The sequence below is a fragment of the Larimichthys crocea genome, chromosome XXI (assembly GCF_000972845.2).
Source record: "Larimichthys crocea isolate SSNF chromosome XXI, L_crocea_2.0, whole genome shotgun sequence".
NCBI lineage: Eukaryota > Metazoa > Chordata > Actinopteri > Sciaenidae > Larimichthys > Larimichthys crocea.
Genome location: NC_040031.1, coordinates 11,890,447 through 11,959,815, shown reverse-complemented (window position 1 = coordinate 11,959,815; position 69,369 = coordinate 11,890,447). Strand labels below are relative to the sequence as shown.

Here is a 69,369-nt window from a genome sequence, read left to right as displayed (position 1 = left end):
CACTCAGAGCATGCATTTAGCTCTATTAATTGGTGTTTTACCTTGTGCAGCTGCAGCCTTGTTAATCTGACTGCATTCATTCAGACTTGTAACGTGTTAAAGTGAAATGGAATGTTGCTCAGCCCCATCCAAGAAAGACCACGTTGTGACTGCACGTCCACAAGGGTTTAATATGTTTTTATTCAACAAAAAGGAGACTATCAAGACAGAGACCAACAAATAAATATTACTTTTATTGTCAATAAATAATTACAGAATAAATACCCTTATTGCTGCCACTCACAACTGAATTTGGCAGTGTACCGTTGGTGTCTGCTCCAGAATGCTCAAAAATCTGATAAAGGTGGTCAATTCATCATCAACTGTTAGATCTGTTTTTCCTCTATGATAGCACGCGGGGTCGACAAGTGAGAAAGTCGTGAATCAGCGTCTGAGAAGCGAGGAGCCAAGCTTCCAGGTGTATTAGATTTGACTCAGGCAGACATAACAAAAGCCTGTTGCCACAGAGATTTGCGGCTTAATGTTGCTGTTATACATTTTTTGCGTTAATGCCAGAATGAGTTGTATTTCAGCATATCGTCTTGGATGGTCTCTCGTCATGCTGCTTCTCTGGTTTGATTTGTAGCACCACGTTGCTGAAGCTATCGGTAGGGTTGGCATGGTACAGAAGCCTGAGCTGTAAAAGGCTTATTAGAGGTGAAGCAATGTTTTTGAAGTGCTTCCTGCGGAAAAAGACGGCACCTGAATGATTATAGCGGCGTTATTCCCATCACTGCAAATTACCATGTAGCCCTATAGTTTCGCGCATGTTCCTGTCTCTGTACAGGTTGTTGAGTTGTAAAGCTGTACGTTCCCACAGAGGACAACATGAGTTCGTCCTTCATTTCTGATTCGAGGTGAAGTCAGGAGAATCTCAGTGCTGTTAAGATTTCGTGACGAGGCATCATGTCTAAAGATTTTCAAACCATGCAGCCACAGATTTCCATCTATTTACCTCTTTGCTTTGACTTTGTAAGTAATTAGACCTCCATTCTCCTATAAAGCCCCTCTCAGACATTGCAAACGTTGCATGACTTGATCTTTTAAAGTAACGGCGTCGCCTAAATGCCTTAACATTGGCTCTTTCACGGTTTTTAAATCGTTTCTGTGCATAAGAGACAATGAGTGAAATGACACTACAAGACATGCATTTAAGCTCTATTTAAATTTGTGTTTTACCTTGTGCAGCTGCAGCCTTTTTGATAATCTGACTGCATTCAGTTCAGACTTGTAACGTGTTTCAAGTGAAATGGAAATGTTGCTCAGCCCATCCAAGAAAGACCACCGTTGTAACTTGCACGTCTACAAAGGGTTTAATATGTTTTTATTCAACAAAAGACAGACTATCAAGACAGAGACCAAGAAATAAATATTACTTTTATTGTCAATAAATAATTACGAGACATAAATACCCTTATTTCTGCCACTCACAACTGAATTTGGCAGTGTACCGTTGGTGTCTGCTCCAGAATGCTTCAAAAATCTGATAAAGGTGGTCAATTCATCAAATGTTAGATCTGTTTTTCCTCTATGATAGCACACGGGGTCGACAAGTGAGAAAGTCGTGAATCAGCGTCTGAGAAGCGAGGAGCCAGACTTCCAGGTGTATTAGATTTGATTCAGGCAGACATAACAAAAGCCTGTTGCCACAGAGATTTGCGGCTTAATGTTGCTGTTATACATTTTTGCGTTAATGCCAGAATGAGTTGTATTTCAGCATATCGTCTTGGATGGTCTCTCGTCATGCTGCTTCTCTGGTTTTGATTTGTAGCACCACGTTGCTGAAGCTATCGGTAGGGTTGGCATGGTACAGAAGCCTGAGCTGTAAAAGGCTTATTAGAGGTGAAGCAGAATGTTTTTGAAGTGCTTCTCTGCGGAAAAAGACGGCACCTGAATGAGCTTCAGTTATGCAACCAGTTATTAAAAGCTTTGAAGGCAGCACATGATTGCTTTTCTTTTCTTTTATGAGTGTCCATTCATGTACCTTTTTTTTCTTTATCTTTTATGTTTCTCTAACTTTATTCATGGCAGCATAAGATACCATCAGTTACTGGTGACATCTTTGAACTTCAAACACTACGTTTTATGTTCAGTTCCCATTAATCTCTTTTTGTCTCATTATTATATTTGTTACAGCATGGCTTTGTCAATGGCTAAGTTAAAAACCCGTCACAGGAACCTTAAAAGCTGCTAATTTACATCCCTGCTGCTCATAAGTCATTCTGCAGTCATTGCCATTTTTACTGCCTGTCCTGAAGCACAGTTTTATTTTATCATCGATGCAGTAAAGAAAAAAGAAAAAAAAAGACCACAGAAAAATCCTTTGCAGCCAGTCGGTCTGGCAGAGAGTGGAATTGATCTCAGCGCTGAGAATCCCTGCATTGTTTTCTCACTAATTATCATGCACTAAATCAACAGTGAAGGCATCAATCTCCGCGAAAGTCATGGTTCCTCTTGAGGTGAAAAGCTATTAAACTTTGCACAAAAAAACAGCTCCATCTCCGGGGAAAGCTTCATTGTAATCATGCATCATCTTTATTCACCAAACACAAGAGTTATTCCAGAGCTTTATGACAGCAATAATGACTCGGCCGTGACGGTGACCATGACCATAGCCGGAGAGACATTTAAATTTAGCCAAAAGTGAGTTTTCACATCAGGGGTGTTGGAGATATTCACGTTAATTCATTTTGAAAGCTTTCCCCCAAAAACCTCATACAAGATTTAGTTTCATCAGTCCCCATCAGTTTGACTGACAGCTGCTCTCCCTGCCGAGGCTTCAGAGTGAAGTATCATGATAGGTGACGGCGCTCTGAAGCGTTCTTGTTTACACACAGGCAAGGATGAAAGGAGCAGAGATGCTATCGACAGCTAGTAAATATTTTATGGCGCTGCTCTCTGTCTTCTGAATTTTCTCTCGGCCTCTTCATCTTTTGAATATGTCGAACAAAAAAAAAGATTTGAAGAGCTGTTGTTCCAAAATGATTCAAAGACTGACCACAATTGGCTGCTGGCACAGCTGGAGGGCGCGTTATGATTTAAGAGGGATCATTTGCACATAAAAGTGGTTGTTTTTTTAGGACAAAGTCATTTGGCTTATGCTGGCTTAAGTTTTGTGGCATTATAACAACACAATTTCCAAATCTGTGTCAGTTTCAAAACTTTTCCTGAATATTTAAGATCCATCCAAAGTTCTACTGCATGTAAAGAAAGAGAAAGCTGAACTTGAAACTTATATTATTTAAACCAGTATCTAGTCTGTAAATGTGTATTTAGTGTAATATTCATTACACAAATATATATTTTTGTAATTTCCAGAAGCTGCCTTTCAAATATTTTGGGCTGCAATTATTTTCATGATTCAATCATTTTTGCATTCGATTGATTAATCATTCTAAAATTAGACAATCCCTGTTGCAATTCCCCTGAGCCAAAAGTGACACATTTTAATTGCTTTGTTTTCCCTATAATCAAAAAGATTATCATTTACAGTGATAAAAAAAGAAAAGAAAAGTAGCACATCTTCACATTTGAGATATTGGAACTAGTGAATAGTTTCTACCAGTCACAGTATAAAGAATGGTAAGAGCATGAGTGACGTCCAAAGCACTGTTTTAAAACTGAAAATATGCAGCACAGGCTGCAGAAGTGAGATTGACTCACTTCATTTTCCAGAACCAGAGGTTGGCACTTAATCTTTACGTATAAAAAAATGCAGATATTTTTCTAATCTTTTCTGTCCTATCATGTATCCTTCTTTTCCTAATGGACATAATAATCCTAAATGGCACTCACCTTGGAACAATGCAGACACATGGCTCAGATGGAAGAACAACCGGTGTTCTTGTCGTATTATATGATGATGGCGAAACAGAAAAAGTAACACCAGAGCTGACCCGAGTCTTTGGCAACATGATGACATTTGAAAAAGTGTGACGTTTGGGCAGAGTGGCTCTGAGAGAGCGAGAGTTATTTCAGTGTGATGCCAGGACTGATTTGTCACTTCACATCGATTAGACGTACGACTGTTTCACAGAAAACAGAACACAGTGGAGGTATGACTCAAAAATCCTGTCAGACAGACTTTCCACTTCTTCTTCTTCTGCAGTACTAAGTAAAAAAAAACAAAAAACCCTCAAAGTAGGAAAAGTTGACTTAGAGGTTTTACTCCAGACTCCAACTGAGTCTCATAAAAATCCATCCACCAAACAATTTGTTCTAAAAATGCTATTTAAAGTTATATTCTGCAACAATGAAAGTTAATTTCTGTTTGTGTAAATATGTATATAATCTCTCTTTGTAATTCCCTCCAGACGTTAATTTCGGTGAGAAATGAAGCTGCTCGGCTCGGAACAAGTATTCAAAGAGAAGAAAAGCCGTAAAAAACGCCTGTTCAGCAGCATATTAATGTGTTCGCTAGGTTTGTTTGTTTTTGGAGGAGGGAGGAAAAAAAAAATGATTACCCTAATATTTTTCAGATGGCTGAGCAGTTTATGATTGAATCTTGTAATTGCTGATGTTAAGTGACACCCCATTGCTTTCAAGATGGGTTTCACAGCTTTTCAACAAGCAACACTACCTTCGAGGCAATTAGGAGCAAACACTTCCACGAATGAGGAAGGAACGCATGTGAACAGCCAGCCGTCAGGTGATTGGCTAATTCGTCAGCATGTGACGGGGGGCATGAAAAAGCGGCGGCGGGGCATCCTCAACGGCCTCCCCCTCGCGGAGGGCCCACTCGTCACGCTACCAACTGTAGCAACTCGTATAGTAACTGCTCGTTTAGGGAATTAAATGGTCAAATTCACTTCTTCCTTTCTGACCTTTTGAGTTTAACCAAAGCAAAAGAACTGCTGCCCAGAAGTGCCACTTGGTGATTGGTCGAGTCATTAGAAAGCAGCAGGATGCAAGTTTCTATTAGCAGAATCCATCTAAAGACCAGAGGACATGTAATGACTTGCAGGGATTTGCACAATTCCCCGTGCCTCCCTCTGACCTCTATCTGGTGCGCTTAAGCGGGGGCCCCTGAGAAAAGCTTGACAACAACATTCACTCACTTTATTGCCATGGGACTGTACAGCATCAGCTGCAGGACACTAATTCATAGCTGGACTACATTTTGCATAAGAGCCGAAATTCATTTTCAAACCATCACACACTAACCAGAAGGTAACCCAGCTCCAGAGAGAGATGAGCTGTAGCGAGGTGGGAGGAAGGAAGAAGGCTCCGAAAAATAGAAACCTTTTCAAAAAGTAATTTCCTTACACTAAAGCTATAATACAAAGCTAAGCCCAAATCTCATTTTTTTTTAACACTGAAAGTCACATCTGTATCAAATACCCCCACAGGTTTAATGACGAACTGTGTAAGCTGATCCCCTACATTTATGGAGCCTCCTAAAAAAGATTCAAAGAAAATCTCCCAGAGCTTGGTGAAAAGGAGGAAAGGCCACGTTAGACAGAATAACTCCTATCATCTGAATCTCTCAGAGGAGGAGGAGGGAGGAACTTTTAACAGAGACAGTGGAGAAGATAATTCCATCTGAACGAAGGTACGGGTATGACAGAGGTGATGAACACCACCATGCTCATAGCTGTTTGTATTATTAATGAGCCCAGCTGTGGGGAAGAAAACTCAAGCAAGGAGTTTGTCATGAATACAGCCCTGCACCTCACAAACTTTCCGATCCACACCTGGAGATAAAGCCCTTACCTTTGAGCAGCTGCTGCTGCTGCTGCCGCAAAAAGCGATGTATTTACAGTGTGAAAGACATCAGTATACTCTGCATCTGATATTCAGTCATCAGAGGCGTTATCTTGTGACTAAGTGCCGCCAGTAAACAATCCGTGCAGCTTCTCCCGGTTTGCATTCATTTATGATGACCTCATTTTCAGAGTACATTTCAAGCCACTCAATATTTTATAAGAGTTGTAAGGAAAATGTGTAATATTTACTATCTGGCACTACGGGTGAGCGATCCATATTAAAAAAACAACAAAAGATCCTGGCAAGAGTTTCATCGCAGCTCGATTCTGTGACAAATAAAATGATCTTTTATGGTTTTCTGATGGTTTCATGTTCATAGTTCTCAGCTCGCATGCAATGCAAATTGTAATATGATTCAGGCCAACTATCACACTAACTTAACTTACCCCTGAATGTGGGTCACAAAAAAAAAAAGGCATTTGCTGGATCGGGGCTATGAGGGGTTTTGGTTATTTCCTCTAAAGTCCATTGCAGACACACAAACACACAGGAGAGAAGATGTTATATCGCACCTGTGCATACTTCCTCCTGGCTGAACATCACACAGCCCAATCCTTACACAACCAGCCCGAGGCCTCCCTGTCAGTCAGTCCTCCCTTTCATAGGAACTGGCCCTTAACAGAGCTCCTTCGTCTTGCTGCATGTGGCCTCGAGTCCTGGAGCAACGCCGAATCGAGGCGGCACAACACCCACAGTGCTCCACGGGAGCACCCCTCTCTCGCCTGGCCGGCGGGCGGGCGTGCAGTGTCAAGATGACACGGCCATATGTCCATGCCCTTCATTTCCCCGCCATCCAGAGAGATTCTGTATCGCTTCATCTGCGGCGCGACCGAGGATTTCTGTCACTTTGCCCACGGTGTGCGTGTCTCTCTGCATGTTTCGTGACATTTTGACACTTTATCAACATAATTGAGGAAGCTGTCAGCTTGGCCTCTGAATCACCTTTCACTAATGTGCGTCATCTGATTGACCCGCCACTTTACGTGCACACTGACCGCACTCAGGGGAGACACTTTGGCTCTCTGGCTGCCATGTCACATCAGGAAACAAAGGCGGAGTATCACAGATACACTGTGTTCCACTGTGGAAATATACATTCAATGCTTATATGAATTTTAAAGTATGTGCAGTTTGATTACAGATGCTTAAAGCTTGCTTAGAATACTGTTGAGACTAAATGTGTTATTTTGAACTGCGCTTTGTAATGATGATAGGATGTGGCGACCCCCCTTCTGTTAGATAAGCTTTGTGCAGACTAGTCGTTATTGCACCACAGTTTGAAGCAAACAGGATGTGTAACTAGGCCTGTCTCTGAGAAAGGAAACAGGTGGGTCTGCTAGCCTGTTTTCTGAGAACAGCAAAATACAAAAGTGTGACTTGGTCTTGACGACAAAGTAATTATGTGCTATGTAACCATTGGGTAAAGAATGGGGATGTGTGATGCTTACATGTAAGACTGCCCATTTGTGTGTGTTAATAAAAACAGCCTAAGAGCTGCGGGGGGGCAGAACTCAGCAGACCGGAGTAGAGGCAGACTGCGGAGTCTGTATATGCTGGGTTCTCCCTTTGCAAAGGTGAAACTGAATTGTGTGAGAACAGTGAAACTGAATTGTGTCTTCTTTAAACTGAATATCTCTCTGTAGTCCACTAGGTCAGCAGAACTCGGGGTGGTTAACATACCACAACACCACACACACAATCTGTGCCGACACAAGACAAAGCCACCAGTGTCATTGCTGGTTTGTCTTTTCCGCCTGTACATGCTGCAATCAACAGTTCCCTCTATGTCACTTCAGTGGCATAAATCCGGTTTATTTTTAACAATAAATTGGATGGCTTTAATTTAATTCTGACCTACTAGAACTGAAAGTATTAATGAGCACAGCTGGGAGGTGGCCATAAAGTGCCACAACAATTCCCACTGTGCACTTAAGCAAGCCAGTCCCCTCTTAGCTGGCACACTTAACCAGCACCTGTGCTGTCAACAAGAGGTTTAGAGGCGAATTTAATAGAGCTGCACATAATGGTGCTTTTCTTTATCAGTTAATTAGGGCTAGAAATTGTCTTAAAAATGCTTTGGGCAGCTCAAAATGACGTCTTTGGATATCTCGTGTTGTCCAATAAGCAACAAGAGCTGAAAGATATGAAATTTTCAGTGATGTTCAATAGAAAAGCAGCAAATCTTTTCACATTTGAGAAGCTCAGAGCTTCAAAATCAATTATTGAATCAATTGAATCGATTAATTTTCTGGCCATCGGCTAAACAATTAAATTTTAAATTGTTCCAGTTTGAAGTCAGTCTGCATTGAAATCAGACTTATCAATTAATCAAGTGATTACTTTCTCATTTTTCCATTGAGTACTCTCAGAGCAGAGCAGAGCAGCATCAGATGCCGCATGAATGCAGGATTCATTTTTTTCTTTTTTCCCAGTGTATCCGGATTACTGTGCCGTTTGTATTCCTCATACATGCAAATTACAGCTGTCACTCCACCTCTAGTTGTTTGTTTGTTTGTTTGCATGATTGTTCCGTCTTTTACCCCCGAAAAAGAAATGACGGCACATTTCCTTCCCTGTGGATCTACCTTCTGGACAGGCAGGGTTGGGGGAGAGAGAGAGGAGATTAGATAAGTGTCACCGGGATGTTAATAAATGAAGAGATGGGGGATAGAGAGTGAGATTGTGTTCGGAGGAGAGAGAGAGAGGGAGAGGATTTTAACAAAGCACAAAAGGATGATTTCACTCATGAGGGAAGTTGAGCGGAGAACGAACAGGAAGTCTTTCCCCTCAAGAGGAAACTAAGTGTAGTTACTGTAACAGCAAACTGACCTTGTGGCTTCTCTTGGAAAGGGAAGACAGACAGAGAGATAAACAGGAGCTCATACAGTATAGAGGATCACCCTCCAGTGCATACACACAAGCTCTCTCTCCCTCCCTTTCTCACTTTCTCTCTCACTCGCCCACTTACTCAGTATCGTTTCATCTCTCTCCCTCCCTCCCTCACACTCTCTCTCTCTCTCTCCCTCTCTCTCACACTCAGTCGCTGTGCTCTGACGGATGGGGATACACTGCCAAGGAGGACTTAGGGGCGAGAAGAGTGTGTTTCTTTTCTTCTCTGGTGTGTGTTTTCTTTCTCTTCCGCCTGGCTTCCCTCATGAGCTGTTAATTTCCAAAACCCCCGGTCCTGAGGATGAGGAGAATCTATTTGTGAAGAAGAAGAAGACGCAACAAAGGAAGAGGAAACAAGGAGCAACAGGGTGGTAAATTCTGCGAGCCGGGAGTCAGCGAAAAAGAGCTTTTCTTTTTCTACATGCTCGAACAAGGTTAGTGAGTAAAGCAGCTTATCTTTCAAAGAAACACTCTCTGTTTTGCACTCTTGTTCTTTGACTTTGTTGTCTTTAACAAGGCATTTCATATTCATGTGCTTTCCATCCCTGAGTGTCAGTTTAAGGCTTAAATGAAATGTCCTCACAGAGCAGTTTTCCAAATTGAGCAAAGTCCCCTGGTTGCATTTTTTTTACAGACATTACAGTAAAGCCTCCAGGTTTGTTACTGAAGTTTCACTCTAGGTCAACGCAAGCTGTGTAATTTCCCAAAGGTGTACAGTACGCTTCTCAGGTGGAGTCTCCTTCTTTGGCGAGGCAGCAGTGTGACAGAGAGAGAGAGAGAGTGCGCTGCAGGAAAAGGCGAGGACAGCTCGCTCTCATCCGCCGTCACTTTACACAGGAGGCAATTAAGCGAGATTGGCACCCGACTCTGCCGGTAACTTGGAAACAGGCGTGTGGGAGACGGATGGTGGCACTTGATAGAATTTAGAGGAGAGGGGAGCAGAGGAGGAAGGAGATTCCCTTTGTTCACTGACACAAAAGCCCTGCTCCTCTGTTGGAAATTTAGAAAAAAAAAAAAAAAACCCTCTCTCTCTCTCTCTCTGTGGAAACTGGCCCAGGGACAGCAGCTGTGAGGTGTGATGATTTTGCATGACAGTGAACATCGTTTTGAGTGTGTGTGTGTGTGTGTATTGCCAAGAACATGTGCATAAAAAGTCTGTTTGTGTGCTATGTGTGTGTCCATGCAAGCCACGAGGATAATACATCTCTAATGTATATTGGAGGTGGTGAGTCCTTATGTTTGGTTACCACAAGTGGAAGAAATTATTCACACTTTATGCCAGTTCAGACAACGGGAGAGGAGGAAAAAATGAATAAAAAACAGCATGCGCACCCACCCCTCTTTTGAAATATCGTGATACCTGGATGAACTATTGTGCAATTTCTGGAATGAATGGATGAGCGGTTGTGTAATTTATGCAATAAACGAGCTCCCCGAGGACTCCTTTGTTCGAGGCTGTATTTATTTAGAGTGTGTGATCGAAAAAAATTCAGCTTGAAACCAATAAAGACAAATTTTTGCTCACCATTAGTCACAAAGCCTTCCCGCTGCCATTTTTCAGCGTGGATAAGATAAGTGATAAGTGTGTCTGGGGACGCTGAGGTCGGCCTTTGCCTCCTGGTAACAAAGGCCTCTGAGGAAGCCTGCTGAGCGGGGAAGTATTTTAAAGATCGGCTGTGGAATTGGATTAAAAATGTATTGAAGTTAAAAAAAAAAGGATGCAGAACAGAGAGTCTCGTGCTCTCTGTGTAAACACAGATGGAGGCACACGGCGCAATTACTCTGAACTGTGTGTGTTTTGACACAAAAGGAGACGTATGGCGTGAGCCTAAGCCTTTGCATCCATTCATTTTGGTGACAGCAGAGTGTTGGTCTGCATTCAGCGGGACGTGTTTATACGAAAACCTCCGAAGTGAAGAATTAGCTGTAGAAAAAAAGGTCATCCAGCATCAGATTAGTGCAGTGACCGTCCTCGAATTGTGTTTAGTCTGGACTGTTCTTGTTTGTTCTCACCTCCACGGGATGTAAGTGAGGTCAGGACAGCAGAGTCTGACCATCAGTCATCAGTAGAAGACTGTTACCTGTGTCACCTTGTCTCATGCACTCAAAGTACTGCCTCACAGGGACAGTTATAGACTTTCCCTACTAGAGTCATTGACATTGAGAGGGTGTTGATGTCTGCTTGGTGCACACATTAACCTCGCACGTACGGTATTCACATTCACCCGAGGCGTATGCACACGCCAAACACACACACACTCTCACACTCCCACCAGGGGAGTGGAAGAAGAGAGAGGCGTTGTGACCGGTGGCTTGGCAGAAGCCCTCAAGGTGAACATTTTTGAGCAAAGGAGCATTTCCAATTCAGAACAGATGATCAAACCGGTGTTGAAAACCGCAGAGTAGCTGCCGGCACCAGATGCAGACAATCTTTTGGCAGAGGAAGAGTTTTTGGTTTCCCTGAGTCTCAAGCATAAAAGTCGGAAGGCGCAAAGCCGTGGTATCGTTATCGCACGGATGCCGCTTCTTATCACGGTCCAGATGAAGCAACAACACTGTCGGCTATACCGAGCAGCATTTTCTGTCATCACAAGCGCACCTAATCTAGCCTATTATCTAGACGTATCAAGAGTGCAGACAACATCGGTTATTTAGGACCGAGCGCAAACTGAAAGCGTGTTTCATGGTGAGACTGGAGTGTGTCCGCAGGTTATCACACACAAACAGAAGACCAAGAGCTGAACACTTTGTCAGCCAAGTAACTGCATGTTCCCCCAATGCAAAAACAGAGTTATACACACAGACAGAAAGCTAAACACCTACCACTTGTCACTTACGTACAGCTACACAACAGTGTCACTAAGCATCTATTAGAGTAATAGCTCTTACATAAACCTTTCTTTGCCTCCCACCCACTGGAATCTAAATAAATACATATAGACTGAATTTGGCCAGAAAAACATGACACCCATCCTCGAGTGTGCCACCACTGCTATACTTTTTTTGTCCACAAGGGGCAGACAGGCTAACCATAATCAAACTAACTGGATTTATTTGAGCTATACCACCTGAAGTTTGATTGCCTGCTGCACCCCCCTCCTTCCCTCTAACCCTCTGCTAAGCTTGTTTGCTTTAAACTTTTACTGCTGTTCTGACCCGCAGTCCGTTTACATAATGCTTTTCTTATCAAAGTGCAGCTGCAAACCTACGGCATACTGCCTGTTTGACCTTCATAAATAAATGGAGAACAATCGACGGGCGGTTTAGTGTGCCACATGAGCCCGGCCGGTGGAGAGCGCGGCCACTTGTCCAAACCACAAAGATTTACACATAGAAACAAGATACTGAAATTTAGCACTTTTTATTTGCTGTTTGATGCTTTATGTGCTAGTGAAAGCTGAAGAGATAGACACTAAACTGAGAGAGAGATGCATGGGGCGCCAGCTCTACCAGGTCAGCTACCAAGGTGCCCAAATTTTTCACTTTTTTATGAAACAATCAGCTACCAAGGTGCCCAAATTTTTCACTTTTTTATGAAACAATCCAGTTATTAAGGCTGCAATGACTTAATTTTCATTACTGATGACCTGGTTTAGTCCAAAAATGTCAGGAAATAGTGACAAATGTCTCACAATTTTCTAGATTGCTTGTTTAGTCTAGCCAACAGCCATAAACCTATAGATAGATATTCACTTAACCGTCACATAAGATAGAGCGGAGAAAACAAGTTTAGAAGCTGGAACAAGTGAGTCTATGATATTTTTTGCTTTGATAAATACTAATTAATCAATCGCTAAATTGGGGCAGATTTATTTTTGGACAAGCGATTAATCAAAATTCAAGGCTAATTATCATATGGCAGTTTGAATGTTGTTTTGAATGTGACTAATGATGTTACCATAACTCAGAGACAGGAATTTTCTGACATTAGGAGCCGGACTGGAGGCCAACCATAACATAGTTTGACTCAAACTGACCTCAGACCAGCTACAGTAGTTCAGGTGGACTCGAGTACAGTGAGTTCAGATGGAAGTGCCGACGTGAAGGCCACAGGAAGTGGAATATTTCTTATGTTTATTAGGGTTGGATGATCTTTTGGAGATGGAGTCCAACAAGGAGATACCACATCTATACAGAACAAAGGTTTTTATCTGACCTTCTGAGTGCTCATCCCACCAAAAACCATATTGAACAGTTTCTAACTGAGAGCATAACTCATTAATAACACCAGCAGCAGCCATGGCAGCTAAATAATTACATTACCCAAAATAAATAGCAGCGTGTAGTCGCTCTGTGCACACAGAACAGTCTTGTTTTCTGATCTGCGGTGCAGAAAACTCGGCGATTATAACAATGGCGTGTCTGTTGTCGTGACATCTCTCTCTTGGGGGTTCACACCGAGTTCCCCTGCCCTGGGCTTGGCTGTGTGTGTGTGTGTGTGTGTGTGTGTGTTTTTGTTTTGTGTGCGCTTTAATTTACAATGCACATGTGCTTGTGTGCTGTGTGAGTTAGAATATCAGTGTGTGTGTGTGTGTGTGTGTGTGTGTGTGTGCGCACATGTCCATAGTTACGTCTATGTGTGTGAGCGGGGAATAGAAAGAGAGAGAGAGAGAGAGAGAGAGACAGGCTGACAGAAGCGGGTTCCTTGATGAAGCGTTGACGTTGCCTTTGATGCAGGCTTCCCTCTCTATATCAGATCCCACTGAACAGATGATAATCTAGCAGAGGCCTGTAGAGTGAATCACACACACACATACTGTACACACACACACGCACACACACTGTCTCTATTCATCAGCTGTATACATCCGCTCTCGCTCCATGTGGGCCCTGTGTACTTCAATGCTGCTGTAACCATTAGATGCCAGAGGCAGAAAGCAAGCTAGCACTTTGTCCCATTATACTGTCAATGGTAATATCTGTATCCTGCGCCACGTGGTAACTTTATGCATCCTGACCCCCTTTGGGCGTACTGTAACACGTCTGTTCTCAGCAGCCGCAAGAGTCAAAACAAGAACACAGCGGCATTTTTTACTCTTGCTTGTTTTCAGCTGATAAAACAGCCCGTTAAACCTTTTCATTATATCCAAAAGTCAAAATGTCGGGGCGCCTTTATTTGTGCTCTCCTCTTTCAGGTGTATATGTACATTGCTTTGAACCTTGTTGCTCTGTTTTTTTTTATTTTTTATTATTGGCATCAGAAAAGTATTTCCACCTCATGTGCAGCGACTGAAATGTGAAGCTGACGGAATAATCAAATAACGAACAAGCTGTTGAAATTCAGGCACAGGTTCACCCGGTGGCTGTTGAATATTAATTCGCTGTTTGCTTTGTGCCTTCGTGTGTGTGTGTGTGTGTGTGTGTCTGGTCAACAGAAACACAAAGAGAAAATGCATTGATTCAAACTCCTTTGAGGCTCTTGTAGTATTGACCCAGCTGAAACTGTTAAATCACAGATGACTGATCATTCATGAGTGGGGAAAAAAAAAATGAATACTTGAGGGATGGGCAAATATTTACTGGTGTGGGCTCATTATGCAAATTAGTATGTATCTGTATTGTTCATTCCCAAGCGTAAATAACAAGCTCCATCCGTGTTGTACTTGTCAATATAATCAGCTCCTCAACACTTCTCAAAAACCTTAATTGAGGGAAGGAAGGTCAGGGGTCTCATCTCGAGGGTTTTTTTTTTAAAAAAAAAAAGAGAAAACACTCTACGCATAACCGTAATATCGACATATTGATGTTTTAATCTTTATGCATGACTCTGTTTTCTCACTGACCACCACTCAATTCTCATTATTTGGCGTACCAGTGCCTGACCTGTGACCAGAGCAGCTATTCCACACGGCCTCCTCTTTGACTTGTGTTTAACCTTTAGTTAACATGTTCCACTACATCACCTCATAGATCAGTGTGACTAGTGATGAGTGGAAACTTGTAATGATCAGCATCAGGTTTTGTTTTTATGGCTGATAGAGGAGTAAAATGTCGGGTACATCCTTACTTTATACAAGTTTTGCAACTTGCAGCAACTGAAGTTACTGGTGTCACATTTTTCAGCTGTTTTGCAGGCCAAAACACAGATTTAGCTTTAATTGGTGGTATAACTCCTCGTTTAGAGAGAGAGCAACTGACAAGTATGTTTGTGCAGTGCAGTACTGCATGTGAGGACATAAAAAGAAATATCTGGTGTATATAATGTAAAGCACTGCACATAAAAAAAGCAGGACAACATCAGTAAATAAGCTTTACACCTCCAAATCCAAAGCAGACTAACTTCCATATAAAGACATACGTCTCACTGACCTTACCCTATTGAGGTGTGCTACGGAGAAAACAGATGTGAGTGACGGAGGAGATGCGCGGGGGGTGGACGAGAAGATAAATGTCAATGTCAGACACTGGACGTTGATTACAGAGCTGGAGGTGCAGCAGAGACTCTGTCACTTTGGCTCAGCCTTGCAATGCAGTGCAAAAAGCTTTTATCGCCAGATAAAAGGAACGTGTCGAGGTAACGGTTTAAATGCATTAACGGTGTCAACGAGAAGCGAGAGGACTGAAGGAGCAGCTGGGCACCTACCACTCTCTTAGCATTTAAGATACTTGCTTTATTGTTGTGCGAACTTCATTGAAGTGCTTCTAGTTTGTGTCAAATTTAGAAATTGTGTCATCGGATTTTGTGTGTTCGGCAGTTTTCCTGGATGAATCACCAATGAAAAATGCTTTCTGGGCATGAGAGTTTATACTTGATCCTCATGAACAGTATGTATGTAAAAAAATAGTAACTCTATTTCAATACTGGCTTTTTACCTGCTTAATGCACCACTAGGTAATGTACGGTGAGTTTTCACTAAAAAACAGCTGGCTGCTGCAGAAAGAAAGCAACGTTAAAAGTGGTGAAAGTGAACCAAAACAGTAAAGTTGCGGGCTGGACAACTAAACAAAGAGCTGAAACTCATTATGAAGTCCTGTAAAGCCAAGGGGGAGCTGGGAATTTGGGTGATAATGTAATTTGATATACATCGTTGTTATATAAAGCCGACTCCGACTGTGAGATACAGCTGAAAGCTCAGAAAACTGGTTAGTGGACATTTGAGGGAATATTATCTTGTTATACTAATCCTATTTTAGACATATTTACATTATTTTTGACATAAAGATGGAAACGGGTTATTAAAATGCAACGTTTACTATCAACAAAAACCACATAAAACCTCTGCCTTCATTACTGGACACGGCCTCTGAGCCAGTAGTAGTCGGGGGTAAATCTGTGGGGGTTGTTGTCCTTGCTCAAAACAATGTATTATTTCTATTTTCTCTTTTCTTTGCTGGTGTCGGACCTCATCATTAAAACAGAATTCACAGCGCCATTGTTATTAGGCATGAAAAGCATGAATGTGGATAAAAGCTGTGTGTGTCTGTGGGAGATTGCCTCTTAAGTCAGCTGCTATGTATGTGTGCGTGAACATTTGCCTACATAGTGAAGCCCTAAACACATGTGCTCACTATGCTGAGAGAAAAACATGTTATATAAAGACACACAATAATCCATGAGTCATTACGGGTTCAAATGACAGTAATTTTTGATTCACCGTGCAATATAATGGCTCACTTATTATCCCTCTTTCCAATAACGACTAATGATTTAAATAGACGTGATAATCACGTCCACATTTTATCAGTGAATAACAGCAGGTAACTCTGCTATTGTTCATTTCGATAATGACGAAAAATCAATCCGCAATCGCAGAAATCAGCTCAAAAGAACCTTTTGAAGTTGAGCCTTCAGAGCTTTTAGCACAATGTTGTAATATTAGAGCTTAAGAGTTGAACTCAGTGGCATTCAGGGAGCATTTCAGGACATAATAGGAAGTTATTATTCACAGAAGACCCGCCAAACTTATGCAAACCGAGGTGAGTTCACTCGCCGTGGGTCAAATCCAGGACAGCCTCGTTAATGAGGTGCAATCCCACTATGATGGCCAGTCAACCAACACTTCCAATAATGATTGCTGGAGCAGCCCACAAACGGTTCCTTGCATTTTAAGGTTTTTTCCTAACAGGCCATATAAACCGGCTGCCAAAAGACCATTAGTGTTTGGATGTGGAGCAGTGTGGAGTATTATCCGTTCTCATCTGAGGTATTATTGGCAGTATGACGTGAGGGTGTCTTGTGACCCTTGTTGCCCTCGGTGACCTCTAAGACCTCAAGGTGTGTGAGAGCTCTCCAGGTCGCTGCAGTGTATCTGTCTTTGCTATTTCGGGGGGGGGGTTAGTTGCGTGCGGTTTGGTGTTAAACATGTTAAAACAGACTCTTGCTCAGGAAGGTTATCTGAGGGTAAGCTCACACCCTCCTCTGTGTTCAATGTGCTACTTTTGGATCGGACACTCTCGTAAAAGCGGAGTTGGATTTTTTTCCCTCCAACTTTATTTCTATTGATGTTTTCAGACAGTGCAAGTAGCACGATGCATGTAAAGGAATAGGGTCTTCCAATGGCACGTGTATAGGTTGGATACATCTTCAAGTGGTTTACATATGATCAGACTGTAGTCTTTATACAGTCTTTTGTTGCTGCAGTCATTCCTGCATGATAGCTTTTTAGTGTTAGCAGCCAAAAGTCTTTTAAAAGTAATATTCATCCTGTGCCATGAGTTCATTCAGGTTTATTCAGGTAAAATGTGGCCAAATATGTCCACTATATCTTTATCAATCTCATGCCAGTATGAAAAATACAATGTAATACATTTCTGTGCAAGGCAAAGAGCGTAACCATACACCAAAGCGATCAAACTACACCTCAGATTACTTTTTAATAATTCAGGCTTCTTTGCTGTTGGCTTAATTGAAATTAAATACAGTGAGATAACTGTTGGATCACTCCGAATATTATATTTTTAAGCGCCAACTTTTAGTCTAGTGTTGCCTAACAACCATGGTGGTCTCTGGAAAACCATTAATGCATGCCAAAGGGGGAGACAACAAAGCTTTTAGCTGCAGTTATGTCATGCATTACTGTCCCATGTCATGATTTTCTCTTTCTTCATTTTTGAAATTCCCATCGGGCTATTTGTCTGCTGATGGAAGCTATTTTAAATCCAGGGTCAGGAGGATGATGATGGGGAACATTTCCAAGAGAAACCAACTGAGCCCAGGGTGGGGTGTTAAAGCAAATCCAAACAAACAACGCTGGCCTGTGTCTGGGAGATACTGTCATGTCTGTCTGCATCACAGACAACGAATAGACCCAAGGATATGTCTTGCAAACCCAGGAGCCAAAACAAGTCCAGTTATTCTGCATGAGTCACAGTCCCACTACCAAAGAAAACTGAATTTGAGTGCCAAAGCGCTGATGTGATGACAGATGAGGCCTCTGCGTAGCCTACAGGCACCTCAAACCTCGATGGAACTGCGAGTGTTGGGAGCTGCTGTGGAACAATTCCTGAAAGGCTTTCTGTGGCCTTCAAAGTGATTTAACAGCTAATGTATCTCTGTGACATTTAGCAGCCAAACTCAACAACACCCAATCCTCCGAGTCGCTTGATCAAAGCGAAACTCCGGGAACACCTAAAGCTTATTTTCATAAGTTAATCTTTGTATGAACTGATGAATTGTATTGTCAATAGTTGCCCAGAGTGACAATTTAAATAACTTATCATGTCAAGCCAGCAGTCAATAGCTAAAGATATTTAAAAACATATTCAGAAAAGCTACTGTGGACCTTGTGACGAGATCAGTTTCAGTCAAGAACGAAATTTCAGTGAAGTGCTGAGAAAAATGAATATTTGATCATCTGTAACTGTGATTCTCGTCCTTTTTTTGCTTGTGAACCCTTATTTGAAGTAATGTATACTTGTGACCCCTTGTCAGAGCATTTCTATTCAAGGTTCACGTTGTCTAAGGATTTATCAATAACCCTAAAGTCCCTTGCAAAGGCTCATCAATAGAGCTGGATTCATTAATGCTGCATCACATGGAAGAAGGATCTGTGTAGATGCGTCCATTATAATACGACTGGGCTCCAAAAATCTCCATCCTCCAACTGAGATCTTGATTACATAATGAATTCAACCTATTAGACTCCAGTAGCTGTCTCATTATACAGTAAGTCTCTCTCTCTCTGTCTCTCTCTCTCTCCACATGCATATATTTACTGCCGAGCAAAAAAATGACTGAAGAAAGATTTGCCCTGTTAAATTCTCGTTTGGTCAAGAATAGACTTTCATCCTGTCAGCTACTGGATATTAATCACTGCAGAGTTTGGATGTTATAATTACCTGCTGCTGTGTGGTTAAAAAAAACAAAAAAACCCTGTAAGAACATGTATCAGATTATTTTCCCATCACCTCTATACTTGTGATATTAGGTGTTCACTGAAGTTGAAATGAGGCTGGAGCGGTGTAGCACGGGTGAAATGAGCTGAGAAAGCTGAGATCTGTTAGGAAGCACTGCTGGGGGAGGTTTATTTCCCCCTCAGATGGATGCTGATATCCTCTGTGGAAATATCAACTCACAGAGAGTTTCTCCACAGTGGATTGCTTTTAACAACGTGATGCTGCGCTGCCAGTTCTACAAGGTATTACCAAAACTATCAATATATATATATATGTGTGTGTAAGCAGACAAATACCTCTAATGTTTTCCTGTCTGCCGTTGAATAATGGGTGTGAGACAAAGTGAAGAAGGAGGCAGAATGGTTTCCATCAACACGACATCTCTCAGCAGGTAGAAACACAGCAAGCCAGCAGCAGATGCACGTTTGATTGCAGCCTTTTCTCTCCTCTTCCGCTTGTGTTAGGCTAACAAACCATTACCAAGTCAAAAACAGAAACAGACCACCCATGCAGCAAGGTGGCTTGCGCTGCACAATGGCTGAGTTTCCATACTGGCCAAACTCTCCATGACAAGCTCTATGGCAACCCCGCTGTGTTATTCTCCCTTTTTTTTACTACACTGTGGGTGTTAATTATTAAATGTTACATTGTTTCCCATATCTTCAGTGACGTAAACATCTCCCAAGTAACATCACGCCACCAGACCAAAACATGTTGCTGCCTCTGGGCTTTATTTAGAATATTTGATCTGGAAAATGTCTGATCATATAAACCCAAGGAGAGCCTATGCCCATCAGTCAAATTTATGTTGAGTTCTGCAGCTCTGAGCTTGTAGACATTACTCTGACAGTGCTTCATCAGTGTGTAATGAAAAGATGCCTCATCTGTTTTATTGTAGATAACAGTACAATAATAATAGAGACATTTAGTCATGAGTTTTTCTCAGTATTTCTTGTGTAATATGTTTCCTGAATGATCAATTTAAATTCTACCTGTTGCTACATTAACTGCAAAGATCAATCAACAGGTTTTGTTCTTAAAAATCAGAGTCGTGAGGGAGCATTTGTTAAAGCTTTGAGGGCAATAAAAAAATAAAAAATTGACATTCACAGAATTGCATTTCCGTGTTGTCTGTCAGTATTAAACAGAACAAATTTTAATCAGCATCATGCAGCCTAGCGTTAAATCTGGTGAGAGTCTGGCTGGCACAGAAGGCTTGTAAAGGGTCTCCACATAATGCATAATACAAAAACAAAAACAGCTGTGAAAAGTTAACTCTTAACAGTAAATCATGTTCCAGTGATGTTTACAGTAAGTTTAACTGCTCTTGACCTGAAGTAAACTTCTTTGGTGAATTCCAGCTGTAAGAAAACATGATCCTCTCAAGTGTTGGTCCCTGGTAGTGTTGCTCTTCTGTCTTAATTGTGTGTGTGCATGGTTTATGTTTCTCTGTATGTTTTATCCCTTGGGCAGATTGGCAACTGGTCAAGCATGTCTCTGGATCGTCATATGTAAAGCCTGTTAAGTAGATCGGGTCAAAATTAGATAGCGTTTCTTGGTCAGTGTGATAAATTCTGATTTTTCAGCTATAAATAACTGTCTCCAGCCCTTTGTTATCATACATGACATTGATCCCGTATGTAAACAATCTTTTTAAATTGTGAAAATAGATCTCTGTAATCAAATCACTGCTCTGTTTGGGCAGATAAGTATCATAAATGCATTGTGGAGAAAATTTGATTTCTGGCTTTCACCCAGTGTTTGCTGGAAAACGTTCACAGATCCAGCTGTGCTGTACAGGAAAGATATAGAGAGATATGAATATTTATATATTTTCATTTCAAACAGTTCAACGTTGTGTTTATGTTGCAATGAAATCCATTGGCGGTGCTTTAAGACTGTCTTAAAGTTACAGTGTTTTGGGTATTTCGGGCTTCTATTTTCAGAATAAGACAGGCATGGAATATAATATTCAAAACTATGTTTTCATGCATGTATAATCCAGAATCCAGAAACCAGAAAATAATAATCTTTTTGGTTTTGTTACTTAAAAATAGCAGGGGCGGGTCCTCTTTCATGGAGGCCGCCATGTTCTACAGTAGCCCAGAACGGACAAACTAAATACTGAGTCTAAACACACGCCTTTGTTGTAGTGTTGTTTTTCCTTTACACTAGGAAGGCAAAGGTTATGTGAGGAGATTGCAATGCAGCGATAACACCATTAGATACAACAAAATCCTGGACACTGGACCTTTAAAGCAACATTGCATAGAAATTAGTGATTTAGTGCAATACCACTGTCATAAATTTGGACAGTTATGGACAACAAAAGACAGCAACCAGCTAATATTACTTACTAGTCTAATGACATGAAGCCCAGCTCCGCGTCTGTCTTTAAACCTTTTATAATACGAAGCTCTCACCACCAACTAAAGTTAGTCCCAGATTATTTATCTTCTTAGCTTCCTCCGTCTACATCCCCTTTGGTGTTTTTACCTCTGCCATTACGTCAATAGACGTGCTGCTGCCCACTCACCCAGCTCCACTCCCCCCGTCTGCACTCCCAAAAGCCCTGCGGGTGTGAAAACCTCCTCTGCAAAGTGGTCTGAAACGCCTGTGGTACAAACATGAACCCTCCCCAGTGCTCTGACCTCTCAGGCCAGCTAACGAACTGAACTAACACCAGCTGACATTAGCATTAAAGCATTAAATAACAGAAACTATAGTCCAAAGAAAACTGTGAATCACAGAGAGTTGATGCGATATGGAGCAGCCAGAAGCCATCAGAGAGAAAACTAGAAACATTTTCTTGATTAAATATTATCCAGTTTCAGCAAAACAATTGAAATAGTTGGTGGTGTGCGACTTAGTGCCGTAAAGCATTACGTACTTCCAAAAAAAGGTGTTCAGGTTCAGAGTGAGAACGACAGAGACACCATTCACCCGATTATATGCAAAAGCAGCATCAAATGATTTAAAATTCATTATTTTATGATAGAAAAGTACAAAATTACACAGTGTTGCTTTAATATGGATTTGATCTTGTGATGTCCATACCTCCACACATTTACCAGCAGTCACCGCCTCAGGCTGCTTCTCTCTCAACTCACTGACAGCTGTGCTGCACACAATCCAGTCCTCTGTCCCGGTAATGATCATCAGATCACAGCTCTGAGTCTGCCGTCATGGGCCCACCCACTAATGGTTCGCTGAAGGGCTTCCGAGTGAAGCTCTAATATCATCAAAAGTGAATGAATCCCAATTTATTAGGATGACAGTCAAAGGGAGCATCAAGTTTGGGCAGCAGAATACTGATCAGTACTTGGATGCGACCCCATCGGCAGATACAAGATGCAGTCACTTTGTTAGTGCACACTAGTCTCTTGTTGTTAAACTGTACTTAAATCCCAATGCTCACAAACTTATGTGTTTTATGGTGATTGATAATGCACATTAACACGGATTCAGACCAGCGTAGCGACAGAGAGCGCAGCGAGGAAAACACAAACCTAATAAGGTGCATAAATATCCAACCGCTATCATCCGCAGGATAAAAAGGTTATGTGAATACTCAACATGACAGGCCTAAATATAAAGTTAAGCTTTAGAGACGGAGAATTGCATGTCGGGTTCATGCCTTTACAAACTTGAAAGCTTCGCACATAAAAGACATTTCAATCCAGAATAAATAAATAATGATTTTGAGAAAGCATAATAATAACGTGTCACAGACTTTGAAGTTAATGTTTGGACAAAAATCAAACTTGGACAAAAATGTCCATGAGATCGCATATCACTGTGTGTAATCTCCAAATAGCCCAGAATCTTCTTCCGCTGCTCTTTCCCTCATCAAACCACTGACAGATTCGGGTCTCCTGCTGTGTTGTGATGAAAAGTCTACTGTTAGGATTCACAGTGGCTGCTGCAGTAATTGGTCACTTAATATTTCCTTCTTCATTCAGGCAACAATACTGAGTAACGTGTATACATATAAACGAGCTCTGTGCTTTTGCTTAACCCACAAGTCTGTAAATTTTTCAGATATTCTCTCCCGTAACAGCCTTTACATTCACTCTGAGAGTGGCAACCCTTGGTTGTCATGGATCTTTATATATATTTTAGTTTGATCTCAGACATAAGTAAGTAGCGAGACCCTCCATCTGTGGTGCATGTCTGTTCAGCAGGGCGTCATGTTCTATTTTCAGTCCCGGGGAAGCTATGCACTGCGTACTATGCTGTGTGTGTGCCTGTCTGCATGCATGGCTGTGTATTTACAGTACACGTTCTGCTTCACTACCAACAGGCTCATTACACAAACCCTTCACATTCTCTTCTTCCTTGCAAACAAACCCAGTGCTGCGATGAAGTGAACCTTGCCCTTTTGTTGCCCGTGCAACACGGGGAGTAATGTGACAATGATGTGACTAACACGTGCAAAACAACCGAGGGAAGAAAGAATCGTGTATACACAGCAAAGCCCTTGTAAAAGACCGCTGCAGTAGGACGGAAGGACTCTGTTTGAAGGGGGATTTGAGAGGATGGGAATCCCTCATCGTGCTGCACATGTTGTCATCTGGCAGTACACTGAAGATCTCACCAGGAATAAAAAAGATTGGGGGGAAAAACCATATGAAATGCCACTCTAACAAGCCTCCTGGGACCTCAGCTGCCTGGCTTTTCTGAGGAGGGAACAGCTTGTCTGATCTAAAATGCTTTAAACACTCCAACAGAAACAGCCTGCTGTGTTCCACATACATATTCTGTGCATTAGATCCATAGTAGGAGCTTTGTATTTCGGTTCCGATCGTGTGCAGCCAAACATGGTAACATGCAGAAAAACTGACAGGGATGAGAATTCTCAGAAGTGTTTAGTTCCCTCCAATATATTTGTTTATACACAGAGGCACATATTTTTTTTCAGTAATGACTTGACTTCACATTCATGTGGTTACAACCCATATTTAGAAGCAGTTAGAGGCTACAGCTCACATAGAGTAAATACAAATAAGTTTTCTCTTAGGGGTGTTGTCAGGAAGAAAGGGAAAGGAAGTATGGGTCTTCAAGGGTCGCCTCACATTGCATCGCTGCAGATTTCAGGTTTAAACAAGACAGATCACTGTGATCTGTTGAGAAACATATTCATATTCAACATTTTTCAGATCAATCATCAGGTTCAGACTGCTTATCTTTTTAGGATAAGGTAGGATGGGTTTAGTCAGGATTCCCATGAGTGCATTTTGGGTTCAGATCCTGAATTTTGGACCCTCGAATTTGGACCTCTGCATTTGTGACTTTGTAAATATAACAAGCAATCAACCATGTTTGCTTTCTGCGTGGATTAGCCAGGTGAGCACACACGTGAAAGCTGTGAAAATGTCAAGGACGCCTGTCTCCACATTCTTCACGCCCTACCTCAACCAGTTCTCTTCTCGACAGAGGAGTCAGATGTCTGTTTATTTGCTTTCGCGACTTCATTCGCTGCGGTTGAAAAAGGCGGCCATAGGCCAGCTAATGTAAACCCTGATGGGTGCTTTGTGTGCAGCCTGTAAATCCAATATTTTTTTCATGATGTAGCTCATTGCTGATCTCTTTATCATCTCCTCGTCACTATGACAACCACATTACCACTTCAAAGGTTTCTCTATTTTTCTTTTGCATGTCTGACCTGACGAACAATGTATTATCTTGAGAAAGTGTATAGCTTTAGGCTTTCTTTTTTTTTTTTGGTAGAATCTTTGTTGTACACATAAATAAAGTGATGCCAAAACAGCGTGAAAATAGTACAAACAGTAGACAGTGGTGATGCACCATTAAACTGGATGCGATCGATCATTCTTTTCCATCAAAAGAAAGGGTAGACCATTGATGGCCTCCTATACATCCCTGTTGTTGCTCTTTACATGTAGTTTCTATCCTGCTGTCAGCTGCTGTCGACCTTTCAATAATTCAGGACTCGTGCTTTGGAATATCTTCCACGCTGCTTCTGCAGTGAGGATGCTTAGCTTTCTTTGCACAAACTTGCAGCTAAATCCCTCCGCGGGTTGGGAGGGTCAAAGGCAGATGCTGGTACTTTAGTTTAAAATGAATTCATGTCATAAATATAGAAGGGGTAGATTTTATGGTTTCGAGGAGCAAAATACATTTTCCAGACCGTTTGATATCCTCTTTAAGACTTGTGCAGACATCTAGCTTTGGTGTCTTCCATTTCAGTCTCTCCTAAAAATTTTGCCGTTATCATCCACGTTTTTCGTCCCACGCTTGTTTCAATTTTGCCGTTATCATCCACGTTTTTCGTCCCACGCTTGTTTCATCTGTCACATGTGGCTGACACTGATAAGAGCTTCAAAGTCACATTCAACTGCAAGGTGTTTCTCACATTAACTTTGTGACACCGCCGCCAAATGTGAATGGCTCACTGACAGAGTTTATAAGAAATTACCATAAACATCACCTTCTCAAGGGACGGGAACCGTTTATGTGTCATTTCTTCTGGTACCAGAATAGAAATCAAGAACAGAAGCAAGCCGAATGTGCAGCCACTCCATTAATCTCACTTAGCATCACTGGACGCACAGCTTTGAATAAATGTACAGTCGGAGGAGAACTCCCACGATGCATCATTTACGAGCGAACTGCTCTTCAGCAGTTCTGCATTCAAAACTCTGTAGACTGACTGTTCTGAAGAAGAAGACATCTGCGTAATACATGAAATATTTGGTGAAAACAACATTTCTCTGAGAACACCAGACTTTTACTGCCCCTGTAGTATTTTTCTTTGGATATATATATATTTTATATATTTACCGACTCTTAGATCTTAGTTCTCAATGGGACAAACTGATTTCAGCTCAAAACATTCATCAGAAAAAGATATTTCTTTTCTGTTCTTAGTTCTGTCTTTAATGTTTTGCCAATGTGTTAAACTTGTGGGAAGTGTAGTCAATAGGCTGAATTTACGCATAATTAGCGCCGCAGCTAAGGTAATGCTTTATTTCATGGGTCTAAATACTGAGGATTTATTATTAGAGACTTTGTCTCATGATCATACTGTGGATGAGCGTGACATTATGCAAAAACTACAAACCTGTTAATTGAAATGATTATTGTTGAAGTCATGATGATCTTCTCATCTAAGTACATGTAACACATGGATACGAGTAGTTCCAAACTCTTGAAATGACAGAATCAGGGCGCAAACATTTCTCCTGTCAAAAGCAGAAAAAACTGTTGCGCTATCAGGATTTCAGGAATGTCAAGAATGGAACAAATTTGAGCCCCAGTCACCCCGGCGGGTGCCAATTTCAATATATATTAATGTCCAAGCCATCCTATCACGTAAACCTAAGGGCCAATTTCGAATGTCATCATAGGTGCTCGTTGCCAGACAAGCTGTCCACACAGTAGGGTGTAACTTCCAGAAATCCAAATCAAATATCTTAATCTTTGTCCGCTTTCTCTCTCTGCTTGTCTTGTTCCCGTCAGGGGTCCTGACTCCCAGCAGCAGCAGCAGCCATGTGAGAGGAGCTCCCAACATGCACAGGATGCCAAAGTCCAGCTAAAGCAGAGCAGCCCCCCTCCCATTCCCTCCCTCCCTTCCTCCCTCCTGCTCCCTCCCTTCTTCCCACATGAGGACGAGAAGATGACTATCACCAGCCGGCAGTCCTTCAATGTCCTGACGGTCATCTTCCTCCTGCTGTCCACTGCAGGTCTGTAAATTTTGCCGTGTGCTTATCATGGAGTCTATCTGTCTGGTCTTCAAAGGTTCATATTTTATTCATAACCAAAGCCACCAGAAGAGTTTCATGGTGTGCTCATATTTGGTATTCTAGGAGTGGTTTCTACTAACTCTGGATGTGAGCCACCATGAACTACATACAGGAAAACAACCCCAAAAGACACAATTTTACGGATAAAAGTTGACATCTGATGGCCGGAAGTTAAATCAGAGACATTCAACATCAAGGGAGTGTTGCTCTGAACCTTAGGGCGCTCTCCAATTGAGGTCATGTAGCATAAAACTGTGAAGAGACCACATTACAACGCCCGAAAGGTACAAAGATAAGAATCCAGCTGACACGTATCTCTGAGATATGGAATATACATTATGCACAAGGGAAAAGATGATGAGTTTAAAAATGATAAAATAGGGCAAGAGGAGGATGGAACGTTGGAGGGAGGAAGAATCGGCACAACAGTTAACAGGAACAGTTTGAAATAAATTGCAAACTCATCACCAAGGGGGGTGTGTGGATGCTGTGAATTTGTAGCTCCAGTACATGCACAAGAAATGGATTCAACACTCAACAGGGACAGGGTGTAATACCTGGATTTCCTCCATCTTTGGTGGATTAATTTCAGTTTTTCTGTGTCTTGATAGGGGGCATTTCCCATTTTCCATTTCATTTCGATGTAAAGAACTGCCATAGCGATGAACACCATGGACTATAAACCAGAATCAATTCATTTGTAATAATAAAAATGACCATACATCTGGCTACCAACCTTAAAAGAAGATAAAAATATATTATATTCTCAATAATTGATTTTTGGACAGTGAGCTACCGGAGCGGCCCTCAGTAATAGATTTGTAACTTATTTTTAAATTAGTTTAATCCTCTGGGGTCCGAGCAATCGCCCACAACTGCAAAAGCACCATTGAGAGCACCCCAGAGGGTTAAATAATACATTTAATTAGCATATCACAGTCAGATGATATACACAGTAGAATAGCCAGCAGCTAACCAACTACCAACTTTGTTTTGTTTGACTAACAATCAATCAAACAAATCCCAATAATAATCAATTCATAGTTTAGAATTTGTATCATTTTTGCTTGATGATTGATGACTTGATTGCCAAATTTGTTCAAAGTTCATGGCTGCAGTATGATTTTCCTTTCCCTCATGCTTGCATAACAAAAAGAACATAGTTTGGACTTATGCTCGGGTATTGATAACAGCAAGATCATACATATCTTGGAAGTGCATTTTAGAGCTTATGTAAGTCCACTCGTGAGTCAATATCACTGAATGAAATACAGTTACAACAAAGCCAGCATTTCTTCAATCCTTCAGGAAAAAGTCAACAAAGCGTGGGTGTCATTATATAAATAAATATGATGTGCCAGCAACGACCGATGTTCAGATGTTGCTTGTTGTTGTCAGGGAGGAGAGGGGGGGTACTGGGAGAGCAATTTTCAGATCACAGGTTGTAAACATACTTTAATTCGAGAGCCAAGCTGTTAACTGTATCCCAAATTTCAAGAGGTGTTAATGAAATTAAGCAGGTGGGTGTGTTTACAAGTGTAGGGGTTTCCAGAACCAGCTGCTGTTCATTTGAGAAGCCAGAGACTTTCCCCTGAACTCTTCTCTTTCCAAACCTTTAAGTCTTGCATCGTTAGAGGACTTTATGGTCCACTTCCAGTGTCGAGGGCGTCTGTTTCCTTATTGCCAGGGTCGTGTATCTACAACTGCAGGATTTATGGGATATAAATAGTCAAAAGTCAAATGCAGAGCTATTTCACCTATTCCTCAAATGACAGTCCACGCAAAGGTCAAACGAACAGCTTTCTCTCACTATATTAACCACCCTTGACTTCTAATCTTCTCCGTCCTCCGGTGCTGCTTCATTTTAGCCCGCCTTCTGCTAAATTTAGGATCGTCAAAGGGAAGACGGCTGGCCACACCAAGCTCATTATAACCTGAAAAGAGATCTCCGCTTTCAAATGCTGATCCGTCCCTGCCTGAGATTACTGAAAGACTTCTATCGCCCCGCAGCATAAGTGGACCTTGTGAACTAAATCACAGCAACACTTTTACTGACAGCGGCCCATGATTTTAAGGCTCCGCTGATTAAAGGAAACGCGCAAGACAAAGACAAATCAGTTACAATAAAGCGAATCTGGGTGTACTTCAAATGACGGGGGGGGTAATTTCATTTATGCTTGGACTGAGAATGAGCAAAAACATAAATCAAAGGAGTTTCAGTTATTACAGAATCAGCGTGTGACACATGAAGTAAATAAAGCCAGACTGATTGATCAGCATGGCTGATATCATCGTCCGATTTTAGCTTTTGGCACCGAAAATCGCATCAGCGTATCTGCAAATCCGTAACAAGACACTGCAGTAAAGAAATGCCAAAGATATATTTATGGTAATTTAGAAACAGTCTTGATATTACACAGCCCGTCCGTCAGGGAGAGCGGTATAGTTTATTTTTTAACTGTAAAATGCCTCTAGAAATGTATTGGTCACAATTCTGGCTGCCAGTATTTCTGGGTATTTTAAGATCACAATGTGTTAATCTCATTATGTTCTTGTTTAGATAGTTATTTTTATGGTTTGAGATAAACGCTTGGGTTGTTTGATTGTGCTATTTAGGTTGTTCCTCGGTTGCAATATTAATAATCACATTTGCTGCTGCCTATCGTGGACGGGACACTCGTGAAAAATCTGATACAGTTTAGTTATGACGGTGTTGAACAGGTGGATATCATCTCATCTGGTTCATTTCTTTGACAAATTTTTCATTATCAGGCGTCTCAACTGCTGCTTATTTCATTTTCATTTCACAGGTTTATTGTTCTCCAGATTCTACAACGAAAACAATAATGTTTTTTTCCCTTCGTGACAGCCACGATTCACAGATTCATCTTCTCCTAAAGCTGCAGGGACTTGCACGCACAGCTGAATGCGAATAAGTCAGACTACAGTTTGTACCGTATATTTTTGAATTCTCCATAATAAACTCAGAGCTCTGTCATGCTCCCCCCAAAAAAAGACTTTTTAGAATTCAGTACATGTTGTAATGAGGAGAAAGAAACACTCCAACCAAAACTCTAACCAAAAACACCATCTAAGGATCTGTAATATAATAAAATATGTAACTGGTCTGAGGAGCATCATTGGTGCTTACATGGAGAAGCAGTGACGGTTTTATGTTTGCATAATGACCTGAATGAATGAGATGTTTTTTGGGTTGTTGGGTTTTCAGAAATGAAAAGGTGACCCTTGGCCTCGGGGTCTGCATGCTTAATGTGATGTCTCATATCTGACAACTTTTTGTTAGCACGCCGTTTGTTTTCTGTTCCTTATCCTACGCCATTTATTAGACTATAGCATGCACTCTCTCCAGTCGTGTCCTTTGTGAGGCTTTTCTAAAGAAAACAAAAAGGCATTCAGTGCTTCCTTTTGTCCGTAGGCTGCTGCAGATTTAAGATGTTTCCTTGAGAGCTGTTCCATCAATAATTCTAATAAGGGCTTACACTAACTCTCCCTCAAAGGTCTTGAGTCACATTTCAGCTATGTTGAGTGTTTGTGTATTTGTCTCCCGTGGTACTAAAATAGCCTACTTCCTTCCTTCCTGGCACTCTCAAATCTTTTGTCTTTGTCCAAAACTGCAGCCCTTTCAGCTCATTACCGAGTGTGTGAACCCTACTCTGACCACAAGGGGCGCTACCACTTCGGCTTTCACTGCCCGCGCCTCTCGGACAACAAGACCTACATGTTCTGCTGCTACCACAACAACACGGCCTTCAAGTACTGCTGCAACGAGACTGAGTTCCAGATGGTCACGCAGATCAACCTCACCACCACCTCAGATGGTTATGCACACAAGTGAGTAAGGAAAGGAAGAAAAATATCACACTGCTATTTGAACCTATTTGAACCCTTTAAACCAGGGGTCTCCAAACTACGGCCCGCGGGCCACATCCGGCCCGCCTAAACAATTGGAGTGGCCCACTTAACAATCCCAAACAATCCCTCTAAACATGGCCTATTTTTAAAAATTGCATTTTCCTATTATAAAATATCCACACTTAATGATTAAGCTTGGCATTCTCATTCAAATCGACCTTATTTACGAACTATTTACAGTACTAGCTAATTTTCTCATTTCTTACACAGCGGTGCACCGTGACCGGTTCTGGGTTGGCTTGTAAAGGCTCGGGGGCGAAGGTGGCTCACGGGGCCGTGGATTTAGTGCTCGCTACGCCCTCTCCGCGACTGTCAAATCGCAACTTATCGCAACTTTCACTTCCTCCTGCAACAAAATCGCAACAAAAATGTAAAAAGCACCGCAACTTTCACCGTCATTCTTTTGAAAACCTCATGCAACATCAGGCATTTTAGGCCGCAACTATTTCAAAAAAGGCCCGCGAAATCCTGTTGGGACTGATATAATTTCAGTTATAGACTGACCCCCCATCACAGAAAGGCAAGTTGATGTGGCCCGCACCGAAAAAAGTTTGGGGACCCCTGCTTTAAACTGTGCCAGGAGCCTGACAACCATCACAGAGCACATACAAGATTTATATGAAAGGTTATGCGCTCCATTGACACCGTTTCAACAGAAGGTTCTCGGGTTAATAAGAGAAGTGAAGCCTCGATATAAAAGTATCAAAAAGTTTGGATTTGCCCTTGCATGTACTGTATGCACTCCTCTGTTATTTCATTATGACCTAGAAAATCCTCCAAGAGCGCATACCTCCACCACGGCTGCCAGTTCTAAATTTGTTACCATAATAACGCACAAAATGTTTCAAGATTTTTTAGTCTTCATCTGGATCTGGACCAAATGCACATGATCTACAGTCAGTCGTGTTGATTTTGGAGAATAACTAAATCCGCTAAATCCACGACGCCTACTAGTCACTAGCCCATGGGATCAATGGGGTTTTAAATTATTGGGCCCAGTTGGGATGTTCCTGACCAAAATCCTTTAATAATGACTACCATGGTTTACAAAGTCCAATCCATTTATTTGTATTATATTTATGTTTATTTTTTCCCACATCACCCAGCTGCCAGCAGCATACTTAGGGGACAGTATGTCTACATTAAAAACTAAACCCTGTCAACTAGTGGTGACTACATACTTTTCTTTTCCTCTTCAAGCTCCTGTCGAGCGCTTTGAAGCCAATTTTATATAATGGCCAAATGGTGTAATGACAGCAATGGTGTCTGTCACGTGAAGCACACTGGCCCAAATAGATTTTAATCAATAGCTTTTCTCAGCTCATACTGTTGAACTGTTGTATTTCACAAAACCCGTGAAATGACTTCTCGCACTCTCAGATTTTGATCAATTTGGTCCGATAACATTGGTAAAGTCTGGAAGAGACGCACAATTTAACATTTTTAGCAATTCTTTTATCACCTGGTATAGCATGTGCCTTTTGCTGCACGTCACACCTACCTTCCTGTCACCCCAAAGTAATCTTTAAAACATAAATAAATCATTTTTATTTATCAGAAGGCTAAACAGGAAAGTTACAACTTGGTCACTCTATTTTTTTTATCAAGAAGAGCAAGAAATCCCTCACATCTAAGTGTTTTCCCAAAATATCTGCTTGAAAAATGACTCATTCATTATCAGAATAGCTAGCTTTATAAGCAGCAGAGACAAGATATGATATTTGCCTCTATGTTTTATTAATGAACACACTGTTGCTCCATCTACATCAAAAACTACATCAGTTCCTCTTCGAGCCTTGATGGAACTTTCCACCGAATTACAGTGAAGTCTGAGGGTTTTGGGATATCCTGCCAAACATAAACAAAAGGGACCAAAACAAACCTCCTGGGCTTGGTGGAGGTAATTAGAAAAAAAAAAAATCTTGAGTACAGCGGGGGGAATAGCTATGGTGGAACAAACAGTCCCACAGATGACATTTCCTCAGATCACATAAAAACAGACGGTTGCAGTCTGCTTGCTCACAAACGTTTTGCTCCCTCAACAGTACAGCACTCATTGACACCGCTTGCCTCTTACTCTGGAGGTTCGCCCGACATCGATCCACACCTACAGAGGCGTTCGATACCACCGCAGAGAAGAGAAGATGCTGAAAGCAGTTGTTGCGAGTGGTACGCCTCCACAAAGTCGTTCAAAAAGCTTTTGTTAAGTGTTGGCTTTTGCTGTGGTATCCTGTCATAATACGTAACTCTATGTAAAACTTCTTGTATTTTGTCGATAGTAAACATCACAACACATGCCGTGATATGATGCGACGGTATATCTTCACAGAGGACACGTACATCTGAAGACATTGCAGGAAAAACAGATTTGAGCTGAGTTGAAGGACACAGGGAAAAGGAGGCTCTCAGTGGGAGGTTCGGGTGACAAAACCACAGCTCTCTCGCCTAACGCCCTCCCAGCATGCCTCTGTCTAAGATGGTTCACACTGCCCTGCAGCAGGTCATGATATTTCATTTTAGTGTCAGATGGCCTGTTGGGCCGCTCTTTCATCCTGACTCGCTGGGCAATGAGACCACGAGTTTGATATTTACCACTGGCCAAGCGAGTTAAAATGGCCATAATTCTGCTCTCTACTCACACTGCACAGCGAAAATGGTATTATAGTTTGAGATTTACTGCAGTTCAAGGTAACACTAAAGGCGTTTTACTCCTCTGAGGGTTTCAGAGTAGCTGAAATGCTGCAGAATCTTAACGGATTCTGTGTGAAAGAGTCATCTGGGAATTAAGTTTTTAAAAAAGCAACGCGAAAAAGCTGCACACCCTTTTGACGGATAATCAATTGCATCTGCTTTCCTTCTCCGAGGAAGCTGTGTTAAATATTGAATAACATTTGTTTTAGCTGTGTGGTCATGATCGATCCCTCCGAGGACTGTTCACATACTCTAGTTTGCTTAACTCCAGGTTGACTCAAATGCGGTGCTACATGGAAAGCCTGTTGCCCCCTCAAATTAACTCATGTAGACCTATTATAATTAAATGTCTAGGATGCAGTGATGAGGGAAGGTAAATGTAGTTGAGGATACGTTTAGATTTGAGTGCAGTGTGCTGGCATTTGCCTGCCCTAGTGTTCACTTAAGCAGCTCTGATGTTCGTTTTAAAGCCATTTATTCAGATAAATATCCCCAAGGACACATCAGTTTCAGACAGAGGTGGGCTCACTTGATTAACTGAACTAAAAGTACTTGGCCATCACTTCACAAGGTCTTCAATCAATGCAGTCAAACAACTTGCAAAGTGTGCCAAAATGACATAAAAGATGGGTTTCCCCTCCAAATAAATCTCCGTTTTGAAGTAATATCCTGTGTTGGCTCTGAGTCTCTCTGAGTTCTAATCAAAGCATCATAATAGGACTGAATCACTTTCAATTTGTGTGCTATTCCTCAACTAAATGTCTGTGGGACATCCTCGGCCACAGAAACCGAGACATCACATCGCTAAGATGTTTAGTATCCTCGTTTTGGCTTCTCAAAATTCTCAGGAAGCTATTTCTGCCCATTTACCTTGTTTTGTTTTATGGGCGTGGGTGGACGAAAAGAAAGTTCCAATGCTCCCCACATAAATCCAGCTGGATCATGTAATACACGAAGATTTATGAGAGGTGAAAACTTAAGAGCGCAGATTTTCAGGGGAACTTCGGAGGAGCCGTTATGAGATTGATTAAAAAGTCTCTCGTGCTAATGAAATTCTTTCTCCAATTTAAGAAGCTGTATTTAAAAAAGCAGCAAATGAAACAGATGGAGTTTTTATATATATTTATTTATACATTTAACTTTTTATCAAGGGAGGATTTGATGAACGTCTTGCCACACAAACAGAAAATGTTCACACCTGGCAGCTCTATCGTAACTATTGGGATTTAAGATTTAAGGGCCCAGCTTAAGGGTAACTGGATGGTGGCTCTGAGCATGTGACTGTTTATCATCATCTTTCCCAGATTACTCTGTGCTAATACTGCCAGTCTGTCTCTCCCACAGTAATTATACAGCCCTGGTTGGCGTGTGGATCTACGGCTTCTTCGTCATGGTGCTGCTGGCGCTGGACTTTCTCTACTACTCAGCCATAAACTATGAGCTGTGCCGGGTCTACTTGGAGAAATGGGGCCTCGGAGGACGCTGGCTGAAGAAAGCTCGGAGTCAGTGGCACAGATCCATGCCAGAGGAGAGCGACGTCCAGGCTCAAGCCCAGCCCATGGTGCCCAGCCACTATCAGCCCAGACACAGCCTCAGAGGAGAGAGCCACAGCCCCACACTCCTGCCCTACAACACATCCACTGCATGGTGAGTCACTGTCTGTCACATTATGACTGGCAACCTGGAGTTTTGCAGCAAAAAAACTAATAGTCAACTAAGATTTGCGTCACGAACCTCGTGGGTAACCACAGCTGGTGTCTTCATGGGAGAGCTGGCAGTGCACAAATAACAATTTATACATAACAGACAGGTAAAAAAAGATTTTGATGTAGACTATCTGTGTTTTAAATGATTTTTAAGTCCGTCTGAACAACAAACACAACCCCTTGGTTAAAGGGTTCAAAACCTTCACAAGAAACCTCAGGAGGAGTAACAGAAAAGGAAACCCCTCTTTCAGGACTGGCATACACACAGATGTAAGATTGTAATTCTGCTTATATTAGCATGTCACACAAGTCTTATTTGGACTTAATTTAGCAAAGAAGCCTGAGGTCTGTTTAATATTTATTGAATGTTAAAAAACCTGCCTCCAAACTGAACCCTGTACAGCAGGATTAATGACAGGACATGACTTGTTCTACCGTGATAAGCATATTACAGGTCAGAAACTCTTGGTCTGGTTTGGAAAAGCAGTGAGTGTAACAGATGCCTAGAAATAAATTTAAAGATCCCTTTCTTTAGTTCTTTTTTTTTCACAGTTTCTCTCTCTGTGTCTCGTTTTCTTGTCTGTCTGTTTTTCTTTGTACTCAAGTGTTTTGTTACGTAGACAGCAACATGGCAGGGAAACAGGGAAACTGCGTGTCTAGCAGGACAAATTGCAGCATTTCGAGCATACTTTCCCCAAGCCAACAGGGAGGAAGCTCAACCCCGAGTACTGGAATTACTTGTGAAGAGTGCAGCTCAAACACAAGGATACAAAAACCAATGATACCGCCAGTATTCCTTTTTTCAAAATCAACTCATTGGTAAAGAATTCACTCATTTCGGTTTGCATGGCTTCCCTCTGACTGAGGAGGAATACAGACTTAATCAATATTTTAAGAATTCTGCCCTTCCCACTAATGGATAATTTTCTGCAAAGCATCTGATCTGTATTTGTCTTTCATCTCAAAATAGCTGCACTCTTTCTCAACATCAAACTCTTTTAAGGGAGAAATTTTCTTGGTTTTAAGTCTGACCAACTCATTAAGGAGCTGTCATTATTAATGAACATAAAAGAACTGAATAATGTGGCAGCCAGAGGCTCCTAACTCATATTTAACCTGAATGATTCGACTCTGAGTCACATTAGGAACCTTTCATGGACTTTCTGTGGCAAAACACCATCTCTTGTCCCATTAGTTTATCTTTTTATTACCTTTGAGCACAGGAGTCTCGAGGTGTGCTGGGCAACCTACAGGATGATTTACAATGCCAGGAGTGAACTATAACACACAGCAGCCTCAGGGAACTTTTCTTCTTTGGGCAGACAGTGTTCAGACTTTCATAATATAGCTGCACAATCGTAGAGTACAATCTAAACAAACCTAGATTTTTGCGCAGTCAATTTTTCATTCAGTTCTTTCGTCTCAGACACCGTACACCCATCTCTGTCTGACTGGGCCTCAGAGTCTCTTCCTAGAGGTAGACATCTCTCTTGGGTCATGATAATTTAATGTAGGCAGAGGTTTGACAAATGGCTTTTAGAAGCAGTGTGGACCGCGCAAGCCATAGATAGTAAGAGCTGGGATGCTGCAGAGGGATTGTGGGGCTGATCTGCTGGTGGAAACATGGTTAACTACTGTAAGTCTTGACAAATCCGCGGAGCCTCCTCATTAGACATAAAGTCAGTTCGGTATGATAGGACTCATCAATCCTAGACTTATGAGGCTGACCTGTTCTGGCAGCTCTCCAGCTTTGAACCAGAGGATGTCTATAAAAAGGCGTTTGAAACGGCAGCAAAATGCTCATTGATAAAGTGGTCTTCGAGAAACGAGAGCATGCTAAGTTCACGGCAATTCATGCTGATGATGACTGATGGGAGCTGCTTCGGGATGCATAGTGGTGTGTGATAATCTTGTGCATCTTTTTTCTATATATAAACAAATTTATATATAAATAAACAGACTTCTAATAAACAGGACGGCATTTACAATACTAAGAATAGTCTTACATAATCACTCACATCAGTAAAACAAAGTGACAGATTCTGGGAGCTAAATTCGGTCACAAGCCGTTTCTGGGGCAAGATTAGAATAGCCTGTTTGCAGTTTCACACAATGAAACACTTCTCACAGACTCCAGATCATACTTACACTTTTCCCTAAATGTGTTAAGTAACCAGGATGGCCGATACTGATACTGGTACTGATATCAGGGATAATGTTGCCCACACCGTGCGTCATCAGATGGCCTGAGGTTTATTTGCAGGGGTACAGATCTTTATTCCCCGAGAGAGGATGCATGGTAAATGGCTCAGAAAACTGGGTCCACTTAGTTGAACATCTGCTGGCCAAATGTAAACAAATAGAGATGGGGTCAAGTCCCACAACTGGCGCAGAAGCGTCTATAAACAACCCAGTCGCACAGTAACTCAGGAATCTAGCACAAATAGTTGCCAGTGCAGCGGGAGCAATCCTGACAGCAAGTCAGAGTATTTAATAATCTCCCCTGCATGCACAGATCTCTCTTACTTCAGAGAAAAGTGCGGCTCGACGTTCAGTGTGTGGGAATACTGTTTACCATATCGCTACGTGAGCGGGCTGGTATATGCTGCTGCAGATCTGCTGGGGGTTTCAGTGTAGGCGGCCTGGGAAACTGTTATTACTTTCTCTCTGTGGATATCCTTTATTAAAATCTTCTATTCATGTATTCAGACCAGTTTGAACGAATAAAAAAAAACATAACTGGTGTCATTCTTTATAGAATGATGTGTGATCCAGGTTAGAGGAAAAATCAAGATATTATGGTTTATCTTCACGAGCTGGGAACAGACAGCACATGGGAGTTTACTCACAGGGTAATGTGGCGCTTAATGGCAGCAACACTCTCGTTTCATCTGAAGCTGAAGGTCAGTCTTTTTCTGTAATAGCACATGGCATGGGTGCTGGGAACGCTTAATCCCTGCAGTGCTACTAGTTTGATTGATCTACACGGGTCCATAAATCAGGTATCAAGACCTTAGCACTGAACTATCACATTGCCACAGGAAAACAAATATTTTGGCATCGCAAAATCCGAACCCAAACCCTTAAATGGCAATAAACTCAGCTGTTCCTGAAAGCTCCAGCTCTATTGCCATAAAGTGCTCAGCAGCATTAAAGTCCTGATTGGTTGTCCGCTCGTGGCCATTAGGACATTAAAAATTTGGCCTGGATCCCAGTTTGTGCCCAATATTCCATCACTGACAATTACTGGTACTAGGAAGCAGCAGCAGTATCATCTGGATATCTTGAAACCAGAGTTGGCAGTGAGAATCTTCTACATTATGACTCATTTTACATTCCTTTTGTAGTGTAGCTCGTTCTGATACTTTTTCCCTCTCAGAACTGCAAGAAATATCTGATCTGGTTCTGTCATTTCAGTCTGGCTTTACAGCATATTTTAAATAAATTTAGTTTGTCTTTAGTCAGCACTGATCAAAACTTGCTGTGCAGTTTAAGATAAAAAATTTTAAAAAGCTGCTCTTTTGCTCATGTTTGGTGGGAGAGAAATTAGATGGTTGGGCAACATCAAATGGCACGACCGCACATCAACCCGAACATGTCAAAGAGTCTCTTGGTGATTCAGAAATCACTTGGCACCAAGTTACAGCAGCACCTTGTGCCAGTAACCACCCACTCGCTCAAGGTTTGTAGCTTATTGGCCCAGTTGAGCTATCAGCCATGGATAGAGCAATCCATGTGAGGCGGCATCTGTCACCACATTCAGCATATACTACCTGACTCACCAGCTATCGTAACACTGCCTCTTACAGCCAGACCTCAGTGACTCAGCGTTATCGCACAAGTCTAGTAAATGGACTCTCCATCACTCACTCACTCTCAAACTATTACATCGCTTTGGTCATAGGTTACTAATGTCTAACAGCAACATCTCCTGGAGATCTGACACTCAGCTACACTCTGCTCTACTCCGGAAACTTTTTTTTTTGCCTGAGTGTGATCAAAGACTAGCCATGTCTCCTCCATATTCACATCCATCTTTGAACTCGCTGGTTGGCTTTCTGTGGTAATAATAGAATTGTACATTATGAAATTATTCCTGGCCTGTCTGTCCACAGAGCGGCATGCCAAGACCTTGTCCAATTAGAGCAACACTCTCCATGTGGTGCGAGTTAATTAACATCATAGATGCTACAAAGGAAACCAGGCACAGAGTTCTGCTGTGGGCTAAAAGGGAAAGAGCAGGAGAATAGGTTTAGCTCTTTGCGAAATGCAGAATGACTTTTGGCGTTGCCACAGGGTAGTTGCATGTTTATTTTTTCGGGTGTGTTTGTGACCTTAATTCAGATGCGCTGTCACACATTTACTTTGCATTTTACTCATTTTCTCTAGATTGCATTAGAATAACCTTCAACTCCTCAAAGCAGCCAGTGTTAATAAGCACAAGCACCAATTTCCCATCACCCTGCTGATAACAAATATCCATATGTCCATACAATACAAGGGAAGAGGTAAATCAATAAGGTGAGGAGGTGGAAACTTTTTATTTTCCCATTAAAAATGTAGTTACATTATTTTGGACAGCAGGAACGGGTGCGGTGGATGTGATTCATAGAGGTGGGCCAGGCTGGAAGTTTTTACAAGAATTATAGACTTGTAAATTATTCCTTTAAATCTGATCGCTTTCTGAAAAACAATGCTGCCCCGTTTTATTAGTCTTTGTGTTTTCAGGCCATGAGCTGATTTTCGAAGCCAATACGTTGTTATATAAAGATCAATGTGGACCATTAAGCACAAACGTTGTGATCTGAGACCATTTCAGCCTTGCAAACTAAAAAGCAACGTCCGTGTTGTTCGATTGGATCCAGGAGGATTTTTTTTTCCAAACAACTCATGTGGAATTCGATGACTCAGACATGCAGACCGGGGCTTTAGAAAAGCAGCTTTGAGAGGACGAAGAAGTGACATGCCCTCCATTACTTTTCTTTTTATGTTTTTAAACCAAATCTAACACTGAGCTGCCCGAGGTCCTCAGCAATACACTCACACAGTTTGAAGTTGATCAAATGAATGGTCAGAGATTTTTCCCTTAATAGTTCGATCTATAAAATATCCGTGTGTGTGTGATCCTAAAATGTTTGTTCTTCACTTGCTTGGTTTTCAAAAGCGCCATCTCGTGACCTTCATCAGTAGACGGAGTATGTCAGTTGTCATGGAGATGGTTTGGTTATTACAGTAAGAGATTAAAGATGCTCCCTGAAGGTCAGATGTGAATGGCTGCCGTCACCTTTCTCCAGACATCCATTGACTCTCTTTGACCCCTTCCCATCCAGCGCTGTGTCTGGTTTTTGTCTGGTTTATGTGCACTTGGACAAAACTTGGACCAGCTCCAAATTATACTCAATGTAATCGGGTTGTGTAGAGTCTTATTTTACTGGCATGGGTGTCTCTGGGTCTGAGCCTACTCAGCAGTGATCACGTGGGAAGTAGTATTTGAAATCAGTCACCTGTGTAAGAGATTTGTGATATTAAATGACAGTTACAACTATCTTCTATCTATTGTGCAGATGGTTTATTGGTGGAAACAGTCAATCATCAGCACATTATTATGATAACGCTGCTGCTTCACAAGTCCAGCATTTTGGATTGGAGAGTATCTGTAGTTCACGGGCAGATGATGTTGTATGTCTCTTGTCCTTGATGAAATCAATAAAAAATGGAAACCAAAACGGGTACAAAGAGAGTACAACTACCTGTTATTGTGAGAAATCCCAAACTAATTTCACATGAACATGTCCAAACCATGACAACGGGGCAAAACTAATTTCACATGAACATGTCCAAACCATGACAACGGGGCAAGTCCATATTCTGGGGGATATACCTACGAGATGTGGTTGAAAGCTTTGTTTAAAAAAAACAAACAAGTGGACCTTGTGATAAGTATGTTTTGTCAAGAATGTACATTCATTCAATTTCTGTATTTCTCTCCGAGCAGAATGATGCAGCACATGGACAAACTGAAGAGTAGCAACGCCTTGTTTCCTTACGTGGTACAGAGGAGATCCCCCACAGATGCCCCTCTCTGGACCAGACACAAACACCAGTGGTGGGTTAGCCATACTGTAGTAGTTAGAAATGACTACCGCCCCTTTCTAATGAGCACAAAACACCCATGGACTGATAAAAGCAGACGGATACACCGTTTAGATACCCGGCTGAACAAAGACTGCCAGGAAACGCTGAGGACCTTACCGCTGCTGTCACAACAGACACATTCATCAGCCGCTCACAGGTGTTCAGTGACCCCCCTTTCTTGAAATGGCTGCCAAAGGCCTGGACTGTCCCAAACAAATCCGAGCTGAACTGGATAAACTGTACTCGCAAGCGAGGAGGCTTGTCTGTTTTTAAAAAAAAAGAAAAAAAAAGAAGCTCATCTTTCTAGATATAAAATGTTTATTACGCTGCTGTGTCAGAGTTTGTGTTCAGTAGCAGTTAGACACAGTTGTGGGTTATCTATTTGGTGATTTATTTATGTGAACTAGTCAAAGAAATATATGAGTGGTTAACATTCGGAACATGTAACAGCGTAGGTTGATGCTGTGCATCTCACTTTAGAGTAGAATGTTTTTTTGTTACTTACCGAAAAACCAGAAACAAAATGTCTCAATATCTTGTATGAAATGTTTTAGGTCTCCTTTCTGAAAAACACGTGATTTCTCTATATTGTAATGTGTCTCTTACAAGGACACACCACCGCCATGCAGTTCAATAGCTGTAGATCTAAAAGGTTTTACATGAGGTCGTCAAGATTTTTTTTTTTTTGGGTGGTGTTGAGGAGAAGGATCTTGACTTAATAAGTTAATCACCCAAAACTTTAATGAGGATCAGGGATGCTTTCACAACAGCAAAAGAGTTTTTTTGCTAAGTTAAGTTACCTTAACCCTTGGCTATGAGCCTATAAGTCCATTTGAGACCATTATTTTTAAGGTTAGCATGAGACATTTGCCTGGGTAACCTCATCCAATGACTTGTTTGTCCTTCCTCATTACTGGAGATGTCTTAAAACCATCTTTATTAGCAATATGATGCAAATGAATATCCATTTGGTTCCTTTATAAGGAGCACTCTACATCCCACATTGGTAATAGACAATTGTAAGTGATCAGCCATATTTAAAAAAAACACAAACATTAAAAGCCCCTTTACTGTCAGCAATAATGTACAGTAGCTTCATCTAACGGATGACATGGTATGTAAAAGTCAGTCATTGAGGTGTATCACAGCTTGTTTTTAGATTTAATAAGAAGTGAAATGGACAAACAGTGTTTCTGGTTACCAAAAAAAGCTTTTTACTTTAGAGCTGCAGCTAATAGTTTCTTTCACTCCAAATTAGTCTTCAGAATTATTTCTCAGTTAAATTAATGAATAATTTGGCACACAAAACGAAAACTGCCTGTTGTAAATTCCAACAGCCCCGAGGTCAGGTATTCAAATAGCTTATTTTGTTTTTAGAACCCAAGGATTTTTCAGTCTACTGTGAGAAAGAAAAAGCAGAAAATCCTTAAATTTGGAACCAGTCAAACAGTTCGATTATCAAATTATTAAATATTTAGGGCTGCAACGTAAGATTAATCTTATTACCTACCCATTATTTTCTCAATTCATCAATGGAAAATGCCTTTTTTCACAATTTGTTGATGTCTTGATATTACGTGTTTTTGTCAAATGTGTTCTTGTTAAAAACATTTGAGAAGCCGAAAGCAGGGAAATGTTTGAGCTCAGATCTTAATTAACTATTGAGATAAATTTAAAAAATGCTCCTTCATGTCCGAGGATAAACAAAGCAGCTGCTGGTGCCAGACTACATAGGAGCGACAGAGTGGGAAGACCAGGTGGACAGATGGTAGGTACACTAGAAGAGGGGTATATGTCCCAATCTTGCATCTGCAACTGGTAATCTGGCAGCTGTCAAGCCTGCGTGTGCATCTTTGGTTCGTGCACACATTGCAATGAAAGCTAACACGACATGGCGAAACGAGTCAGCCACGAGACTTAGCTCCAGCAGTCATGTTTATCCTCGCTCTCTCTTCAAAGGACCCACCGAAACAGAACTCTGGTCAAGTGCTGTAAACGGGAGCTGCCAGTGACATACTCAGTTATCAGTAATAATGTTCACATTTGCTGAGTTGTTAGAGCAAGTTAATTCCCATTTCACTGGCTAAAGTTTAATTGCATGTGCGCTCCAGAAGGCTCATGCCTTTGTCTTTGAGGGGGCAGAGGAACAGGATGTGTCCAAGTAAAATAATTGGCCCGGAGACCAGTGGTTCGAAATTACACTCTCTTGCTCTCTTTCTCTCTCTCTGTAGCTGCCTCCTGATTCAGAGTGCGAACAGCAGCAGCAAATATCGAGGAGAGTTTTTTTTTACCAGGTGCAGCAGCATCACAAAGGGGATTTAATTAGTCCCCAGTGCTGGATAAGTGGGAAAAGATCTGATATGTTAGAGAACATGCCTCTTTTCAGGGCTCTCAGCTGACCTGTAATAAGGCAAAGGTGGTCTATTCTTATCACCAATAATGTAATAGTCTACCCAGGGAAAAAAAAAAAGAAAAGAAAAAACAACATGAAAATCAGTAGCAGGGTCGTAAATGGATTCCCTCGAGGCCGTTTCTTAAAATGTTACAACTTTGTGATGTTTTCTGTTTTGTTAAAAAAAACAGTCTTGACTCTGGCCTGATGTGATGTGGTACTGTAAATCAGCTCGACTCTCTTCCCAAATAAAAAAAAATAATTAAAAAAGAAGAAGATGGGAAGAAGGGAGCACACATCTGTTTCAGTCTCTCCAGGTTGTCATGGTAACAGTTGCCTTACAGTTGAATACCCACCTGTACACAGAAGCTTTGTAGTGGTTGATACCTCACTTTTTTGGGTGTGGTGGTGATGATAATGTGCACCACGTTCTGTCTATGTATTTACTACTAGATAGAATGTACAGTACCGTTTTCAGTTGGATTGTTATTGCACTTGTTGACTTTGTATTGTCACGACAGGGAGAAATAAAGTTTTATCTTTTCCAGTGTGTTTAAATCCCTCTGTGTCTAGTGCTCTTTGGCAAAAAAACAAACACATTTATAAAAGCGAAGCCTCTACGGAGGCCCTGAAACAGACAAAGTTGGTAAAACGTTGTATTATAACTGAATTATGTCATTAAATAATACTGTTAGTTAGGGTTTATAATTAAAACATAATGTAAAAGGTTTGTTAGATAGAGGTAACCAGTTTAATTTTCTCTTTATCTTTCGAATAATTCAGTTTTTTTGCTTCCTAGTTTCATTTTATGCGGGTGTTGGCACACATTTAATCTATTTAATCATTTCCTATTACCATATGCACAAATGTACATATTGGCTACATGCGTGATATCATGCTTTAAGCCTGAGGCTTGTTGAGGCTTGTGGTCCCTGCATGTTTTTTCATGTAGAAGAAATGTCGTGCAGAGAAAAGCAATTTAACCCTATAGCATTAATCAAACTACAGCATGTAACAAAACCTTGCTGGATGCTTGGATTACATTAGCTTAGGTTAGATTTGGAGTTTTCCAAATCCAATAAAGAGCACTATGAAGCTCTATAAATCACCTCCTTTATGATATATAATGCACAGAGCCTAGGTGACGTCACCCGTATACTTCTGATGCGCAGCTTTGAAGCCAAAAATATGCGACACTGGCTGCCACCATGTTGGATGTACTGCTTCTTTCGCCTCCCGGCTAATCTAAATATCGGCAAAGACGTGGATCATCGGCGGACCTGAGGCGGGCTGTATGACGCCTGGGTGCTCTGCAATGGCAGTTACCTGTCAATCAAGCAGTCACACTGTTAGATATGTGCAACTTTAAGCTTCTGAACTAGATGATATTAAGACTGACATTCAAACTCAACTCTTCATATTATGTTTACTGCAGGCCCATGCACAACACGTCAGCATGGAGATAAATTCAGAGCTAAATAGGTGTAAAGGGAAAATCTTTCATGTTATTGATATATTCAGAAGTGTTTCTAATACAACCTTTTACTGACTTTTGTAGATGTGGTGGCTCCACGGGCCTCTGAATGAACTGTGTTTGATTTTCTCCTTTTCTTTTCTTCTTAAAAAAAAATGTCAATCAATACACCATCAGGTGATTCATCCAGCCTCGAAGCAGTGACCCTCTCAATCTGACAGAGACAGACAAAGCCCTAAACCTGGCCAACATGTAAACATCATTAAAGTAAAGAGGTGATGGTTAAAAACAGACAGTGACAGGCCGTGTCAGAGCTCAACACCTCGCTTCAAATTAAGCACCGGCTGCTGCTCACTTGCGTCAAAGGCTCCCAGCAACCGAGAAGTTTGTTACCACGTTGTCATGGTCCCCTTTGAGCTTTCCTAATAAAGCTCTGCCTTCTACTTTTAGCCATCCTGCCCAGGTTCAGGTCCTTCTCTACCCTCTCGCTTCGATTCACTCGATCTGAGCACTCCTTCTTCAAGTGCGCCTGTAACCAACGCTCTTTCCATCGGCGCATATGAAACCGATTGCCATCCATCACCATTTAAAAACCATCGCCTGGATTTCCACATCCTGCTGTTATTGAGGAGCCCGAGATACATCCTGCCAACATTTATCTATTAAAACTCCATTAGGCCTAGTCTCTCCAGTGCCCTGTCTGCTCAGGCCGGATCTTCTGTGGCACTGATAATGCATTAAGAGCCATCTGAAGTAGATATTAATGTTGCTGTTTCACGATGTCCATTTGAACTAGCCATCCTGAGTGTTTGCTAATGCTGCCGTGGTGGACCACACCTAACGGATGCCCAGATACACGAGAACAAAACAGGATAATACTAAGACTGATGTATGGTTTTGCCAAGTTTGTTGGATGATATAAAAGTGACGTTATTGTCAAACACAGAGGAACTATGAATGATGTTAACCTCTGACCTCTCTACTATATCCCACACATTGTCTTCAGTGAATCACTTTTGTCTTATTCTCATTTTTCACACTAGTCGTGACATTTACACGTTACTTGATTATCTGACATTTGATCTTGCGTGCCTCCCAGCCTTTTTTGGCTTGTGGCCCTTTTAAGTCAAACAGTGTCTACTCATAGTTTAACCAGAGTGATCTGCCCTTTTCAGATTTATTAATTTGAACCATTTTTGGAGGTCTGAAGGTCAGAAAAAAAAACATATTTTGTGTAGCAGACATGTTAATCAACTCTCAGCCCCTCAGACTCAGAATATTTTTATTTCTATTACATTACTTAACATTTCAACAAGGTGAAGTCATTGAGGTTTTCTTGGTTAGCAAAATGGGTTTTGTAGTAATTATCTATAAATCTGTTACGTGGCATCGGTGTTCTCGTCACTTATCAGAACACAAAGCTCAACACACATCAAGTGTGACTATATCAAACTTTATTGTCCAAAAACTGCAAGGGATCGACCATCCAGTAAACTGAGAGAGACTAAATCTAAGCACCACAAGATGTCCATATGATGTGCAGCAGCAAACTGAGACACGTCATCTGTGCAGCAGATGTTTATTAATCTTATTAAACTTACAGTCCTTTAAAAAGGTCCAGTGTGAGATTTAATAGTGCGTATTTACAGAATATGGCTGAAATGGTATATAGTATACATAACTAGAGTGTATATCACCTGAAAAAATGTATGTTAAACATATAAATGTTATGTTTTTATTGCCTTAGAATGAGCCTTTTATATTTACAAACACCTTTTTCACAGAGTACAACATGCAGCATGTTTCAACATGAGAACCAAACAGCGGCTTTAGATACAGTGCACATTTTCTGTGGCCACCAAGCAACAACCTCCCAGTCAATGACAGCAGTACAGAAGCTGAATTTCATGAATTATATTATAATATTAAAGCATAATTAACAGTGTGGCCTTTTTGATTGACAGACAGATTGTTTGACCACCCGCACCTGCCAATGATCCACGTCTTCGCTGATGTTTAGATAAGATAGAAGGCAGCAGAGGCCAGAGCCATCACACCGTGAGCATCAGCTCTGCAGAAACCTGTGGGTCACGTCACAGATGTCCATTCATTATACTGTCTATGGTGGCCACCGTAGCTTCTTCTTCACACTTAGAAAAGGATGTGCGACCCACAGAATATACAGCTATACTATGCAGCGATGGCACAAGGAAACAGAAACTAAGCACTCGAGATGAGATTGATATGTTGATATGAAGAAGCAAGCTGTCACACAAACCCACTGTGTTGAGTCGCAATATGTCTCTAACTGAACTGAATATAAAATGTGACAAAAGCTATACGCTCCCCATGAAGGCAATATAACAGGGATACAATCACAAGACCGGGCTGTGTGCAGTCATATTCACGGCCCTACAGCCAATATACAATATTATTTTCTACAGACATGGTTTGAAAAGAGCCCTCGAAACAATGGTAATAAGCAAAGGGAGAAAATATGCAGGTCCTAAGATTCATCGCACTCAAACATGGGTTTTATATTTCCCCACTATGTAAATGAACAACATGAAAGCATCACAATGAAAGTGCCAAACATCAAGTGCCAAAGAAAAATGTCACTGTGAGACACTTCAAGAAGTTAATTTGCATTTAATACCAATGCCAACCCCTGGGTAAATAAATTTACAGCGGCATGAAAACAGCAAGAAAAAGCAAAGACATCAGGCAGATCTGAGAGAAAAATAAAAGAGCCCAGCCTCATAGCTTATTGATAAGCGCACAAACACCAACTCAACAGAGCCATCACATCATCTGACACTGTTTGTGTGAGCACAAGCAGCTAGTGCTGATAAATAAAACCTACCTGTAAGGAGTGAAGCAAGGGTCCTGGTGGGAAGTGGGAAGGACTGGCACAAGTTGACGGACTTCCGGCGTTTAGAAGATGATGTGCAGGTGACCTTAAACATTTGGGAGCCCTGAAACCTCCGTTAAAGAGCAGTGAACAGTCATTTTCTTGGAGGTACCGACATATGAAATAAATATTCGTATCCATCCATGTCAAATTATTTAATATAACCATTATGACACATTGTAATACAAGTCATGCCATGTAATGTCACAATCATTTCATGAGAAGAGGTAAAAATATGTTTCACAATAGTGTTTGGCAAATTTCCATTTTCTTCCATAATTTCACCACAAAGTCTTTGTCAGTCGAGTTAAAGAAAACATGGCTAGTTAAGTGTATTTACATCACACCTCTCGGGTCAGATGTCACACAGAGCTTCACAATAAAAGACAAAACACGATCATACAGAGCTGTTCACTCATTTAGACCAACAGCTTACCACATAGTTTGCTTGGGCCTGTAAAGTTTACTTTTAAAAACTAAACTCAGTTTGTGAGTTACATCACATATTGAAACTTGATGATGATGTTAACTGCTGCAACAGCTCCTGTGTTTGGATCGATGTTTGTCTCCCGCTCTACAGTTTGATCAGAAGCTCAATACTGCACCTTGCAGGTGGTGGAGCTTTAATCTTTTGGAGACTGTTGCCTTTACTTTCTACGTCCAAGCACAGCATGTGAGGGCAGAGATAAGGAGCATGTAAAAATTGTAGAAAGAAATGATTATGTTCAAAGTGGTGTTTCAGTGCTTTGGCACAGTATGACATGTGAGAAGGTCCTGGGTTTGGATTTTGTATGATCTGCCCCTGTGTCTCTGCAAAGACGGCCATGTTTGGTATCAGCCGCTAAAGGCCAGGCTCTCTATAAATACTGATGGGTCAAATACGGGGGACAAGTTTCCCCCAGGAGGATCACTAGTTTGTAGCAGAGCAAACAGAACTTAGTTTAAATCACTAGTCATTATGTCTTCCTAGGTCACAGCACCAAAGAGGAAGTGTGGAGGTTCAGTATAATTTATTTTTAGCAAAATAACAAGCTCACTCTTGGGAGGAAATAATAGGCTGTGTTTTTTTTTTTTTCTTTTTTTTCTGTTTTTGTTTTGCCAAATGCCACCAACATATTCAACTTTTAATGGTAGAAACTAGATCATGTATAAAATGGCATTAATGACTCGCTTTACATTCAGGAATCCTCGGAGGAAATTAAGGACTTGGTTTACTTTCTGTCCTCAAATGTTGATTTCAGATACGATTTCGCAGTGAGTAACTCAAGTATAATTTAATTGTAAATATACTTACAAAGCCACACGAGATCTTGTACGTATTTATTGAAATGACTGAATCCTGATTCCCCTCCTGCGGTTTTCATACACACCACTTCCCTTGTCTCCCGCTCTACAATGAGTGCGTCTGAAACATAATTATAACCTCCATAATAACACTTGCGTGTAGCAGCACACACTTAATTTCTGTTATTCTTTAAAACGGATGCAAGACCCATTATAAACAAAGAAACTGTGAAATGGTCTGATTTTGTCTTTGCGGGTCTCTAAAGGGTTTACTGGTTCTCTCAAAGCAACACAGCAACCTTTAAACTCTTATCAGGCACTGACCCTGGACTGAACTCCACCTCATCACATTTTCATCCTGAAGACTAACAGTGTTCAATATAAAGGAGTTTTTATTCTTACGATACAAGGACAAAACCTACAACTTAAACCACCAATTAAAAACCTTCACTTGATTCATATTTTCCATTCCACTTCATCATATTACACTTTAGTGCTGTTGTTTAACTCTAATGGAAATGTAGGATTATTGCTACAGTTCGCTGAAAAACTCAAATTAGCATTTTGTCCGAATCAACAAACAGCTCCATCTCTAAACAGAAAGAGAGAAAAATATATACATTTAAAAAAAAATAAAACCTCCTCTTTAGTCTTTGATACCAAATATATGGCTGAGTTTGAGTCAATGAAAATATCAAGAAGTTGTAAACAGCTGTACTTTCTTTATATTATATAATATTAATATTTCCTTTATAGGCACACACAACAGTGCAGCTACATCCATCCGTTACCTGTAACTTGCTTATCCTCGTCAGGGTCATGTTGGGGCTGGAGCCTATCCCAGATAACTCTGGACGAGATGCGGGATACACCCCGGACAAGTCGCCGGATCATCAAGGTACATAGAGACAAACAATCGTTCACACTTACGTTCAAACCTACGGCCAATTTAGAGTCACCAATGAACCTGTTAGGTGCATGTCTTTGGACTGTGGGAGGAAGCCGGTGAGAACCCACACAGACACAGGGAGAACATGCAAACTGGCCCCAGCCGAGGTTCAAACCAGGAACCTTCTTGCTGTGAGGCGACTGCACCACCGTGCCACCCCAGTACATCTACAGTACAGTAATGTAGTACTACCAAACTTTTCACCTTATAACCTCATACTTAGTCTCCTTTAAGCTCTTTTTTTTGGTTTCCACCAACTCCCGAGGGACACATTAGCTCTTTAGCTCTTAAATGCTCCATTATGTTCATCAGCTACTTGCCAACGCATACAGAGAATTTTTAGAGATGCTGACAACAGCAACCCACAAGTTGGTAACCCACTGTCTAAATTTATCCTTTCTCTAATTATTTATCTCGGGTCTCTTATCTTTTTGTCGACTAATGCTTTGAACGCATCTCAGAGGAGCTGTTTGGCTTAATTACAACAGCAGTATGAAGACTTGTTTAAATTTAACAGTTTTAACATACCCATGATGCTGTCAGCTCTCTGTGATGACTGATGTAAACATATTGTATACCATACAGCAGCTGAATGCCCTAATAGCTCCACTCCCATTTTCGTACACACAATGACGCATCTAATCAGTGTGACGACGGCGACAGATATTACTCATGTTTCCTGTCAACATTTTAGATGGACTACAGAGTGAGACATCGTTTGTTTTTGTCCGAAACAGCCGGTCAGTTTATGAGAAATCATCTGACGTGGTCATCCAAGGCAATAAAACATGCTCGCAGTATCCCCAGAAAATTGTATTAAAGAGGCACCCTGGTGGCTCACCTGGCAGAGTGCATGCCCCATGTATCAAGTCTGTTTCACCCACCCTTCCTGTTGTCCAGCTGTCACTGTCCAATAAATCATAAACTATCTAAATATCTAAAATATTCTCATCCCTTGCTTAATAAATGTATTTCCACACAGCCAGTGGTGACGTTGTGTCCTAATGGAAGAAGTAGAAGTATTGTCGTTGGTACAGAACAGGTTTAATCCCTCAAACGTTTATCCTGAAACTTATCCTTGTGTCTTCTGATGGATTAGAAACAAATGACAGACTAAGCTGTGACCTTTTTGCTGCTAAGCACACAGCGGCTAAAAAAAACATTAATCTCCCTTGACTTTCACTCACTCTTTGTTGTGCGTCCTAAAGATAATAGCACATGCATGTCAAAGAAACACAAATGTTTACTACACACTGTGCCCACATTAACGGCCCTGTTTGTTTCGTCTTATCTTGACTGATTCAAGGTAGGAAGCTTAGAAGTGCAAATATTCACAGTATTAACTCAGAACAAGACATAAAAGATAATAGTTTGAATTTTCCATTTACAGCACACAAGGATATTTTATAAAAGACACGAATCATTCCAGTAAAGCAGATAAGTGGTAATTATGTTTCTAGGGTTGATAGTTAATCAAACAAATAAAGAAAGCTTTTGTATATTTTCATGAATATGTCATTTATTCAAAATTCTTCTTCTCAAGCAGGACACTTAGATCAAGGTTTTTTGGAAAAATAACACACATTTTATCTTTCAAACATTTCCTAGCAGGCTTGATAAAGACTGTCCCTGAGCTCAAAACCTCTCTGACAGATGAATATTAACACACAGTGTATTACACCAAACATCTGATAATATACAACTTAACATCAAGCATCAACATTAGAGTGCCAAATGTTTATGTGGGCTTTATGTGGATATGTGTACACATATGAGTGTAATATGTGGGGATTAGATGTTTTTGTATTTGAGAAGCCTTAAAACACATAGAAGGAGCACTTGCTGGTTTCATTTGTGGTTTGACGGGGTACTACAATGGGTTCACCTTTCATAAAGTAATGTGCAATTTGATTTTTTGTTAAAGGCAAATCTAGCTGAGATCGAAAAAGAGAAGAGAAGCCATTTGGATTTCATAATACAGTGAAATGGCCAGTTTTTACACAGTAGCTATGTTTCCATCGGACTGCCAAGCAGACTTTATGCAAAGTTTTTGAAATGTCAGAGGAAATGAAACGTAAAGTCAGAGTATTTTCCATCACCTTGGTGGAAACAAATAAATTGGTTTCTTGAATGTCAACAAACACATCTGCAAGAAAACCGGAGGGAATAAAAAAAAAAAGTGTGTCAGTGGTTGTGTTCCCTACATTTCATAGTTTAACCTCAAGACAAAACAAGGAAACTCACTCAGCAATTTGCTATTACGCAAACTATATCCACTAAACTAAAGCAGACAGGCAGCAGATATTATTATTTAACACAAAAGAAGTGCTGATATAAAAAAAAAAAAAGAAAAAAAGTCACAAATGGTTTGCATAAATCTCTTTTCAACAAAGAGATTACACATCTTTGCAACACAGAGGATAATTAAGTGGATTATTCCAGTTCTAGCACACGTTTTAAATTCAAAACACAATTTGCAAAATATGCTTTGATGGAATCACATCTATTGTCTGTCTCTCATTCTCTGTCTGCTGCACTCTCTCTACATGTGTGAGACATCGAGTTGTGAACAATTCAACGCAAGAAAAAAGTATTAAATAAATAAAAAAAAATACACCATTTTCTGAGAAATGACAATCGCATTCACAGACTAGAAACAGAGGAGGTCACAGGCTGTCAGCATGAACACGTGGAAGAAGCAGAGGAAGAAACTCACATTGTTGAGAAGTGGCAGTCAAGGACAATGGTTTTCTATAGCAAGAATAAAAGAGCCATGGCACAGCAGTGGCAGACTGAAAAGGAAATATCGAGAGAAGGAAAGAGGAAGAAATAGTGGAAAAATAGTAAAGTGTAATATCCACACCATGTACATTTAGACTGAATGTGCACCAGAGAATTTAAAAGGCGTAGAAATAATGTACAGTGCACAGTGTCAGAGCAAAAGACAAATTTATTTAGGAATATGTACAACAAGACCATTTTGTCATAGACCCCTGATACAAACCAGGTCCAAAAAATGAAGCATTTATAATGCAAAACCTGTCTTTTATCCAAAGTACTTTACAATTTGCATCTCTTTCATTCACACTATTTCTATCAATGCAGCTCAATAGTGGTGTGCTATACTGCATATTTTGGTACGGATCCGATACCAAGAAAATACAGGCCAGTATCGCCAATACCGATACTTTTCAATAAATAAGGTGGATGCGTCATTGAATTGCTAAATCTCAATTGCAAACAAGAGAGGAACTTAAAGTAAAAGTCGATCTCACCAGGCTAGTATCGATCCAGTATGGATACCGTCTTGCTATTGATATTTGGATTGATCCGCCCACCACTACAGCTCAATGCAGATGTCAAAGATTCTGTACCAATGCAGTGAGTCTGCAGCCTACACAAGTTTTACAGTCTGTTGCTCTCTTGCATTGAAGAATCTTTGGCAAACCAATGTTATAGTGGAGGGAGGCAGAGATCAGCAGCGAATGATAAAAACAAAAAGTACCCAGTGTTTTGAAAGTGGACATCTAAGCACATTTTGGATTTTTTTGGAAGACACGTGCCAACTTGTCCAGCTTTGAGTAGGAAGAGGGTCACTCAATCTATAGCTCACAAAGTGACTTTAGAGAAGCTGCATCATCTGCGAAAAACCAAAGCCCAGGTAATGAAGTAAAAGTCGAACATGCAATACATGAGATTTCTGGACTTCTGTCGTGACTAACACCAAAAGTTGTGTTTATGTACTGAGGTGTTTCACACAGATATTGATATTGAAAAGCTACTTATAGACCGCTGTAGTCGGATTCGGATTTATCTGCCTGCTTGTACTAAAAGATGAGTCATATATTAAATAAAGATACACTGAGAAGCATCCAGAATCGTTAAACAGGTTAAACCAAATTTTTTTTTCTTTGTGAGGTCAGTGAAGATTCACACAGACATCAATTCATGGAAGGGATCATGCAAGCATGGCCTTGCATGCCTGACCTGACCCCCAAGTCCCCAAGGACACTTTAACATGTGGACATGAGATGCTGGAGATTGAACTGCCAAGCCTATGATTAGTGGACAGCATGCTCTCCCACCTGATCCATATATATATTTGTGAGTGGACTGACTCGTTGTTACTCACTTTTAGCTATAGCAGTAGAATACACGTTACACAAGATGCTGTGAAGTCTGACGTCAGTCGAGTTTCATTCAATATATTCAAAGTTTCATTCCATATATTCAAAGGTTCATTTAATTATTCAAGGTTTCATTCAATATATTCAAAGTCTTATTCCATATATTCAAAGGTTCATTCAATATATTCAAGGTTTCATTCAATATATTCAAAGTCTCATTCAATATATTCAAGGTTTCATTCCATATATTCAGACTTCATTCAATATATTCAGACTTCATTCAATATATTCAAAGTTTCATTCAATATATTCAAAGTTTCATTCAATATATTTAAAGTTCCATTCAATATATTCAAAGGTTTAATTTCCTGAACGGCATGGTGACTGATAAGGACTAGTTGCAGAGCTAGTTGGTGAACTAACATGCTTAGATGCTAGTGCCTTCCTGCCACAATAGCTCAACAACTCATCTTTTAATTAGACAAAGATTTAAAAGGGGAATACTTAACATACATATTCATACCATAGATTGCTCACATCAAGATCAACTATCTACAGCTAATATAAAAGCCTTCTTCTATTTTGGACTCTTTGGTTCTTGGTACTCTTAAAGGTCAGCAGTGTCAAGATAGTTTGCTGTTGGTCATTGCACAGATTCCCATGTCATGGTGTTTAAAAATGAAGCTCTGTGAAAAAGAGCCATATGCATTAACTTTGGGCTCAGCAATTTAATAGAAATGTATTGATTTTCATCCAAAATGTTGCTCTTACAAATACCAGACAGAGCCCTTATGGCACTAACATTGTTAATTATGTGCAACTTGGTAAAGCTACTTAAGCTTTGTGCGCGTATTTTAAATTAGCATGAGAAACAGTCAGCTCTGAATAATTACAGGCGCAGCATTTAGAGACAGAAGGAACAGAAGTCTAACCAAACGCTCCGACTGCCTTGATCTCTGTTTGTATTTCTGGTTGTGGGTCGTGTCTCATTTCCCTTTGTGCTTCTTGAATAGAGCGTACAGGATCTTCAAGGTGGCAGCGACGTCCTGAGAGACAATATCTGTCACGAAACACACAGGAGACATTTAGTGAGTATTTATAATGCGGCATCAGCACCTACCAACCCGGTGAGGCAGTGAAAACATGAGAATGCTTTCACCAACATTAGCTAATAACCGTTCTCACAGGTCATAGATCAGGACCAAAAAAAAAAAAAACTACGATATTAGATGGAAATTTAATCAATACGTCCTTGGTGATATGAGATCCCGACAAAATTGCCCTCTGTTGTGAGATGCACTAACTGAATGAATGTGACATAAAGATCGACTCCACCACTGGCTAACCTCATTAATGCACGCTGCGTGCTCCAGTTTTAGACCTTGGGTGCTGGGATTTCTCATTCCATCACAGCAATTATGCCGGTAATTAAAAAGACACTAAAAATGAATTAAATTAGCCACTTGCTCATGGCTTAGATTAATTGTGCCGGCCCTTATATTAACAGTTATCGTGTTGAGGATTTACTCAACAATTACTGACCATACGTGGCTGGCAGGCAGAGGAAGTTTTAGTGATGGTGAAGGAGAGATTGAAGCTCAGAGACGCTTGCAGAGCTTTTTGTCATTAATGGATCTGCGGGGAAGTGAAGCAGATCCACTTGCTACTGAGTGATCACACACTGAGACAATCAGTAACTCACTGACTCAGTCACTTCTCTTCTTCTTTCTCTTTTCTGATCGATTTCCTCCACACAGCCAAAAGTGGACACCCAAATGTGCTTGTTGCCCACCTCGTTCCCTCTATACCAGTTCGATTTTTTGGAGCCTGGCTGCAGTGATTTGTTCCCATTCAACCTCAAGAGTATCAGTAAGGCTGGGCACTGATGTTGGAAGGTGAGGCCTGGTACTCAGTCGGTGTTGCATTTCATCTGAAATGTGTTGGGCTCTGTGCGGGTTTTTCCACAACAAACTGGGGAAAACATTTTGTTATGGACCTCACTAAGACTCCAGAACACACTTAATTTGAGATATTTAGTGCTTTTATTGTATTTTAATTTCTCTGTTAAGCATTTTGGTGAAATTAGTCATACAAATTAAGTAACATCCAAACATAGCCGACCCTCTTTTAGGTCCCTGGACAGTGTTCCCTGTTTGACTGTGGTGAAGGGATAGTGCAAGAATATCACACTAGAAAGACGTAAGTAACTTTCTAAGACTGCAATTTGATTTGACTGACAAGACTGCTGAAGCCTCATTTCTCATTCTTGCACAGAATGACGACTGGAGAAATTGGTTCTCCATCACTTACATTAAAATAGATTTATAAATGAATCTTTTGATGGACAGCGTGAACAAGAGGAAAGATTAGAGCAAATAAAAGTTTCATTGTTCATATGAGCACCTGAATATTTAAGACGGACAGACTTTTCTTTCAGGAGTTTTGTTAACTGAAACTAAGTCATCTAACTCAGGCCATGAAAAAATAGACTTATACTACTTATTTATTACAGTACAGTACAACAAGTATTGCATCTCATGTTAAAAGTTGGTGGTCCTGATCGTTTAGTGGTTAAGTTTAGTGGCATCTGTCTCTCCTTTAACTTCCACTGTCTCACAAAGACAAATATAATAATAATTCAATTAATTACATCAGTGGACGGACTCTTAAATCAACATATATATTCCATGGTAACAGTATTTAACAGATTAATTCTGTTCTTGTGTTTTACTAGTAAACTTTTTCTTTGATCTGTCGTTCATTGAGTGTATCTAACAGTGAAGTACAACCCTGTCTCCAAAAAAGTTGAGAGTGTGTACAGAGTGTTGTTAAAAGAAGAAGTGATGCAACGGAGTGGTAAACATCACCCTGTCACAACTATTTTAAAAAACATGCCGCTGGATCAAAATTTAAAATGGACATATAACTTTCTAAAAAGAATAAAATCAGCTTTAGTTTCAACATTTGATCTTTTGTTTTTGTGCTATTATTAATTAACTATGTGTCATGTTGCACATTTTGTTTCTATTTACAACAGTGTTGTAGTACTTGAACTTATTTGTAGTCACCAAATCACCAAATGTACAAACAGACATTTTACCTGAATATTAAGATTGTTAAATTAAGGAGGAGGAGAATGATTTTCAAAAACTCTACATGCTCATGATTATTTGGATCAATGTTCAAACTCCTAAATTTATGCTACATATCATGAACTTGTGATTTTACAATTAGAAATCTGATAACCGGCAGTTATGGATGAAGAAAATAGTAAAACTTCAGTGGACAGATACAGTCAGAATATTTCTGGCATATGTCTGATAACTTGGAGATATACACTGACAGTCCTCATGAATACAGATGATATAGCTTCCTCCAGAAACACACACTTACACACACACACATGCACACAAAGTAGATGTAGCCATAGCAGTCAGGTTAAATGCCTGTGTCTATCAGCAGGCACCAGGGTGCCATGGTCCCCCTGAGATTGTCTCCTTCGCTGTTCCTCTCTAAATGAATGATGATGACCTCGAAGTGAGCCAATCATCTGCAGAGATACTTGAGTTGCGCTCATTCATATTCTGCAAGCAATTCCATCTTTCCCTCCAAAACACTGTCAAACCCGCACTCCACCGAGCATTGGAGATTAATTCAAACTACCCAGGCGATCCCCCCGCCGCGCCTCACATACAAACAGATTTTGGTGTTTCCCTGTCACACAGATAAATGCTCTTGATAGAGGATATCTTCTGAATTACTTTGACAGTGCTGTCTTGGAGCTTCGGGGTTATTTTTTTCCCTGTTGCAATTATTTTACTCCTCCTGTTTTTGTATTCCCATCCTCTGTGCCTGGCATTTTAATTAGATTTAATCTGTTGTGCACGAGGCAGAGTGGGTATTGTGTGAACAGTTTGTGTTATTTCCTCACCTTGGGGATCAACATTCGACACCTGAAGGCCGGTGTCAGTAAGGAGGTCCAAGGCCAAAGTCACATTGTGAAGCTGCAGGTTTAAAGAAATAGAAACGTCAAACATTTTAACAACTACGATTCACCGAGCCTTGAGAAAGCGTTGCTTTAATTATTGCTTTTATTGCAGTAGTCAAACAATTTGCTAAAAGAGTTACATGAGAAGATTGACTTTCATTACCGCGCATTAAGTCTGGAGCTAGAACAAGGTTCATTTCTAAATCACTGTATGTGTATGAATGAAACAAACAAGATATAATGTGTTTCTTAGTAACCGTCAAAGGCTTACCATCTTCAAGTTAGGCAAAGATAACCACCTCAAAGTACTTAACAGATATGAAGGTGGCATCATCCCATAATCCAACTCTTGGTAAAAACATTAGTAAAAAGAAAGTTTCCCAAATATTGATGTCTTTTGCTTTAATAATGGGAGATGATGAGGATGTGGTTTAGCATTTGGTTCTTTCATTAATTTACCTATATATCAGTAGAGTGAAATCATGTGACTGACTGACAGATTGTGACTTATCAGGTATATCAAGTTGAGACATTGGATTTTCAGCTTAATGCTAGGAGAAAACTAGGAGAAAGACGTGCAGGAGAACCATTTACATACGATGATTTATCAGTAAACCAAATCTGTATCTATTTTGCATATTTGTTGCGTTTCAATGATTTTATAATAGTCAAATATAAAATCATAAAGACAATCTGAATCAAACAGATGTAATAAACACATTAGGAAACTGTATCAGACACAATCTACCTTAATTTACAATAACATGTGTTTAACAGCGTCCACTATGAAATGCCACTGTGTCTTTATATAGTAAGTTATTCATAAACTCATCATATCAGTGATAAAAGAGTCAGTTTTTCATAGACTCACTCTACTGCTTCAAGTAAAGTTAGATCAAAGATGTAATTATAACACAGTAGTAATTATGCATCTGCTTGTATTATTAGATATTAAAATATTAATTTTTATCATATAATATATCGTAATATAGGCACAGCTTGGGTTCAGGTTTCAGTACTGTAGCTCATTATCCACCATGCTGTTGTGGGAAATCACATTAGCTCAAATGAAAAATTAAAAAATATGTATGTATGTATCCTGATCTTAGTCCTTTTCAATAATCTACATCTACAATTTCACAAAATATGATATCAAAAATTAAATAAATTGTAACTGTAACTGGTCGTATCTCTTTTGAACCGCTGATTTTTAACAAATAAATATTTTGTGAAACCCACAAGGCTGAAACAAGATGATGATAAAGTTAAAGTGTCTATGCAGTAATAACTTATCACCTCTCTGAGGATACTCATCCTCGTCATACTAATGTGTCAGGAATCCATATTGAATCCATACTGTACCATCTCAGAGGGACTGACGGGGGTCAGGTTGAAGTCATGGAGCGGGATAAAGAAGCCTTCCAGCTGTCCAATCAGCAGCAGCAGAATCACACCATCAGCAAACTAAACAGAAAACACACAGGCTGTTGGAGTCTGTCCAGGAATGGCCGATATAATCTCAGGGGAAGTAATCAATTGCTTCTTTTTCTTCTTCTTTTTTTACAGGACAGTGTTTAGCTTACCTGTTTGTCCATATCAGCCACCTGCAGACCCATGGTTGACATATTCTGGTTGACAAAGTGTAAGATGGCCTGAAAGTGGGAAAAAAAATGAGGTTAGGAAGTCTGAAATATAAGCTTATCTGACATATTAAAGTAATAATGTGTTTCATTTTTAATCAAAAGTAGACAAACGCTTTAGTTTATAAGAGTTAGAAGGATTATATGGTCTGACAGCGGCAATAAAACACGCTTGCCATTTGCTTGGGAGAGCCCTTGTAGAGATAGAGTACCTATAGGGAATTATCACTTGAATCTGCAGCTAGGCTTTACAGAGGTTTATAGAGAGCTCTTTGTTTAGCTGTCTGACCACAGCTGCTTTGGTTCACCCTAACCACATTCATAGCACTCCTCATAGCACAGGAACTAATAAACCCACTGTGCACTACCTGCTCAGCATCAAACAGCAGTCAGACAGCAGCTATAGCAACTAGAAAGATTCAGATATTTTCCTCTGGAGTTGGTAGAGACCAATTAACCGTATAACTTAATTTTTCATATTCAATTATGTTTAAGCGCCACAAGTTTTCAGCCTCTATATGCTGCTTTTTGCTCAGTTTTACATCTTTGGACTGGTTTTTGCCGATCAGTTAATTGTTGAAGTCACTAATAAGTTGAATATTTTAGGTTTTGGAAAATTCTATAGTTATTTAACTTTCTTAACGGCACAACATTTGCTCTTTCGATGACCGTGGTGGTGGTGAGAGAGTTAACTCCTTAAACATCCCTCAGCACTTCTCGTCTCTTTGTTATACCTTCTTCACAGTGTTGACCTTGTGAGTTTCAAGCTTCAGCAGTTGCTCAATTGGGTCTTCCTCTGAGTGCAGACAGGTCAGAAAAGTGTGTTAAAGTCATTGTACGCCGTAATGCCGTTTCGATGACATACAAGACGTGAAGTCAGCTCAACCTCTGACCACTCTTTACTCACTTTCAGTATTGCTGAGGGAGTCCGAGCCCACATCTCTGTTGAAAGGGGCCAAAAAAGATATATATATGAGGTGAACGCTGTGTTTTTCTCACAACCACATAATCACACAGGATTGAAATGTGGCCCACCTTTTCTCTGTCAGGACCTCCGTCTGTATTTCTGATTTGATTCCACTTTTGTTTGTCTGGATGAAAAATTTAAAGCGAACCGAAATTGAGCAGCAATCCCTCAAGGTGTGTTTAAGACAGATTTTAAAGAGCAGAAGCTCGAGCTGAGACTCACTTCCACAAGTATGACTTCAACCTTCACGTTCAATGGCAGATCCAGTTCAGGCTGGAAACATCTCACCATGGCAACCAGCAGATGAATAGTGGCCAAAAGGTCTTTGTTGTGGATGACTGACAGGCGAGCAGCAGAGAACAAAACACAGAGACAACAAGTTGCATTGATATGACAGAACTCACCACCTCCCTAGTGCAGAAGCAAAGAAAGGCCAAAAAGATCTGAATCTTATAAACTGTCATTTACTGCTTTAACGTATAAGATTTTCATGAAATCAAACTGAATGTTTGATATTATTTATGTTGGCATTTTTTTCAACAATAGCCTTTCTATGGATGTGTATGTTCTGTAGTTACGCTGCCTCTAAATATTGTCGTTTTTATTGTCAGTGGTGAAGTTTGCAGAGGTCAAACTCCAGCAACACTAAAGTAGTATTATTGTATCTTGTGACACAGACTCGCGTCTTTATACTACACGTGTTGATAGAGTTTAGACCTCTTTAGACTTCTCCTCTCCGTGCACGTGTGGGAAGCAGGTGAAGTCGTGCCAGAAATCTTCCCTATGCTTAGTGGTGGAGTCTGTGCCAGGGATTCGCAGGAAAAAGGTGCAGCGTATCTTCCAGCATTAGTATTTTTAACTTTATACTAGCCTCACTGTTTACTGTTCACTTTCCTATTGAAGGTTTTTAGAAGAGTTTCAGGAACAGGACCACACCTCAACCGTGCCACTTCCGACATTCCTACAAATACCTTCCTAATGCTCTCGGCCTCTTTCGCTCTCATATTCTGCACCTCTTCTGCCCACTTTGTTTCCTTTCCCCATTTCTTCTCTCCTTCCTACTCTTTATAGGTCCTTGAGGAGGGTCCTATGGTGGTTTCCGCACCAACAGACCGAGGAAGCACAAGAGTTTACACTTCAATCAATTGCTTATAAAAATTCAAATCATTGTGGCATTTCTTCCCTTCCCTAACCCAGCACCAGAAAAAAAAAGACTGATCCTCTGACAGTTTTATTAAAACAGAACCCCATAATGTCAGTAGAATTTTATCTCCACCAAATCCCTCACAGTTGGTGTAAGCTAACATGGCACCCTCGAGCAAGCACCAAATCCTGTTGTAATGCAAAGTCGCTGCCAGAAGACAGAACAGAACATTTGTTGACTTGTTGCTTCGTTTGTTGAATCCCAGTCGGCTGCATGACTCACGTTTGACGTTCCACTTGATCCGGCTGCTGTCCTGCAGGCCCAGTCTCTTGTCCAACTCCTCCAGGACCACTTCCAGCTTGTGGATCTGAGCAGTGGTGGTCATTGCCATCTCTTCCACAGGCAAGTGCACGCCGGCCAACTTTGCTGTGGAAATCAGGAAACGAACATCTGTAATTTTAGAGTTTAACTACCAAGGACTGTGTTTTGGATGTAAAAAAAACAAAAAACAAGGGGAAACATTTGTTAACGTCGTGAAATTGAAGTAAGGCGATGATAAAAAACTGTAAAATTCGTAAGAATGTGTATTAACTCACACAGCAGGTGATGAAGCACCAGTCCATCGTACAGATCCTCCTCCAGATTCTGAACCACTATGTGCTCTGCTTTCAGAGTGCTATTGATCCAATAAACCAATGTCTACCAAGACACAATTTATCGCACAGTCAGATGCATCGAACACTTTCAGCTTCTTGCATACATTTTTTTTCTGTTGCCAAATGAAAAACAGCGTGAAATCTCATTTTTTAAAATTCACCCCATCAATTTTCAGAGATAATATGATCCTGAAGTAGGTGGAAATGATGACAAATACAAAGTACTCTCCCCAAACAACTGATATTTCATCTGTTTGTCATCCCATCTCTACATATGAGATTTGCCAGGCTTACTGAGTTATTTATTCATTCATTGCCACTTGCGTGAAGCACTTGTGCTGCCATCTTTTCCCAATCAAAATGTGTTTAAAAGTCAAATCCGGCAGACTCTGCCGACTCCTCGTCGTGACTCTCTGATCTGTCTCCCATCACCTCTGATAATTATGTTCATTAAAATTTCACTGATCCTTCCACCACTCTCTACCCTGCATCAGATATTATTCATGCTCTTCACAGCACACATACATGCAAGGTCGGTAATGTATTTCCTGTGTAGCATTTATCTCCAGCTCACTGAGGACATAAAAAGGAGAGTCTTGAATCTGTGGTTGTCCAGGGTTGGATGTTAGAGTAAATGTTAAATAGGAGATGGAGATTCAAACAAAGGTTTATATGTAGATGACAGGAATTAATCTCTTACCTCCTTTAGCTTTTCAAGTTTGGGGTCTTTTAAAGATGCTGGCTGAATGAGCTTCTTTTTCCCTGCTGTGTGAATATACAATATAATTGTTACTCCCTCATCATTTCTTACACTTTGAATATCATATTTATTAAAAGGAAACACCCCTTAGTAATAAAAACAAAATTGTATTTCCCTCTCTCTATAGGGTAGGGAAAGTATAAAGTGAAGTAAAAGTACCTCAAAGTTGACCTTAATTTTGAAATGCATGTCTTACATGCAACTGGGTGTAAATTATTTATGTTTCTGACAGCCAGAGTCCTGAAACTTTCACGAACCGTGTAATAAATAACACCAGATACTTAGTCTGCATTGTTTTGTTGTCAATCTTACATTACTGAGGTGTGATATTGCAGTTTAATATTGCTCTAATCAATATTTTTCTTATATTAACTATGGATTAAATAACTGAAATGTGAATGGTGCAACTTTTAGTGACAAATCCACAGATAATTACCAGAATCAAGTGCAAAAGATTTCAATGTTTTTATATATTTATATATCAATTCTTTATATCCCCTCTTTAAACAGAGTTGTTTTCAGATGCAATCAGCTGTTTCCAGGCAAAAAACCTATGGAAGCTAGACATTGTTTGCAACTAGCTGGTGAACATAGTAGAGCATTTATCAGGTAACGGGCCAGATATTTACTCCAGAGGTGGTAAAAAGAGAGTGAATATTGGACTAGTTTTCATCAAGCGGCTACAAACACAACTCTAAATGAATGCTAATGTTGCTCTGTAACAGCTGGAGGTTCAAATATGAAATTATTTCCTTCAGAGTTTAGCACAACAACTTACAATGTTACTCAAAGCTGGCCCCAAAAATCTGTTATTGCAGGTTTAAGTACAGATTGGCTTTTAAATGTCTCTACTGCATTACCTCATGATGATAATGTTTGCAAAAACTCAAAAGTTAATGATGCAAAATGAATGTTCATTAGAAGGGATTGCACAACGCAAAGTCTGCTGATAGATCTGCATATTAAAGCAAAAGGAAACAGATGGATTCTCAGAAGTGGTTGTGTTAAAAATGTCTAAAATACAACAGGGTCATTCACAAAATTATTAACGGTTGTGGGAAGGATAGAAAACCTGAAAACACGCAAGATTACCTTTAAAGGACAAATCTAAAGGCTGATTTGAAACTTGAGCAGTCCTGAATGAGACAAATCAAGTGGACAATACCACACTGTACTATACAAATCATGACTGACTGACATAGGTGGGTAACAGGATATTTAGCTGCTGACTGAATACACACATACCCTGAAAATCCTCAATGTCCAAAGGGTCTTCCTCTTTGTGATACTCAAACACTGCGGCCTCCATCATTTCGCCTCAAGGCGAGATACACACCAGCTGTCAAGAAAACCTGCAGAGGAGTCAATCGTGAGAAGAAGCGCTTTAAAACAAACCACCGAAGACTGAAGAAACACTTCAATCAACATCTTTGGTAGAAAGTTTCTCTCTCAGCAGGAGCTCACTCGACCACCATTGCTCAGTTTTAAAGAGTTTCTGACCAGCAGTGGATAATGCTGATTGCAGTGCCAGGCAGCTTACTGTTGTGTTCATCCGAAATTGCTGCTTTACTACAAAGAAAAAACACCAAGAGATGGGCTTTGTACTTTTTCTTTTTCTTTTTTAAGATGACTAAAAACGCAGAGGAGCACAGGAGTCTGAACCAAAAAAAGGAAGAAGTTTCATCACTTCCTTTTTCTCTTTTTCAGTGGCGCACAGCTCTCTGAACAGATCAAGGACTGTGTATCCCTCCACAGATCTGCAGGGCTGCACCTCTCTCTCTCTCTCTCTCCCTCTCTGAACATTTTGAATCATATGGCCTGGGACCAAGCACAGCACAACACATAAAGCAACACAGTCTGACAAAACAGAAGTGACCTGGAACATGTCACACTGTTGTTTCCTGGATCTGGAGAGACTAGAGCAAAGCCTCGGTGTACGACTTTTACTTATCCTGTGTGTGTGGCTTCCTTTTCCTGGGGTTGACAGTAAGTTTTAAACAAGGTCATAAACAAAAAGAGTTGTTTTTTTTTAATAAGCTTACCTTCAGTACTCGACTCGACAGAGTCGGGTGACTTCAGCTGAATTGAGTTCCTTAACTGATGTCGACTCCTGTCAAAACAACGAAATAAGAAGTGGAGGGTTGTTCTCAATCTAAGTAAGCCTCTTGTGAATTCTATCAACACAAAAGGTCTCACTGCACTCTATTTCAAACTGCTGCTTTAAAAGAAAATAACATGTCACCGGGGCGAAAGGGAAGATAAGCACAAATGAGAGGATGTGGCAGAAGAAGAAGGTAGCACTTCCTCTTTTTGATACTGGCTTTGCAGAGTGTTTTCAGATAGGGGCGTTTATGTTCTCGGTCACGAACAGCATTTGAGACTTTAATAATAAGTGCGTGTCGAGTGAAATAAAAACAGGGAAGACTCTCGGGTACAAATGTATTGTTTGGAAAGCCACACTTCAGGAGGGCCCCGAGAAAAACGTGACACTCCGAGGCCTGAACCACTCAGGCTCGGCTCACACATCTCCATCTGTGATCGGATCAATTTGCTGTCATCTGGTGTCCGGCCTTCTCCATTCTCCGGGCAAGAAAGCGAGAGAAAGAGATAGAGACAACAAAACAACAAGCTCTGTATGTGCACCGGCTTTGTTGAAGAAAAGGAAAAAAGGACCACCCATCAGCCAGACGAAGGGGCAATTTGGGGGGGATGTGGAAGGTTACCATAGCAACAAAAGAACGAGACAAGAAAATAACAGCCTAAAATAAACCCATAATTCCTTTACCTAAACTCAAATTGCAGGAATTGGCTGTTCCAAAGCCAATCTCGTTCAAAAGCCAAAGCAAATCTAACCTATCACACAAGTACGAGATAAAATGAAATTCTCATTCCGTTTGATTCCAGGCATTTATTTCTTGATTGGCAAGATAAAAAAAAAAGAGGGGGGGATGAGCCATCCAGAGAGAGCACAGTATAGGCTGACTCATCCACTCTCTCAATAATTCAGCCTGACTCTAAAATGGATGAGTAGTCGTGCATTGTACGTCTTAGCAGGTCTCCAGGTGGCACCGCCCGGCCAGCTCTGCTTCAGGAGAGATCCAAGCCTCCTCGGAGACGCCTGTGAAAGGCCGGTCAATACCGAGATACTCTAGACTGGAGCCTCCTGGGACGTCGAGAGCACACTGCACTTAAGGCAGAAGGCAACAGCACCGGCTTTTAAATATGGCTTGAGTTGTGGTGTGCATAGTTCAGAGTAAACAAGAACTGTTCACAGCTCCTGCAGGTGTAAAAGCGATTATACTGCAGAGCTATAGTAAGAATATACAAAGCATTTTATAATATATAATATACACAGCATTTTCAAGTCTCTTGAAGATTAATAGCTCGACATTTTTGGAAATATGTATATTTGCTTGCTTCTCGAGAGTTAAATTAGAAGATCAACACTGCCGTAATTATCTGTCGTTAGTTAGCTTAGCATAAAGATTGAAGTGGGGCCAAAGTAATGCATAATTAAATAATAAAAACAAGCTTTTTAAATCTGTAGTAACTTCAATAGGGTCAACTAGACAGATAAAGATAGACAGCTAGGCTGTATCACCAAAGGTTAGCTGGTGGGTTAACCATGCTTGAGCTAAAACTAAATTTACTTGTTGTTTTTATTAATATGTTTTATTTATTGTTGTTTTTTGTTGCCTATCTGTTATCTGTTAATTTAAAAAAAGTACTTTTGATTAACTAACATAATAATAATTTAGTTTTTTTCAGTCATGACGGAGCTAAAAAGCCCAGCTAATGCTACTCCCCTATCAGAGTAGCAGTAACAACCATCTCAGCTTTTGGCGAGTGGAAATCATGTAATTTGATGCATGATACCATAAAATCACATATTCTCATAACTGATTAAAATGTAATGTGTAAGTTACAGTAAATATTCAACATAAAGTGTATCTGACTACGGACGCCCTCAAAGGCCATACATACATACATTTTATTCCACCCGTTTTCCCGTGATAACGAGATAATTAATTCGAGAAAACAACACGATAGTCTAGTGTATTAAATCAAGTGCGCCGGTATTACAGAATGTATGGCAAATGCATGTAGTCCATGATACGGAGCGAGCAAACCTATTACCACTGTAAAATCCCTTTGATCCGTAATTTCTGACAAAGGTTGATACACTTGATCTCAGGACTGGAGTGAGGATTAGCCAAAGTGTATCAACCTTTGTCAGAAATTATGGATCAAACTGATTTTATAGTAGAGTAAATATTGTACATAATGCCCTTTTCAATACAAAATAATGAACTTTGAGGCTGAATTGCTCAAAAATGATACAGTAAATATGCTTTATACTGAGTGAGTGAACAGTCAGGACTTGATTTAATACACTAGACTATAATTTTGTTTTCTCGAGATCTCGAATTAATTATCCCGTTATCACGGGAAAACGGGTGGAATAAAATGTATGTATGTATGGCCTTTCTAGGGCTTCCGTATCTGACAATGTAGTTAAGATTAACAAAATAAACAGAAGAGCTTAAACAAGACATCTTGTTGGTAGATGACACATTTCCCACTTCTGTCTATTTACGGATTTACGTATTATGTAGGTTCAATTGCAATGATGTTTTGGGGTAAAATAATCAGCATTAAAAGGCCATTAAAGGTAACAAAATCAAATCTATTCGTTAAATACTACTGGCTTTAATGTCGGCTTTATATTTAGCATCGTTATCGATCTTCTCATTGAACTCTTTGCAAGAAAACAAAGTGTATTTCCCAAAACGTCAATCTATTATGTACACAAAGCGTTTTTTTAACCACTATATAATATATAACAGCATTTTCACCCTTCTTAAATATTCTGGTTAACACACAAATGTTTTCCAGTTTTAACATCACGCCCTCTTACATTTTTCCAGTGATTGCTGTGAATTCAAATACAGGCTAAAGGTTGCAGGGGTTCCCGGGTTGCAGATACCATTCGAGGAAGGAATAAATAAATACTGACATTTGGGGAGCGGTTAAATATTAACATTCAGAGCCTTTTTCAGGCTACTCCCTGTGGGTTGTTTTTTTTTTTTTTTAAGTCCCACATAATGATGACTTTCAGTCCCAGTTGGTCTCCTCCAGTGTGCATACTGTGATGTATAATGTCAGCGCAGGCACAGGGCAGTGTTCAAAGTAATATCAGGGGATGAAACCCGGAAAAGGTTCACTCAGAGTTTTTGTAGTTGGTGAACAGGTTGTAGAGGACTCTGAGGGTGGACTTCAGGTTCAGGTTGACAACATCTGGAACACAAAAGTCAAACGACAGAGTTCATTACAGTTTTGGGAAGTTTCAGGAAGAAAATATGGATCTTTGACACGAGATAAAACTAATGTCATAAGAGAAAAAAACATATACTTGGAGCACTTGAGCACAAAATAACTTGGCTGTGCTTACCATAAAAAACATATTTACAATACAAAGGAGCTTATTCTATGATTGCTGTTGGACTACTTTCTTTCAAATGGTTATTATTTTATTTTGGAAATGAAACGGGGCTTAAAATAGATCCCAGGAGTTTGCAGATGATTATCATATGATGTATTACTTCATACCAGGAGAGATCCAGAGGCTTAAAAGTACTTTCTGTTCTCTTTGTCAGTAACATGGGGTACTATATGTTCTTATTTGCTTGTTGCAATTTCTCATCCCAACTAGGTCTTTGTGAAGTGATTAAAGCCAGACACCATTTTGTTACAGCAGCGCCATATTGCATCACCATTTAAAATAGGGTTTTTTAAAGCTCCTTATCATCTGCTTCC

General features: G+C 40.5%; 3 protein-coding genes across 7 annotated transcripts in view; 1 reads left to right on the top strand and 2 right to left on the bottom strand.

Annotated features, from left to right (window-relative positions):
- The first annotated feature begins 8,808 nt into the window (after positions 1 to 8,808).
- Positions 8,809 to 44,204, top strand: shisal1b (shisa like 1b). 2 transcript variants are annotated; one of them, XM_019275922.2, is made up of 5 exons: positions 8,815 to 9,128; positions 26,512 to 26,735; positions 30,434 to 30,647; positions 34,764 to 35,066; positions 41,121 to 44,204. In XM_019275922.2, coding segments are annotated over exons 2-5 (585 nt in total). In that variant the 5' UTR covers positions 8,815 to 9,128; positions 26,512 to 26,668; the 3' UTR covers positions 41,122 to 44,204. The 2 variants fall into 2 exon arrangements, with proteins under 2 accessions (XP_019131462.1, XP_019131467.1); XM_019275917.2 differs by lacking the exon at positions 41,121 to 44,204 and having other exon boundaries at positions 8,809 to 9,128; positions 34,764 to 35,070.
- Positions 44,205 to 54,675: 10,471 nt separating this feature from the next.
- parvg (parvin, gamma) lies at positions 54,676 to 65,862 on the bottom strand. Of its 2 annotated transcripts, none has more exons than XM_010752227.3 (13): positions 65,595 to 65,862; positions 64,798 to 64,904; positions 63,493 to 63,554; positions 62,733 to 62,835; positions 62,419 to 62,562; positions 61,215 to 61,330; positions 61,061 to 61,116; positions 60,933 to 60,967; positions 60,760 to 60,821; positions 59,969 to 60,037; positions 59,748 to 59,849; positions 58,329 to 58,401; positions 54,676 to 55,457 (listed from the first exon to the last, which is right to left on the bottom strand). In XM_010752227.3, exons 2-13 carry the CDS (start codon positions 64,862 to 64,864, stop codon positions 55,384 to 55,386), a joined length of 963 nt encoding a protein of 320 aa, XP_010750529.2. In that variant the 5' UTR covers positions 64,865 to 64,904; positions 65,595 to 65,862; the 3' UTR covers positions 54,676 to 55,383. The 2 variants fall into 2 exon arrangements, with proteins under 2 accessions (XP_010750529.2, XP_010750528.2); XM_010752226.3 differs by having other exon boundaries at positions 63,493 to 63,557; positions 65,595 to 65,861.
- A 2,329-nt stretch (positions 65,863 to 68,191) lies between these two features.
- Positions 68,192 to 69,369, bottom strand: part of parvb (parvin, beta) — a 21,870-nt gene continuing 20,692 nt past the window's right edge. For all 3 annotated transcript variants that reach the window (XM_010752223.3, XM_019275942.2, XM_010752225.3), the window contains exon 12: positions 68,192 to 68,850. In XM_010752223.3, the coding sequence (XP_010750525.1) occupies positions 68,774 to 68,850 (77 nt within the window). In that variant the 3' untranslated portion in view covers positions 68,192 to 68,773. The remainder of the gene's footprint in view (positions 68,851 to 69,369) is intronic.

Bases quoted from the DNA above. Each gene is read 5' to 3' on its own strand.
- shisal1b (XM_019275917.2), top strand. From the start codon at position 26,669: ATGACTATCACCAGCCGGCAGTCCTTCAATGTCCTGACGGTCATCTTC. The intron at 26,736-30,433 runs GTCTGTAAATTT...CCAAAACTGCAG, and splicing joins CCTCCTGCTGTCCACTGCAG to CCCTTTCAGCTCATTACCGA. The intron at 30,648-34,763 runs GTGAGTAAGGAA...TCTCTCCCACAG, and splicing joins TCAGATGGTTATGCACACAA to TAATTATACAGCCCTGGTTG.
- parvg (XM_010752226.3), bottom strand. From the start codon at position 64,864: ATGATGGAGGCCGCAGTGTTTGAGTATCACAAAGAGGAAGACCCTTTG. The intron at 61,331-62,418 runs GTGAGTCATGCA...CTCGCCTGTCAG, and splicing joins GATCAAGTGGAACGTCAAAC to TCATCCACAACAAAGACCTT. The intron at 60,968-61,060 runs GTGGGCCACATT...CCCTTTCAACAG, and splicing joins GAGGTCCTGACAGAGAAAAG to AGATGTGGGCTCGGACTCCC.